The sequence below is a fragment of the Arachis ipaensis genome, chromosome B7 (genome assembly GCF_059453495.1).
Source record: "Arachis ipaensis isolate K30076 ecotype BB chromosome B7, ASM5945349v1, whole genome shotgun sequence".
Lineage (NCBI taxonomy): Eukaryota > Viridiplantae > Streptophyta > Magnoliopsida > Fabales > Fabaceae > Arachis > Arachis ipaensis.
Genome location: NC_142442.1, coordinates 140,309,045 through 140,381,133, shown reverse-complemented (window position 1 = coordinate 140,381,133; position 72,089 = coordinate 140,309,045). Strand labels below are relative to the sequence as shown.

At 32.7% G+C, this 72,089-nt stretch overlaps 4 protein-coding genes across 11 annotated transcripts in view; all 4 read left to right on the top strand.

The window, feature by feature from the left end:
* Positions 1–7,775, top strand: part of LOC107607917 (uncharacterized) — a 25,478-nt gene extending 17,703 nt beyond the window's left edge. For all 4 annotated transcript variants that reach the window (XM_016309812.3, XM_021106521.2, XM_021106520.2 and 1 more), the window contains 5 exons: positions 3,892–4,033; positions 4,461–4,617; positions 5,572–5,688; positions 6,295–6,421; positions 7,411–7,775. In XM_016309812.3, the coding sequence (XP_016165298.1) occupies positions 3,892–4,033; positions 4,461–4,617; positions 5,572–5,688; positions 6,295–6,421; positions 7,411–7,689 (822 nt within the window). In that variant the 3' untranslated portion in view covers positions 7,690–7,775. The remainder of the gene's footprint in view (positions 1–3,891; positions 4,034–4,460; positions 4,618–5,571; positions 5,689–6,294; positions 6,422–7,410) is intronic.
* Positions 7,776–26,926: 19,151 nt separating this feature from the next.
* LOC107607916 (uncharacterized) lies at positions 26,927–41,027 on the top strand. 5 transcript variants are annotated; one of them, XM_088493995.1, is made up of 16 exons: positions 26,927–27,120; positions 27,465–27,599; positions 27,739–27,860; positions 27,976–28,035; positions 29,447–29,569; positions 29,986–30,105; positions 30,223–30,364; positions 33,011–33,193; positions 34,097–34,252; positions 35,283–35,389; positions 36,015–36,105; positions 36,914–37,055; positions 38,792–38,948; positions 39,086–39,202; positions 39,329–39,455; positions 40,753–41,027. In XM_088493995.1, exons 1-16 carry the CDS (start codon positions 27,118–27,120, stop codon positions 40,993–40,995), a joined length of 2,028 nt encoding a protein of 675 aa, XP_088350121.1. In that variant the 5' UTR covers positions 26,927–27,117; the 3' UTR covers positions 40,996–41,027. The 5 variants fall into 5 exon arrangements, with proteins under 5 accessions (XP_088350121.1, XP_088350122.1, XP_088350124.1 ...); XM_088493996.1 differs by having other exon boundaries at positions 26,927–27,157; XM_088493998.1 differs by having other exon boundaries at positions 27,018–27,120; positions 40,758–41,027.
* A 2,177-nt stretch (positions 41,028–43,204) lies between these two features.
* On the top strand, positions 43,205–45,986 carry LOC107606231 (transcription initiation factor IIA subunit 2). The gene is made up of 4 exons (XM_088492490.1): positions 43,205–43,333; positions 43,484–43,625; positions 43,790–43,840; positions 45,575–45,986. Exons 2-4 carry the CDS (start codon positions 43,497–43,499, stop codon positions 45,713–45,715), a joined length of 321 nt encoding a protein of 106 aa, XP_088348616.1. The 5' UTR covers positions 43,205–43,333; positions 43,484–43,496; the 3' UTR covers positions 45,716–45,986.
* Positions 45,987–51,608: 5,622 nt separating this feature from the next.
* On the top strand, positions 51,609–66,821 carry LOC107606230 (E3 ubiquitin-protein ligase UPL2). The gene is made up of 17 exons (XM_016308249.3): positions 51,609–51,799; positions 52,039–52,159; positions 53,731–53,826; positions 53,906–54,109; positions 54,246–60,825; positions 60,965–62,019; positions 62,093–62,395; positions 62,466–62,670; positions 62,934–63,208; positions 63,298–63,560; positions 63,880–64,978; positions 65,062–65,208; positions 65,302–65,382; positions 65,471–65,696; positions 65,847–65,986; positions 66,279–66,385; positions 66,525–66,821. The coding sequence occupies exons 2-17, from the start codon at positions 52,064–52,066 to the stop codon at positions 66,625–66,627; spliced, it is 10,980 nt and encodes a 3,659-aa protein (XP_016163735.1). The 5' UTR covers positions 51,609–51,799; positions 52,039–52,063; the 3' UTR covers positions 66,628–66,821.
* Positions 66,822–72,089: the final 5,268 nt, after the last annotated feature.

Sequence of the window (72,089 nt, the reverse complement as noted above, 5' to 3'; positions counted from 1 at the left end):
TAATTCCCAAGACAAAGAATCTGAAGCACACAAGAGAATTTAGGCCAATCTCCTTATGCAATGTCATTTTCAAGATAGCAACGAAGACTATAGCCAATAGCTAAAGCTAGTCCTAATTAAAATTGTGGGTGATTTTCAAAGTGCTTTTGTTCTCAGGAGACTGATCACTGACAATGGGCTGATTGCTTTTGATATTTTCCATTTCATGAGGAAGAAGAAAACGGGAAGCAAAGGTTATGTGGGATTAAAACTGGACATGATAAAAGCCTATGATAGACTTGAATAGAATTTTTTGATAGATGTTCTCAGGGCCATGGGCTTCCCGGATTAATGGACAGAACTAATTGGAAGATTCATCAACTCAGTTTCTTTTTCAGTTCTCATAAACGGGACACCATCTAAGCAGTTCACCCTATCTAGGGGCATTAGATAGGGGGACCCGCTATTCCCCTATCTGTTTATCCTTGGTGCTGAAGTATTTTCAGGACTGCTTATAAAAGCTCAAGAAAGGAAGGCTATTTGAGGTATCAAGATTGCAAGACAAGCTCCAGAGATCTCTCACCTTTTCTTTGCGAACGATAGCATAATTTTTTTGAGAGCATCAGACCAAGACATAACAGAGATCAAGAACATCCTTCAATCCTACCAAATGGCTTATGGACAAAGAGTTAACTTGGACAAATCCGAACTCTCCTTTAGCCAAAATGTGCCTCCTTTCAGACAAAAGCTTATACAAGAATGGTTAGAGATAAGGTCAGTGGAGAATCACTCAAAATATTTGAGAATTCCAACCTTTGTGGGTAGGTCAAAGAAGTTTTGAAGCTTTCAACCAAGCACTCTTTGCCAAGCAAGGTTGGAGACTCATCAAGAATCTCGACTCTCTAGCTGCAAGGACCTTAAAGGCTAATATTTTAACAGAAAAAATTTTCTGAAGTTTGAAATTGGGTACATGCCTAGCTATACTTGGAGGAGCATTTGGTCTGCTAAGTGGGTTCTTGATTTAGGAGGGCTGTGGAGAATTGGTTTGGGCAGAACAACAAGAATTTGGAGTGACCCGTGGCTTCCTCATAAAAATGGTTTCAAAATCTGGAGTCCTTGCTCTAATTTTGATTAGGAAGTCATAGTGAAAAACCTCATCGATCAAGACTCATTAATATGGAAGGATGAGATAATTAAACAGACTTTCTTACAATTTAAGGTCGAGCAAATTCTAAAACTACCTCTTGACATTAACCAGCAAGAAGATTGCTACTATTGAAAATATTCTAGAATAGGAGAGTTTGAGGTTAAAAAGGCATACCATCTCATTAGGTCCCAACCCGAAAATTTAGCACAAGAAAACAATCCAAACTAGCGTCTGGACTTCTCTTGAAAAAAACTTTGAAAAACCAAAGCAAGCTAAAGGACTTTGAATTTTGTTTGGAGATTAATCTCACGTGCTTTACCCACAAAATCTAACCTGGAAAAAAGAGGAATCAGAGACATAAACCTTTGTTCCAAATGCTGAAAGGGAGAAGAGACAAATATTCACCTATTCAAAGACTGTCCTTGGACACAGATTCTGATTCTTATCACCTTTCAACCTGAGAACAGATCAAGAAACAAAACAATCAATAGGAAGGTGGATTGAAAAGATGCTGGGGAGAATCTATAAAGAATTCAGGGGTCTCTTCTTGGAGTGCCTCCATGGATTATGGTGGGAAAGGAACGAATTAATTTTTGAAGGCAAATTAATGGACATGCAGGAGATCATTGATATGGCATCATCCACGTTTCGGGAGCTTACCGGGCTCAGAGAAGCCTCTGCCGCGACATCCACAGAGCCACCTCCAGGTAGCAATAGTGTGTCGTCTTGCGAGCCACCACTGCCGAATCTCTACAAGCCCAATTTCGATGCATCTTGCACAGAAGAGGGAAAGGTTGGAGCAAGAGCAGTTATTAGAAACCATGAAGGAGTTATTATGCTGGCAGCTACATGGGATATTTCAACTACTTATTCGATAGAGGAGGCAGAAGTAATGGCATGTTTTTTGGGTTTGAATATGGCTTTGGAAGACTGTTTTTTTGACCTTTTGGTGGAAGGGGATAACATAAACGTAATCAGGGCTATAGAGAAAGATACCCCCTTCTTAAACAATCTTGGGCTTATAGTGTCAAATTGCAAAAGACTTTTGTATAGGTTTAAAAGTAGACAAATCTCTCATGTTAGGAGAGATGGTAATAGAGTTGCAAATAACTTAGCAAGATTAGCTCTATCCACACTAAATTGGGTGGAAGAGTCTCCATTAGTTGTAACCAATTTGGCCTTTTTTGGATATTATGGACCATCTCTAATTTTAATATATACTCCCTTTAAAAAAAAAAAAAAAACATAACAACACCAAATTTTATCCCATTGTCATTTTTGCCATTGTCTTCAACAACAAAAGAGATCCATACTCCTCCAGTCCTTGTAGCTAAGAAAAGATATATTGATAATTTCATGAATACATTTTCCTTTATTCTTGAACATCCTTCTACTCCTTTCCATTCAGATGATCGCAAATAAACACATCAACCACTTATTGTGCTCTTCCTTTCTATTTGTTACTTCTGTCCATCTTTAAAAATATTCCTTCAACGTTTCTGGAAAAGACCATTGTTTGCCAAAATTGGATATTTATGCACACCATACTTGCCAAGTAAATTCACGATAAAAAAACAAGTGATGAATATATTCAACATCCTTGTTACATAATACCCATACATTATCTTTCTAATTAACAATTTCGACCCGACTCAACATTTCCTTTGTATTCACCCTGCCTATGAAAACAAACTAAACAAACAACTCTACTCTTGGTGGAACTAACTCTTTTCAAATAGACCTAGTGAAATTGTAACTTGTTACGTCCTCCGAAAGCGTTTTTGCCTGTAACACCTGCACAAATGAGTTAGTAGAAAATACTCCTTGTCTATCAAGCTTTCATATAACTCTATCCTCTGTGCCATTCGCTAGCTTAACTGGCCTTAAAATATCATGTAATTGATTCACAAGTTTCAACTCCCATTGGAAAAGCTCTCTCCTCCATTAGAAGTTTCAAATTCTCTCTAACCCATCCCAAAATTTACATTCTCCTATGAAAAAAAAAATTTGAAAACTGATCTTTCAATGAACCACAACGTAGCCAGACATCCTCTCAGAACTGAGTTCTTCTTCCATCACTAACTTTCATAAACAAACCAGTAACCATCTTATCTTTTACTTGTTGCTTCCTAAATTGTTGTTGACAAATATCCTTCTATGAACCCCCTCTAGTAGGTAATTCCTGAAATGATAACAGCTCATTAAGATTTAGATCATTATAGGAACATACTACCTTTTTTCCACAACGGACACTCCTTTATAAACCGCCAGTACCACTTAAATAGAAGTGTTGTGTTATGAATCATTGCGTCCCTGACTCCAAACCCACCTAACATTTTAGAAGCCTGCACCACTTTTTACTTTACCAATGTTATACAATTCCTCCAATCTTCTTTACTCCATAAAAAAATCCTCTGTATTGAAATTATTTCCTCAGCAATAATCTTTGATATTTTATATAAAATCAAATAATATACCAGTAGACTATTTAATGCTGTTTTAATGATTACCAACTTACTAATTTTATTAAGTACCTTAGCTTTTTATAAACTGAACTTCTCCACTTTATTTGTTATTGATTTTCAAGTCTTGACTAATTTTAAGTTTGTTCCTAACGAGACTCCAAAATATTTATAAGAATCTAATTACAAATTTAATAAAATTATAAGGACTAACATAAATAATTAAACCTTTTAAATATACTACTTTATTTAAATTATCAGTTATGTAGAAACTAACTTTCTTTTAATCTAATTTCTTGACAGGGTTATCAATTTTGGACCATTACTGATGATAAAGGCTATTTCTCAATTACTAACATACTCCCTGGGGAATATAATCTCTACTCCTGGGTCAAAGGATACATTGGTGACTATAAATATGATAAAGTCATTAACATAACTTCAGGTAATAAACAAATTATTACTTTAGGCTTTTGAAAGCTTTTGTAATTAATTTATAAGTTCTTAAATTAAAAAAAAAATACAAAATAAGTTTTCCAAAATTTATTGTGATTGATTTTTAAAGTCCTTAAAAAAAGTAGGTCTTAAAAAATATTTTAATATTAAATATCTCTTATTATTTGGCAATTATCTTTTTTCAAATTCGAAACAACTTATTTTTTTTTTTTTTACCAAAGATAGGAGACTCGAACCCGCAACCTCTTAAATGAGTATAGGGAGACTATGTCATTTGAACTATAACTCATTGGCCGAAACAACTTACTTATTTTAAAGAAAAAACATAAATTTACTACAAAATCCTTCAAGAAATTAATTATTTATTGTTCTCTAAACTATTATTTTAACCTGGGGATGCAAATGTGTGAACACAGGGAGTGAAGTTAATGTGGGTGAAATTGTTTATGAGGCACCAAGAGAAGGTGCTACTTTGTGGGAAATAGGTATACCTGATCGTTCTGCTGCTGAGTTCTATGTTCCTGATCCTAACCCCAAATACATTAACAGAATTTATGTCAACCATACAGATAGGTTTGTTCATATATTCTTCTTTAATTTCTCATAATTGGCATGCAATATAATATTATAATCCCTTTGTATAACCTTTTAAATTTAATACTAGTACTATTTTAGACAAATAATGTAATTAGTATATTTTACTTTTTGCTTTTTATCCATCCTTTTAAAATTCACTAGTTCAGTGTATTGTTATATCAATAGCTAATTTTAGAATATACTAAACTTTTAATAGTGACAATTAAAAAAAAATATTTGTACATCTAAAAAAAGTATTTTTTTTAATTTGTATTTTATCACTACTAGGTTGAATAAACTAGGTTAAATTACATAATTGGTCTCTACACTTTCAATAAAATTATAAATTAGTCCCTACACTTTAAAAGTTTGTAATTGGGTCCCTAAAGAGAATTAAAATTTGCAATTTAGTCCCCATCGTTTAAAAAGTGTTTGATTTAACAGAATATTCTTAGTATATTCTCTATTTTAACAGAATATTCTCAGTATATTCTGAGAATATTCTGTTAAATCAACACTTTTTGACCGGCAGGGACTAAATTACAAATTTTAATTCTTTTTAGGGACTCAATTACAAACTTTTAAAGTGTAAGGACCAATTTGCAATTTCACTAAAAGTATAGGGACCAACTGTGTAATTTAACCAATAAACTATAAACTCACTCTACTTGATTTTTACTAATTTATTATAATATTTAATTTTTGATACACTATCAATATAAAAATAGTTTTATATATACATCTAATAACAATATGTTGTCAAAAATAATTCTTTTGAGTCGATCAGTGAATAATTATTCAAAAAATAGATATAATTGAACTATAATATAAAATACTTTATACTATCAGTGTATTAAAATTAAACTCTTTTATTATATCTACATTTGAATTTAAAAAGTGTGTAAACAAGAGTTGATTAACATGAAATTCTAATAATTGATTGGGTAGCAGGTATAGGCAATATGGTTTGTGGGAGAGATATGCTGATTTGTATCCAAAAGAAGACTTAGTATACAATGTTGGCACAAGTGACTATACAAAAGATTGGTTCTTTGCTCAGGTTAACAGGTTTGTTTTATTTTTCATGTCTTTTATTTTGCCAATCTCAATTTGAGGATAAGATTTTATTTTCAAATATGTTTCATGTGATTATATTTTCATATAAAATTATTGGGTTTAATTACTCTGTTGGTCCCTATAGTTTCGCAAAATTTTCAATTAGATCCCTATACATTTTTTTCTTTTAATTAGGTCCCTACACTAATTTTTTTTCAATTGAGTCCCTACACTTTTTTTTTCTTTTATTTGAGTCCCTGCACTAATTTTTTTTTAGTTGGGTCCCTATATAATGAAGCCAATTACTATTAAAAGGGACCTAATTGAAAAAAAAAAATTGGTGCAGAACCCAATTAAAAAGAAAAAAAGTATAGGGACCTAATTAAAAACTTTGTGAAACTATAGGGACCAACAGAATAATTAAACCTAATTATTGTTAAGATTTAACTAATTTGTGTTTTAAGAATATATTTTAAAAATATAATAATAAATTTTTTAAATTTCTTTGATGTATTTAATGTCAATTTGAGAATAAGTTTTTATTTTGAAATAGGTTTCATGTGATTATAGTCTCATTTATAAATATAATTATAATTATTTCCTTTTGATGTTTGTTAGGAAGAAGGAGAATAAGACATACCAAGCAACCACTTGGCAAATTAATTTCAATTTGGAAAATGTGAATGCCAATGGAACTTACAAATTGCGAGTGGCTCTGGCCTCTGTACATTATGCCGAGTTACAGGTATAAAAGTTTTCAACTTTTCATTCATATTAAAATATGGATATCTAACTTTATATTAACATGTTAGCTAAGTAATAATGAATAAAACAAAAATATGTTTCAGTTTGTTTAATTGATGTATTCTTTACAATTTTAGAAGTCTTGTATATCAAACATAAAATTAATCATATAACCCTACTTACTAATTTAAATTTGTAAATAAAATTATTTAAGGCTAATAACGTTTATAACGAAAAAAAAATTAATTTATAAACAATAATAACATGTGATCAATTATTTGTGTAAAAGTTACACAATTACATAAAAAACAAAAAGATTAATTATTCTGTTAATTCATGTAGTTTTATCAAATTTGTAATTAGATTTTTATATTTTTTTTCTTTCATTTGAGTCTTTGCATTACTTTTAATTTTATAATTAAATCATTCCTAATATAAAATATATTAGAATAAATTGAATATTTTTTTGCAAGTATTCATAATTAAAAATTTAATTAGATTTTTGATCACATATTTTTGAGAGAAATATTATATTAATTTTAATATTTTTAACATGAAAATGACCTAATTACAAAATTAAAATCAGTGTAAGAAATTAATTAAAAAAAATATAAATATCTAATTAAAAATTTGATAAAACTAAAACTATAAAACTTACAAAATAATTAAACCAAAACAAAATTATAGTAACTAAATTCGGTTCGACCCAACGGGCCGGACTGTTGGACCCTGTTAAAATAATAACTATGCATGCTTAATGATGTGTAATGAACATATTGAATTAATACTTTTTTTTTTATCAAAGATAGGAGACTCGAACCCGCAACCTCTTAATTGAGTATGGGAAAACTATGCTATTTAAGCTATAATTCATTGGCATATTGAATTAATACTTATTAATACTTTTATATTGAATTAATACTTATTAAGTACTTTTGGATTATATATTATTATTTATTTTATTTTTTTTGCTTTTATGTAATGAGCTAGATTCGGGTGAAGAATTCATCAGAAGCAAATCCACCATTATTTACAAGTGGAGTTATTGGATCAGAAAACACCATAGCTAGACATGGAATTCATGGGTTCTATTGGCTTTTCAACGTTGATATAAAAGGCACTCTTCTTGCACAGGGAAATAATTCAATCTTTTTTTCACAACCCAATAATACAAGTCCATTTCAAGGAATTTTGTATGATTATATTCGTCTAGAAGCACCACCCCATCACACAAATTTCACACCAAAATTAAATATTCTTCCAAATTAAGAATATTCATAGAAAAAAAAATCTGATATAGATTATTTATTTATTTATCCAATATGAATTAAAAAAAAAAAGACGAATCTTTATGAGTCTATGAGATTTGATTGCTCAACTAAAATTCTGAGTTCTCTTCAAGAAATCATAGAAAGAAAAATCATCGTGTACAGTAATTGCTGCTTTAAGTTATGGAATGCTACTATCTTATTTCTAACTTTACTATTATTATTTTTGACCTGACAATAAAAACTAATTTGATTTAGGTGAAATTATGTAAACGTATTTTTTTTTTTTTACTAGAAAGTAACAAAAGAAATAAATAAGAAAGAAACAAAAATAAAAAACATCAAACTGCTTAAGAAGTAGGACAATTTCGTTAATGTTATTTTCAAGTTCCTTTCAAGGCAACCAAAGCTCTATTTGGTGAGTATGAATCCTCATTGCCGTCTTTACCATTATATCCGCCATTTTGTTTGCATCTCTTAACATCAACCGGAAGTCAATAGGCCATTTTTAAGACACGATGTCCTAAATTTTCAGCACCAAAGGATCAACAAAATTAGAGGTATCCTGAAAATTATTGACAAGAATAAAGGCATCCACACAATCTGTTTTACAAATAACATCTCTTTGTCCTAAGTCCCAGACTAGAAGATATATTCTCCAAATAGCAAATAATTCTCCTTGCAGAATATTACGACTCTCAATCGTTCCCAGACAGCCTCGTTGCCAACTTTCATTCTAATCTCTGCTAACACAGGCAAAACCAACACGATCGCCAGTACTAGGATAATTTGCATCACAATTAATCTTAAAAGTATCCACCAAGGGGGGAAACTATGAGTCACTAATGGTAGAGGGGACAGAAAATTCGTTACAATTCAAAAACATTCTGAAACTCTTTTTTCAAAGGATAAAGCCATACTAGTCACCTTATTCAGGAGTTAGGACTCATGTGGATGAAAGATTTCATTATTCCTGGAACGCCAAATCCACCATAGACCAGAAAAGAATCTAAAAGAGCGCTCTTTGCTATGAAGTAAGAACCAGTTCATCAAATCCAGTGGTTGACCAGAAATCTCCAAAGCTTGCCAAACAAGCTGAACTTTCGGACAATCCCGAATACAATGAACAACTGATTTCTGGCCAGAAAAACATCGTGGACAGCTGTCTGTCGGCGAGATGCCCCTTCTGAAATGAAAAGCAGCAGTGGACAGATATGAATAGATATTCTGAAGATGCCACTGTCTAGATGATCAAAGATCCAAGATTCGAAGATATGAATCAGAAATGTGAACATAATCCATTTCATGACAAAGTTGCCCCTCTCTTCTCCAATTAGAAAACCAAAAGTTTTTATTCAGATTCCCAATGCACCAAATAAAGTCATCCTTCAAGAGATCTTAAGTTTTACATATACTCTTCCAAACATAAGAGTCTGTGTCTTGAGACCGACTAAAACAGTCTTTGAGAGAAGAACGGTATTTTTCCCTCAACAATTGAACCCTAACTTGGTAGGATGATGAAAAAATTGCCATATTAGCTTCCCAAAAAGAGCAACATTAGCACAAAACGGATCTCGAATCCCAAACCTCCAAACTTCTTAGGGGTGACCAACACCTTCCAACTAACCAGATTCATGCCTCTACCATCAGCTTGACTTTTTCAGAGAAAGCTCCGCATCATAGATTCTATCTTATTGGATATCCTTTTAAGGAAGAAAGATACTTGCATGTGGAAAGAAGGAATCCCAGCCACTGCTGAATTGATCAAACATAGTCTTCTCGCCTTGATAAGCAATCTCCATTTTCAACTGGCCAGCCTATCCCGAATCTTATCTAGAACATCATTGAACGCTGCTTGTGTCACCCGATAGTGACTAAAGGTAACCCCTAAATTCTTACCCAAATTTTGGACGAATCTGATGGATGACACCCCATTAAAAATCTCTTTCCTTGTCACTGAGACATTCTTGGAGTATAGCGCTTTAGATTTCTCCATATTAACCTTCATCCTAGAGGCTCTGCAGAAGTTATCCAAAGCTACCATTACATTTTGAACTTGCTATTTTCAGCTTTATAGAAAAGAAGCAAATAATCGGCGAAATCAAAAGAAAAATTCTTGGACTCCCTCTAGAAACCACAATCGGCTTCTATAATCTCCTATCAACTTGATGATTAATAAAGCAACACAATCTCTCCATACACAACACAAATAGATATGGTGACATTAGGTCTCCTTGCCTAAGTCTCCGACTAGGAGTGAAGCTATTTAATCTATCCCATTCCACAGGATAGACAACAAAGAGGCAGTGACACAACGTATAATCAGATTGATTGTAGGGATAGGAAAGCCAAAACTCACAAGGGTATGTTTCAGAAACTTCCAATCAACTCTGTCATAAGCTTTCTCCAGATCAATCTTAAAGGCCAGTGTGCCTTTCTTGGACTTTGTCTTCTTCATGAAGTGAAAAATCTCTTGCAAAATAATGATGTTGTCAAGAGTTCCCTTTCTTGAAATAAAACCTCCTTGAAGGGGCCCAACAATGTCCGCGAGATGAGGACGAAGTCTATTAACCAGGACCTTCGTTATAACTTTGTAAACTACATTACAGAGACTGATAAGTCTAAAATCCTTCATGGAAATCGAAGCTTCTACTTTCAGAATAAGAATCAAGAGAGTTTCCATCATTCTCGAATCAATATCCATATCAGAGAATGCTCTTGACTAACCATAGTCCAAACATCAAAACTAATAATCTCCCAATATTCCTTGAAAAAGAAAGCCTAAAACCCATCAGGACCCGACGCCTTAAAAGAAACATACTAAAAATAGCCGACTTAATTTTCTCTAATGTAACTAGCACTATAAGGTTATAGCAAGCGTCCTCAATCAGGGAAGAAAGCGGCACTTCACCAAGACATCCCAAATTCACATCCTCCAACTCGCGAAATAAGCTTCTAAAAAAAGACTTAGCTTCCCTGCAAAGGACATCCGGATCCGTTTTTCATACCCCATCCTGAAGAAAGAGACCATGATGTTTTCTCCGCACCAGAGTCTGAATATGAAAGAAATTGGTATTTCTATCCCCGAATTTTATCCATTATTCTTTGGATTTCTGAAACCATAGAAGTTCCTCTTGTACAAGAGTATTATTATAATCCTCAATCAACTGTTGTTCTTTTTGTCACATAGAAAAATCTTCCATCACTTCCAGTCGCTTCTGTAGGAAATTAATTTGGCACTCCAACTCGCTTTTCCTAATGAAAATATTACCTAACACTTTAGAATTAAACTCTAGAGAGACTGCTACGATTGGTTCACATTATCTCTGTACCCCAGATGGATAGTCCAAGCTGTAATAAACCGGAAAGGTCTGTTCCTTTTCGGCTGGAGCCAACCTTTAAGGGAACTAGGATGTGACAATGATCAGACTGAAGTCTATTTAGTATTTTCTCATAAGCCTTCGGAAATAGAGATAACCATCCACTATTGATATAAACCCCGTCAAGGATTTTTGCCGCCTCAACATAATTTTTCACCCTTATGTATCAAGAGAAACATCTTTCAATAGTCTTTAAGTCAAACAGGTTGGTATCCCCTAATGAGGCAGCAAATCGATCTATGCATCGACTTGAAAAAAGACAACCCTTATATTTATAAGAGAAGATGACTTCATTAAAATCACCAAGAATGATCCATGGCCGACGAAAAGATGAGGGCTAGGTCACAAGATAATCCCATAAAAGAACTCTGGTAAAATGAGGACTACGATAAATACCGTTACACCTCCAAATCACATTATCTAATTGAACTTCCACCGAAACACACTGATCAAAAAGCATCTACCCACTTGCAGCAAGCATCCGACACTATAGAAAGGAACCATATACCCCCTTTATGCCCTGTTGCTTCTACTGTACCAATAGAATGATAACCAAGTCTTTCCCAAAATAGTTTCAAGTGTTAAAAAGGACAATGAATCTCAACCACAATAAAAAGATAGGTTTAAATTTTCTAACAAGCTCTTTGCAATTCATTCGGGCTAACTTATTAGATGCACCTCTAATGTTTCAAATTATTATATTTAAACTATCCATAATATAAAGATAGAATAATAGAACAATAGTGAATATAAAATTGGTTCACCAACCTCAAGATGAGGCTTGAATCATGGGACAAACTCCCTTGCACTTTATTGTCATTGATCTCTCATGGGAGGCCCCTTCATCCATGCCTTCCCTCGTTGCATCCTTCGATGCCGAGACTTCCATCCCAGTGGTACTGCCGCTGAAGCAACCTTCGCGAAAGCGTCTACCACCGAGCTTCCATTCTTCTTCGTCGACGAGCTTTGTAAGGACGGCGTCTTGGCCATTTCCGAAGGGAGGAGTCGCGGGGCGCTTGGGTTTGTTGAGAAAATGGCATTGCAGATGCATCTCCATTCTTCACACGCAACCTACGCTGCTGGAGTATGGTTCGAGATCCAACCCTGGCTCGTGAAGAAGCAAACCCATCAACATGAGGAACATGTAACGTGAGCCTTGCTTTCTTATCCGAACCTATGCTTGAGTGTTCCCTTCCTACCTTGGGCCTAAAATTTTGCTTTACAGCAACATGATTCCCCTCTATCAACCACGGGCTACCAAGCATGACCTTATCCCAATTTTCAGTGGCATCAAATTTTACCCGAAAATACCCAAATCCCATGTCTAGAAGATCGAAGCCACCTTTGATGCGCTTGACCATCTGAAACTTATGTGAAAGAGTTGTATAACTGTAGTTCTTGTCCAAGACCTTGATCACTAAGACATCTCTATAAGGTTCTATCAAGCAGAGCTTTGTCTCTTTTGTGAAGTTAACACACGGAGGTTGGAAATCACCCCACTTACCTACCACCGTCGTTATACCATCCCCAGAAAGAGATCTTACAAGTGCAAAGGCCTTAGATTTTTCTACACTAATAACTTTATCTCTAAAAGAGACTTTCAAAGCCTTTGAAAAACTTCCTAAAAAAATCCTCCTTGACACCGAGTGCACATCCACCCTCACTCTCTCCCTTATCTCTTTTGATGGCATGACCGTCGTCTTTCCCCTATTTTGCCCTCAAACCCTTATTTTCGCTCTCTCATTTGCTCATTTCTTACCCTTTCTGTACTATCACATGGTAAACGTACTTTATTTGTCCTTTATTAGTAGAATTAATCAACATTAAGGATTAACAATGATAGGGTTTATTTGGCAAATTACTTACATATATATTGTTTAATAACTCTTGAATTTATATAATTTCCTCGGAGAAAATTACTAGAACTTATAAAAGGATTTTGTTATCTTTTACTTATAATTATAAGTTAAATTTAATTTTAATTACTAACAGCATAAAAAAATTTATATAATTATTCAATCAGATTTATGTATTTAGATAATATTTAAAGTATAGAATTTAAAAATTAATTATTTTTATTGATGTAATAAATATATAATTAGTTGTTTATATAAATTTTTTATACTGAGAATGCATATAAAAATTTTTTATAATAAGTTAATGGACTTAATCAATAATAATAAAGATATAATTAATTATTTTGAGCAATAAATCAAATTAAGTTACTCGAAATAAGTATTATGATTTATAATATAATAAAACTCTATATTTAAGTGATTTAATCAATCAAGTCCAATCAAGTCTTTTAGATTTATGCGCTTTTTTTCATGCTTTCTTCTTTTTCTTCTTTCAAATTCACGCACGCACATTCTTTTTCACCCCTGGTGTTACGTCTTCTTCTTCTTCTCCTCCTTCCTTTTTATCCTTCTCCTCCTCCATCATCATCATCATCATCATCATCATCATCATCATTATGATCATCATCGTTATCGTCATTATCGGCTTCTTCTAATACGTATCGTCGTTATCGTTATCATCGTCATTGTTATTGGTATCATTGAATTTTTGCCATATTGATGACATTATCTGATCCAAAATTGATTTGGATGTGTTTTTGTTCAAAATTGACTTGGTCTGTGCTTGTTATGAAACAAATTTCTTTGTGTATCGTTATCATTAAGTAATTTTGGTTCATTCGGAATTCAATTTTCGATTTATTCTGGATGTAATTTCGGTTCATTTCTGAGTGAATTTCTGATCATTCAATTTTATTTGTGTGCTTATTTTCGAACACAATCATTAAGTAATTTCGGTTCATTCTTGATGAGTTTGGACAACTCCAAATTAATTTGATGATGCTCAAACATTATTAAAATATTTAATCACAAAATTATTAATTTAAATTTTAATTCACATTTGTTAATTAATAATTTTGTTGCTTGCAGATCTTGTTTTTGGGCATAAGAAAAAATGAAAGTCCAAAATGGTTGGCCAAAATTTAGCCTTGTGCAAAAATATTTAAGAATATTTGTGGCTGGAATTATTATCATGTGGATTGGGCCAGGAATTATTATGTAAGCCCAAATTAAATCATTTGGTGAAAGACCAACTAGCTTGGTCCGAATTGAAAAAAGAAGGAAAGGGAAAATGCTTAATTGGGTTCGGTTACCCACTCACTTGGGTTATGAAATTCAAATTTTGATTAACTTGAATTTAATACATGCCTTGGTAATATGAGAGAGAAAGCTCATTGATTTTATTGCTATTATTGCTTTACACGCTACTAGGCATGGGGAGTGTAAACTTAATTCATTTTTTTCTTTCTTAATTTCTTTGAAATCTTTTCTGTATTCTCTCTCTTCTCTTTCTTCTCTATTCGGTTGTCACTTTACAGGAAAGATGAAAGCAAAAACAAGCTATCAGAAGAAAGAAGAAGAAACTAGTTGCAAGCAAGAAGCCATTATGATGATGGCATTAGCAAAAGGAAGATTCACAGTAGGGTGTGGCTGAGATCTTTGCCACTTATGATAAGAAGTGGTAAGGAAGTCTCAAGCTCTCCATACCCAAAAATAGAAGAGATCCAACTCGGTCAGAGAAGAAGATCCCAGAGGCATGGCTCGTCTCTACTTTTGTTCATCCATCACAGGAGGTAGCTACTGTAGCTACGTGGGTAAGAAGCAGAAGATAGAGCAGGAGGAGCTGTCAAGCATCAAGGACTCATCAAGGGTCAGGAATCTTTCTTGGGGAGCAAGTCAAGATGAAAGGCCCGGATTGATGAAGCTTGGTGAGAAGGGATGAGAAAGAGGTAATTGCATATTGGATTTTGTATTCGGTTCTCTCTCTTTTCTCTCTGGCCGAACCGGTTTGTGTTGAAGAAGAAGAAGATTAGCTCGGTTCAACCGTTTCAACCTTAGAGGCTTCCCCTTCTATAATAAGGGTGAACAGCCAAGGCTTGAGGCAAGGAAAAAGGAGTGTAAAGTACAGATTTCTCATAGCTACCCAAGCTAACAGAAGTTCTTCTCCTTCAATGTTCTTCATGTTGTATTTTTCTGTTTAGTTTTGTCTGTCTTGAGTCTCATGGAAAAAAGCAAACAGTGAGGTTTGTATGAAAAAGCCATAGAGCGGAAAAAGGCAGAGTATACAAAATTAAAAGAAAAAGCCATAAATGTCCTAGAGGTCCTTTGTACATCTGTGTTGTGTTTCATGATTCTGTGGAAATCCCCTTACAAGTTGGGTTAGCACTTAGCAGTTGAAAGCTTGGCAGGTGACCAAGTCAAGTTCAGGATTGGGGATAGATTCTAGACTTGTCCCAGATAGGAAGGGTAGTTCCTAGGGAGAATTGGTGTCTGTAATCTGTTTGATTATAGTAAAATTCCATCATTGTTATGATGGAGACTGGATGTAGGTTGCACTGCACTTAGCAGCTGAACCAGGATACTTCTGGGTGTGATTCTCTCTTTCTACTCTACTCAAATTTTGAATCTGTTCGAAGGAGACAAAATTGAAAAATATCTCCTCATTGGTCACGAGACAAAAAGAAAATGTCTCTTGACTAGCAACGAGATAAAAAGCAAAAATATCTCCTTAAGCGTTTTAAAAGGGCAGCAAGATTTACTCAGCAAAAAAGGGGCTAAGATTCAACCTCCTACCCTTCTCTTAGCCACTGATAACCATCAATTGGTATCAGAGCTTGGTCTCAAAGGGATCAAGCTTTGCATCTTGGAGAAAAGATCCTGTTGGCAGAAAACAGTGGCTCAAACCTGGTGGCCTACACTCTGACAGAAGGGCAGTCAAGCAACAAACCTCCTCTCTTCAATGGAAAGAACTATATGTATTGGAAGGAAAGAATGAAGATCTTTGTCCAATCAGTAGATTATAGATTCTAGAAAATAATCCTAGATGGTGTGGTCTCTCTCAAGGGTGAAGCAAGCTGGACCGAAGAAGATAGAAAGAAAGTGGAGCTCAACGCCAAAGTTATCAACTTGATTAATTGTGCTATCATCTTCGAGGAATACCGACGGGTATCAAGATGTACAACGGCAAAGAAAATCTGGGACAAATTACAAGTCACTCATGAAGGCACAACCCTAGTAAAGAAGACCAGAATTGACATGCTAAATAGAGAGTATAAGATGTTCACAATGAAGGAAGGAGAATCAATTAATGATCTGTTCGAAATATTCAACATCATCATAAATGGCTTGGATGCTATGGGGATCACGTATCCTGAATCTGTGCTTGTGAGGAAAATTTTGAGAAGTCTCACTAAAGAGTGGAAAACTAAGGCTATAGTGATATCTGAGAGTAGTAGTCTTGATTCCATGACATATGATGATTTGAGAGAAAATTTACTTGCTTTTGAAAATACATATTTGAAAAAAGACACTAAAAGAAAAGGAATAGCTCTCACATCTGTTACTAACCCCCTAGATGAGGAATCCAGTGATTATTCTTCTGAAAATCAATTTGTTTTGTTTGCAAAAAAATTCAGGAAAATGGTGAAACTCAAGAAAAGGAACAAAGGAAGCGGTTCAAGAAAACCAAGGAAAGATTCCAACAAAGTGATATGCTACAACTGCAAGGAGACTGGGCACTTCAAATCTGATTGCCCTAAGCTAAAGAAAGATGAGAAGCCGGAAAAAGGAAAGAGGAAGGGACTCATGGATTCTTGGGAAGACTTGGAGAACGATTCTGATGAAGATGAAGAATCAGAAACCAAGTCTCAAACTTGCCTTATGGCTGATCATGTTGAGCAGGTAGTATTTCATAACCCTGACACTGAAGATCTTCATCTCATGATCGATCACCTGTCTGAAAAAATTATACGCTTCTTGCTTGAAAACCAAAATCTTGAGTCTCAAATTGAAATCCTTAAAGCTGAAAATGGTTTTCTAAAAGATAAGTTGAGAGATGCTGAAACTGATGTTGAACTTGTTGAAGAAAACAAGCAGTTAAAAGCTCAACTTAAAAGCTGTGAATACCACCATTCCGTAACTGCTAATCTGATTTATTTTGAAGAAAATGAGTGGCTATATAAAGAGATAAAAAAGCTTAAAGAAGACTTAGCCAAATTTGCACAAAGTTCAGAAAATTTAAATCAACTATTGGCAAGTTAAAAACCTCTTTATGACAAAGCTGGGTTGGGATTCCATAAAGCATCAAAATCGGTTGAAACACCTTGTTTTGCAAATATAGCATCATCTTCAAATGATGTAAGGTTTCAAAACCCAACAAGCTTTGTGAAAACAGCCTCTCATAGATTTTGTAGATTATGCAACCAGAATGGCCACTTTCCTACTCAATGTTTCTTTGGTGAAAGAATGGTTGGTAACAAAGTTTGTAAAATTGTTTTTGACTACAATGGATTGGGACAAAGAAGATGGTTTAACGTGAAAGGATCCAAAAAGATTTGGATACCTAAGGTCACTTAAGCTCATTTTGTAGGTTTACCTAGCATCCAAGTGAAAGGACAATATGTGGTATATGGATAGTGGATGCTCTAGGCATATGACCGGAAAGGCAACCTTCTTCATTAAGCTTGATGAATATGATGGAGGGTTTGTCACTTTCGGTGATAATGGCAAAGGAAAGATAGTGGCCATTGGAAAAGTTGGTAAAAGTTTTTCTTCTTTTATAAATGATGTTCTCCTTGTTGATGGTTTGAAACACAATTTGCTAAGTGTAAGCCAATTATGTGATCTTGGATATGAAGTCATTTTTAAGAAATTGGTTTGTTTAGTTATTTGTGAAAAATCTGGGGATATTTTGTTTGAAGCTAAAAGGTGTAACAATGTGTATGAATTGACTCTTGAGGATTTAAAAGATCAAAAAGTAACATGCTTTACATCACTTGAATCTGAAAAATGGCTTTGGCATAAGAAATTGGGTCATGCAAGCATGTACCAAATTTCTAAGCTTGTTAAGAAAAACTTGGTGAAAGGAATTCCAAACATTAAATTTGATAAAGGATATTACTTGTGATGCTTGTCAATTAGGAAAACAAGTAAAATCCTCTTTTAAACCAAAAGATGGAATTTCTACCGAGAGGCCGTTGGAAATGTTGCATATTGATCTTTTTGGTCCAATAAGAACACAAAGTTTAGGAGGTAAACATTATGGATTGGTAGTGGTGGATGACTACCCTAGATTCGGTTGGGTACTTTTTTTTGTTCATAAGAATGATGCTTTCCATGATTTTTCAACCCTTTGCAAAAGAATTCAAAATGAAAAAGATTTGAAAATTGCCCACCTAAGAAGTGATCACGGAAAGGAATTTGAAAATTAAGATTTTGAAAATTTCTGTGATGATTTTGGAATTGCTCATAATTTTTCATGCCCTAGAACACCTCAACAAAATGGGGTAGTTGAAAGAAGGAATAGAAGCCTTCAAGAAATGACTAGGGCTATGCTATGTGAAAGTGAGATTCCAAAATTTCTATGGGCTGAAGCTGTGAATACAGCTTGTTATATTTTGAATAGGACTATCATTAGAAAAGGGTTAAAGAAAACTCCTTATGAGCATTGGAAAGAAACCCCTCCTAATCTTAAGTATTTCTACATTTTTGGATGTAAATGTTTTGTGCTTAATAATAAAGAAAATCTTGGAAAATTTGATTCAAAAGCCTATGAGGGAATATTTGTTGGATACTCCACCACTAGCAAAGCGTATAGAATTTACCTCAAAGATCATAGGACCATAGAGAAATCCATACACGTTTCTTTCTGTGATACTAATTCAATTCCCAGTGCTCTTTTAGATGATGATACAGGAAGTGAAGCTGATATGAACCATCAATCAATTCAAGAAAGCCCAACTGCTGTCCCAAATGAAGAATCTGTCCACCCAAATTTGTCTCATCAAGATGGAGGAGATATTTCTGCTTTGTCTCCTGAGCCAGCAAGAGAATCTGGAATAGAACAATCTGCTGAAGCTCATCAAAGCTCTTCCTTACTTCGAAAACCAAGAGAGTGGAAGTCTATGAGAGGTTATCCTCATGATTTCATCATAGGTGACCCTTCCAAAGGAGTAACCACAAGATCCTCATCCAAGAAGCAAGCCGAGTCAAGCAATGTTGCTTTCTTGTCCCAAATGGAGCTTCACAATGTGAAGCAAGCTCTTGAAGACCCCTCTTGGGTCAAAGCCATGGAAGAGGAGCTTGCTCAATTTGAAAAGAATGAGGTTTGGACCTTTGTACCTAATCCAAATGGTAAGAAGGTAACGGGTACTAAGTGGATTTTTAAAAATAAATTGGGTGAGGATGGAAGTGTTGTTCGTAACAAGGTTAGACTAGTGGCCCAAGGTTATGATCAAGAAGAGGGTATAGATTTTGATGAGTCTTTTGCCCTGGTAGCAAGAATGGAAGCAATTAGGTTGCTTCTTGCCTATGCTGTCTACAAGGGGTTTAAAATATTCCAAATGGATATCAAATGTGCTTTCCTTAATGGATTTATAGATAGAGAAATATATGTGGCTCAACCCCCCAGTTTTGAAAGAAAGGAATTTACAAATCATGTTTTTAAGCTTTCAAAGGCTCTCTATGGCCTAAGGCAAGCTCCAAGAGCTTGGTATGAAAGGCTTAGTGCCTTCTTATTAGAAAATTAATTTCAAAAGGGAACCACTGATACAACTTTATTTATAAAAGTATCAAATGATGATATTCTTCTTGTTCAAATTTATGTGAATGATATAGTGTTTGGATCAGCAAATGAATCCTTGTATGAAGAGTTTGGAAAACTCATGACTAGTGAGTTTGAAATGAGTTTAATGGGAGAACTAACATTCTTTCTTGGTCCCCAAATTAAACAAACTCCTAGTGGTATTTTTATTCACCAAGGAAAATATGCTAAAGAATTAATCAAGAAATTTGGCCTAAAAAATTCCAAACCTATGGGAACTCCAATGCATCCAAATACTAAACTTGAAAAAGATGAAAATGGTAAAGATGTGGAAGAAACACAGTATAGAGGAATGATTGGTTCACTCATGTATCTTATATCCTCTAGACCAAATATTGTTCAAAGTGTGGGTGTATGTTCAAGATTTCAATCTCACCCAAAAGAATCCCATCTTTCAGCCGTAAAAAGAATCATTAGATACATTAAGGGAACTTGTGATTATGGCTTATGGTATCCTAGAACTAATGACTTTTGTGCAGTAGGGTTTTGTGATGCAAATTATGCGGGAGATCGGGTGGATAGAAGGAGTACCTCCGGAATGTGTTGCTTCCTTGGAAGTTCACTTAACATGTGGTCAAGCAAGAAACAAGCCACAGTTGCTCTATCCACAGCCGAAGCTGAATATATATCTGCCTCTGCATGTTGTTCACAATTAATTTGGTTGAAAACTCAGTTGGAGGATTACAAATTGAAAATTAATAGCATACCCTTATTTTGTGACAATATGAGTGCAATAAATATTTCCAAAAATTCTGTTCTGCACTCTAGAACCAAGCACATTGAAGTGAGATATCACTTTATTATAGAATATGTATAAAAGGGAACTATTGATATTCAATTTGTAAAATCCGAAGAACAGCTTGCAGACATTTTTACTAAACCCTTGTGTGAAGACAGATTCTGCTCTCTAAGAAACAGTTTGGGAATGTTAGAATTGAATTCTGTTGATAATTTGTGATTTTTCTGATTCTATTTGGTTTTGTCTCGTAGGTAGGGAGGAGACAAATTTGAGGACGTGATGAACAGGCCATGATACAGGGGGAGATTGAACTGATACTAATAATCTTGGGCCCCACCAAATCTTCTTTGACCTTATCCATGACTCTGGCCGTTTTGAATTCCTCATTTTTTTAATACTTTTTGGGAAGTTGTCACATCATATCTTGTAGGAAGGAGTTATTGTCAAATCATAATATTTTCTTCCACCTTTTCCCTTGATTCTAGGAGCTAACCTCTCATTTTTAATTTTAAAAAATCTTTTCTTATTGATAACCGCACCACTTAATGGTCCATTACTCACTTAACCATCTCTCTCCACTCAGCATTAAATGCTCCTATAACCTCCCACCTCTCTCCAATCTCGTCAGCCACTCCTTCGTGTCTTCCCTCTCCTCACGCCACTCTCATAATATGAAAAAGAAGGTGGCTCCTAAAAGAAGTAGCCGAACTCCACTCCCCAAAAATCCTCAATTTTCTTCTACTCCTCAAACACATACTCACATTCACATACACTCTACTTCTTCTTCATCTCCTTCACCCTCTTCTAAGCAAACCGAAACCATGAGGAGAAAGGTTATTGCCCAGAAAACTTCATCTCGAAAGAAGTTTGGAAAGGATAAAGAACCTGTTGTAGAAGAAGAAGAGGAGTCCCAATCTTCTCTACCTCATTCACCACCAAGAAAATCAACCCCTCACCTCTCTGGCCGCAGTTCTCAACGCTCAAAAGGCTTTTCTCTGCGCAACACGCGGGAATTGCCAAACTTGGAATCACTTGATTTTAAAAACAAGTTCAACAAGGGACACTCTCATTTTGATCCGGGCAGATTTAATTCTTGTGCTGCATATGAGTTTCACAATCAAGTTCTGGCTAAACATCACTTATGTGACTCTCACTTAGTAAATTTGGAGGCACTGACTGCAAAAGGCCTCAACTTTACCACACTATTTGATAACCTGAAGTGGACTCCTTTATTCCATATTCAGAAGCCTGTCTATCCATCCCTAGTTCGCGAGTTCTATGCGAACATGGTGTATCTCGACGGAGCAATTCACTCATATGTCAAGAAAGTTTACTTGTCTCTGAACAGAGAAACCATCAGCGCTGCATTAGGATATACTGATGAAGGAGCAACTGCCTACATGACTAGAAAGTGGGATTCACAGGTTGGGGTCACATATCAGATTGCTCTGAATTGAACCTGTGAAAACTTCTCTGCCTTGGATGGGACGATTTTGACCCATAAAGCTCTTGGACTTGTAAGAGTGCTACTTCACAGGATCATCAATCATATCTTGATGCCTCAGAGTGGTTCCTTCCAAAGAGTAACTGTTTGTGATACTTTAGTCCTTTTTGCAATCCTTACTTCCTCTCCTATTTCCTTTACTTATTTGATGGTGCGACACATGTGGGATTGTGTGCGCAGTGACAAAAAGGCAAATCTTCCTTATGGAATTTTTTTACATGCATTTTTGAACATTTTCATGTTGATTTAACTAATGAGCATGTAGAAAACAAGGTTTCCATCATCAAAGGAGGAGGAGTCATTGGATCCATAAAAAGTACCAAAGAAAAACGCTACATGCCCTTTGAACCATCAGAAAGTGATTTTGAAAGTCGTCCCACTGAGCTCACCAAGGTTGCTGATTTCATCAAGGATGTTCTAACTGAATTTTTAAACATGTCTAATCTCATGGTGAGCTCATACAAAGAAGACCACAAGCAAGCATATGAGAATGAGAAGGCTTGGAAAAAGTGCCATGAGCGAATTAATCTGCTACTTGATAGCTTTGAAAAAGACATGGGTGATGCAGATGAAGACAACCAATCCCTTGGCTCTGACATTAATTTTTTTTATGCTTGATTCAGTTTAACTGCTCGTACCTATGAACTCTGTTTCATTTTCATGTTTTGGGTACTGTATAACTGTTAAGTTGGATACTCTGGACCTTTATGTTTTAGTTTAAACAAATATTATGCATTTTGGTATACTGTTCTTATCTGTTTTGCAGGTTCTCCATTGATGACAAAAAAGGAGAAAAAGTTGAAAAAAATTGAAAAAAAAAACAGGGGCTGAAATCAATTTGATTCATGATATTACCCCTGTACATGTGTTCCAATTTTACTTTCATATTTTATGATATATGCTCTGGTTTATGTTTTATCATTTGGCTATGACATTTTAATTTATCATGTTCTGAATTAATTTGGCTGTGACATTTAGATTTATCATGCTCTGATTGTGGCTGTGATATTTTGATTAATTTCTGATATTTTTGTTGATTTAATGTTCTGCCAATTGTTATGAAGAGTTGTTATTATTTGGCAAATTTTTTTTGGCAAGAATATATTTTAACAAAAAGTATTTTATTAATTTGAAGTATCTTGAGTCTTGATTATATGTTGAAAGATACTTTGAAGGTACTCAAGTATGCTTTATTTTTGTTGTCATTTTGAGTAGAAAATCATTTATATGATAACAAATCAAGGTTTTGATTATCACTTCACCTCTACTTATAAATCAAGTTGTTCAACGTGATTTAAAATTTCATATGTTGAATACATTGTGGCTTCAAGCTTGATTTTAAAAGTTACACGTAAAGCTTTCCTTGATAAAATGACATGTATTAAGGGGGAGCTATGTAACAATTGGAAAGGGGGAGGATTCCAAATCTTCAAAGGGAGTACTCTTAATCCTTACTCTTTTCAATTCAATTTTTTTAATAATGTTTGTCATCAAGAGAGAGATTGATGAGTTTGAAAAACTCCAAATTAATTTGATGATGATCAAACATTATTAAAATATTTAATCACAAAATTATTAATTTAAATTTTAATTCACATTTGTTAATTAATAATTTTGTTGCTTGCAGATCTTGTTTTTGGGCATAAGGAAAAATGAAAGCCCAAAATGGTTAGCCAAAAATCAGCCTTGTATTAAAATATTTAAGAATATATGTGGCTAGAATTATTATCATGTGGATTGGGCCAGAAATTATTATGTAAACCCAAATTAAATCATTTGGTGAAAGACCAACTAGCTTGGTCCGAATTGAAAAAAGAAGGAAAAGGGAAATGCTTGATTGGGTTCGGTTACCCACTCACTTGGGTTATGGAATTCAAATTTTGATTAACTTGAATTTAATACATGCCTTGGTAACATGAGAGAGAAAGCTCATTGATTTGATTGCTATTATTGCTTTACATGCTACTAGGCATGGGGAGTGTAAACTTAATTCATTTTTATTTCCTTTCTTAATTCCTTTGAAATCTTTTCTGCATTCTCTCTCTTCTCTTTCTTCTCTGTTCGGTTGTCACTTCACAGAAAAGATGGAAGCAAAAACAAGCTATCAGAAGAAAGAAAAAGAAGCTAGTTGCAAGTAAGAAACCATTATGATGATGGCATTAGCAAAAGGAAGATCCACAATAGGGTGTGACTGAGATCTTTGCTACTTATGGTAAGAAGTGGTAAGAAAGTCTCAAACTCTCCATATCCGAAAATGGAAGAGATCCAACTCGGTCAGAGAAGAAGATCCCAGAGGCATAGCTCGTCTCTACTTTTGTTCATCCATCACAGAAGGTAGCTACTGTAGCTACGTGGGGAAGAAGCAGAAGATAGAGTAGGAGGAGCTGTCAAGCATCAAGGACTCATCAAGGGTCAGAAATCCTTCTTGGGGAGCAAGTCAAGATGGAAGGCCCGGATTGATGAAGCTTGGTGAGAAGGGATGAGGAAGAGGTAATTGCATGTTGGATTTTGCATTCAGTTCTCTCTCTTCTCTCTCTGGCCGAACCGGTTTATGTTGAAGAAGAAGAAGAAGATTAGCTCGGTTCAACCGTTTCAACCTTGGAGGCTTCCCCTTCTATAATAAGGGTGAACAGCCAAGGCTTGAGGCAAGGAGAAAGGAGTGTAAAGCACAGAGTTCTCATAGCTACCCAAGGTAACAGAAGTTCTTCTCCTTCAATGTTCTTCATGTTGTATTTTTCTGTTTAGTTTTGTCTGTCTTGAGTCTCATGAAAAAAGGCAAACAATGAGGTTTGTATGAAAAATCCATAGAGCGAAAAAAGGCAGAGTATACAAAATTAAAAGAAAAAGCCATAGATGTTCTAGAGGTCATTTGTACATTTGTGTTGCGTTTCATGATTCTGTGGGAATTCTCTTGCAAGTTGGGTTAGCACTTAGCAGTTGAAAGCTTGGCAGGTGACCAAGTCAAGTTCAGGATTGGGGATAGATTCTGGACTTATCCCAGATAGGAAGGGTAGTTCCTAGGGAGAATTGGTGTCTGTAATCTGTTTGATTATAGTGAAATTCCGTCATTATTGTGATGGAGACTGGATATAGGCTGCACTGCACTTAGCAGCTGAACTATGATACTTCTGGGTGTAATTCTCTCTTTCTACTCTACTCAAATTCTGAATCTGTTTGAAGGAGACAAAATTGAAAAGTATCTCCTCATTGGTCACAAGACAAAAAGAAAAAGTCTCTTGACTAGTGATGAGACAAAAAGCAAAAATATCTCCTTAAGCGTTTTAAAAGGGCAGCAAGATTTACTCAGCAAAAAATGGGCTAAGATTCAACCCCCCTTCTCTTAACCACTGATAACCATCAATTCTGGATTTAAATAAGGTGCACTTGGTCTGTGCTTGTTCTGAAACGAGTTGGTTTGTGTATCATAATCATTAAGTATTTTCAGTTTATTCGAAATTTAATTTTTGGTTCATTCTGGATGTAATTTTGGTTCATTTTTTAGTGAATTAAGGTGCATTTGGTCTCGTTGTTCTGCACAATTCAAAATTCTTCCTCCTCAGATCACATCCTCTCTTGAGATTAATAAAACCAAGAAAAAGAAAAGAAAAATCAAACAAAAAAGAAGAAACAAGAATAAAAAAAACTTCTCAAAACTTCTCATCATGTTCTTCTTCTTGTTGCATTATTTATCTTCTCCTTCTTGTTTTTTCTTCTCATAATTCTTCTTGTTTTACCCTCTTAACAATAATAAAAATATGAAAAAATCAAACAAAGAATAAGAAATGCATAATGCTGCAAAATCACTTGATGGATTTGGATGTGTTTTTGTTCATGATTTAATTTTGTTTGTGTGATTGTTTTCGAACGCAATCATTAAGTAATTTCGATTCATTCTAGATTTAAATAAGGTGCACTTGGTTTGCGCTTGTTTTAAAATGAGTTTGTTTGTGTATCATCATTATTAAATAATTTCGATTCATTCAAAATTTAATTTTCGATTCATTCTAGATGTAATTTCGGTTCAATCGGAATTTAATTTTGTTTGTATGCTTATTTTCGAACGCAATCATTAAGTAATTTTGGTTCATTCTGGATTTAAATAAGGTCTATACTTGTTTTGAAACGAGTTTGTTTGTGTATCGTCGTCATTAAGTAGTTTTGGTTCATTCGGAATTTACTTTTCGCTTCATTCTGGATGTATTTTCGGTTCATTTCTTCGTGAATTAAGGTGCATTTGGTCTCATTGTTCTGTAAAATTCAAAACTCTTCATTCTCATCTTCTACTGCTGCTTCTTCTTCTTCTTCTTTTTTATTTTTTTCTTCTTCATCTTCTTATTTTATTTTGTTATAATTCTTCTTGTTTCACTCTCTTGAGAGGAATAAAATCAAGAAAAAGAGAAGAAAAATCAAATAAAAAAGAAGAAGAAACACATAATGCTGCTACAAAATCACAAAGGAGAGGAGGAGGAAAGAAAAAAAATGCAGCAACAATAACAACAACAAAAGAATGACGATGAGGAGAAAACACACGAAGAAAGAGGAGGAGGAGGAGGAGGAGGAGGAGGAATGCGAAGAAGAAATAACGTAAAGCCTCGCGCGTATAATCACGCTCTTTTAATGAGAGTGATTTTTGTTAGTGTTGAGTCTACTTAGTTAAACTTGAATGGCAATAATGTTTGAATGGGTAATAGATCTGTATTCTTTAATTCATGACATGCATGATTAATAAATGTTGAGAAGTATACATATAATGAATAAATTTTCCAAGGATTTAATGATAACGTTACATGATTTTGCCGTGCAACCAACGAACATCATAACATGTCTTGATTTCATTCGATGTACTCTTTCTATTTCCATCATTTTCTAATTATTACTAATTATAACATAACCATGTTTTTTTCAATCTATAAATCATGTAGAGAGGTAAGATTGCAGCATCAAATCAAATCCCTCACTACTATTTCACCAAAGGGGCTATGTCATACAATTCCTTTATTTTGTTTCTTATATTTAACCTTTTTCTTTATAGGCTTCAAAAGTTGCATGCAAATTGAGAAGTGATAAGATTCCATCCATTGTGTTCCCTTGATATACCATATTCCATGATGCACTTTCAGAGCTTGTTCTATGGTTAGCCATGAATAATATCCATTAAATTTCCTTTGGGGTATAATCCACATTATTGATTATTGCTTTTATTTAGTAATTTTTTAGTGTGAAATTAATGGTATTCTAAAAAGAGTTTAATTTTGATGCACTAATCGTGTGAAACGTTTTACACAAGCGTGCAATTACATCCGTTTTTTTTATGATCATTCTTACGGTAAATATGAAAAATAGTTATTTTTACTGATATGACGTTACGTAATTAGATACACGTGTAAAACTACTTTACACTAACAGTATATCAAAATTAAATTCTTCTAAAAATACTAATTTGTTTGTCTAATTAGTTTCTTCAACTACTTCTATAGGTTGCTAGTGAAGTCCAAATTGAAGGTGGCCAATATTGCTTCTTTGTTTTTGTCTTGTTGCTAGTGAGATCTTTGCCGTCGGCGGCCGGATCCATGTCGTCGCAGGCAGTGAAGTTGCGTGCCGACGACAATTATGTGAGACATTATTAATTATTTTTTAATTAAGGATTGAATTTTGGATCCTCTCATGTTTTTCTTCTTTCTATTTATAGTTTTGAAGATAAATTGCTTTGATTTTATGGCAAATGTCAAATTAATTGAATTGGTTTGGTAGGTTGTGATGGACAATGGTATACTTGAAGTGTATTTTTCCAAAAAGGGTGGATTTATCACTGCAATACAATATAATGGTGTTGATAATTTGCTTGAAGTTCTTAATGAAGCAGATGATAGAGGGTGAATGACGAGCTACAACTATTAAACTATGGTTTTTTATTAAAAATTTTGGATATAAATTATTAATTTATATTCATAATATAATAATAATAATGAATGATATATATATTTATAGGTATTGGGACATTGTTTGGAATGAAGCAGATAGCACAGGAACAACCGGGATATATGAAAGGTTCGTCATGAATTCATAATTAGCTTTCATCTTTTACATTATTATTATTATTATTATTATTATTATTATTATTATTATTATTATTATTATTATTATTATTATTATTGCTAGTAATATTTCTCTCATGTAAGACAAATTAAATTATATAAGAATAATATATATATATTCTATTTCATTTGCTAATTATTATTTAATTTACTCAATTATTTTTCCCTAGTTTATCAGGATCTTAACATTAATAATTAATTACTTGTTAATTAGAACCAATATATGGGAATTAGACACTGCTGCAAAACTTTTTGTTTTCCTTTCTAAAAACTTAAGTGATTGGGGGTGGAATTACATGAAAATAGTTTTATATATAATATATCTCTTGTGCAAAAATCACTTTATGTAAACAATACGTAGATTCACTTGTGATAAATTCAATTTTCTATAGAAGAATGTGGCAACAAATTATATTTATGTGTTTTCCAAAAGATTAAAGAAGATGGAACTTGAATTGGAAGGAAATAACTTGCAACATAAGAATCACACTATTTGATATGAGAAGGTTTTCGTGAAAGAAATGTAAGAATGTTTTGTCGTATTAACTAATCATAAGTGGTGATGAAAAATGCTACAGTTTGAAGGCTACAGCCTACAATTGGCCATAAAGGTATATGTGTATGAAAAAATTGCATGACAATCCATCTAGGTGAAACTGATAGTTATTAAAATATAATTAAATAAATATTATATTAAACGGTCTAGTTAAATATATTAAATTATTTAATAATTTTTTATAATTATTTTTATAAAAAAATTTCATATAAATAATAATAATCTTAGTAATAATAAATAGATGTAATATACTATCAATGTTATATATATATATTGAAGTAGTTAGTTGTGAGTTAATACTTAATTTGACTTCTAAAATTTAAAGTTGAATTTAATTTGATCATCAAAATTCTAATCAACTGAAATTGGACTCCAAAATTTGTAACCGTAACTCGTATTAACTCTTGAGCCGATTTTCATTCACGACATGTTGATTTGATACGTTAATTTGTTGTAATTTGGATTTTTCGCTCAAGTTCTATATAATCAAGACTTATTAGAGCATTTAGAAGCTTGATTCGTGCTCCCAAAACTCCAAATTTTTTAAATTGAATTTGTTATAGGAGGTCTAGTTAGTCACATGAAATTTAGATGAGAAGTCTAAATTTTAACAAATTAATATGCAAAATCAACATGCCAAAATTTAGTTCAAAGACTAATATAAATTACTATTATAATTTTTAGGGTTCAAATTAAGTTAATTATAATTTTAAAGGTAAATTTAAATTCCATTTCAAATTTCATCTCAAAGGTCAAATTGAATATTAAGTCAATTGTTAATTACGTGGCAAATTAATATCTCATGCAGGGTAATGGGGACAAGTTATGAAGTTATAGTGCAAAATGATGAAAAATTGGAGATTTCATTTACCAAAACATGGGATCGATCATCCATGGAGGAAAAGCAGTCTCCTCTAAATATTGACATTAGGTACCATTAAATTCATTCATCAATGCATACATGGTTGCAATCATATTCTTATAAAGCAAATTTAATTAAAAAGTATATTTTTAGAACCATGTACATCTATTATTATGTGAATTTATACATGGTCGAGATTAAAATTTTTTTACATACATTTAATTACATATTATTATGTTAAAAATTATTTTTTATATTCATTACATAAAAGGCCATAAAAAAATGAATATAATTGACCTAAAACTAAAATTATTATTGCACATATTTTAATTAACATGCGCTCTTTTTTTAAAGATAAAACACATATCAATATACAATGTTGAAGAAACATTTACCCTTAAAATTATCTTTACCTTGTTTAATTTGTTTAGGTAAAATGTTAGTTTATTAATAATAGGAGTATAATTGACCTAAATTTTGTGCAGATATGTGATGCTACGCAATTCCTCTGGCTTGTATTGTTATAGCATCTTTGAACACCGAAAAGAATGGCCTGCTTTCAACGTTCCCCAAATCAGAATGGTCTTTAAGCTTCGAAAAGATAAGTATGGTCTTACTTAGCCCTATTTTATTTTTAGAACATTTGTTGACTCTTTGTTTTATTCCACAAGAAAATAAATAATCTGGAGTTTATAATAATAATTATTATTATTATTACGCAGGTTTAATTATATGGCTATAGCGGATAATAAGCAAAGGCTAATGGCTCTTCCAGATGACCGGTTACCGACAAGAGGAAGAACACTTGTTCCACCTGAAGCTGTATTGCTTGTTGATCCTATTGAACCACAGTTCAAGGGAGAGGTTTTTCTTTTATTCTTTTTTCTTTTTATTTCTTTCTTGGAAAGTCAAAATGATTTCAGTGGTTCACGAGTGAGAGTAAGAGCTTAGGAGAGTGAGACTGAGAGAGAGAGAGAGAGAAATGGATGATTCTAGGATAGTAGTGTGACCATGATTTTATTGCACGATTTCAATTTATTATAATAAGAGAAAGTTTATGGGACGAGCAACTTTTATATTTTGTGACTAGCACCTAATCATCAAAAGAAGAATGAGTAATCTCTTACCATTGGATGTAATCTCACACCATTAAAAACATTATTGATGGTCAATTGATGGTTACAAAATACAAAAGTTGCTGGTCCTCTAGCACTCCTCACATTTTTAATTGACGGTAAAAAATTTGTTAACTTTTGCTAACTTTTACATCTTTAGATATGCCAGTCACAATAATATCATCAATATAAACGGAAAGAAAAATAGTTGCTTTATTTAGCATTCATTAATTGTCGTAACAATTAATGAATGCTAAATAAGACAAGTTATGGCTGTTTTTGGTTGATTTTCTTTGATTACCAAATATTTCTGCTTTTTTATTGTGTGTGTGGAAGAGACATACATCTGATTTTGTTGAGATGAATCCCATGGCATAAAGTGCTGCTTTGAGTGTGTTGAACCTAGACCGTTGCACTTGTTTCAATTTATAGAGTGATCTAGTGAGTTTACACATAAGATCTGAGCCACCAACTTTAAAACCTTGCGGTTGTTTTATATAAACTTTTTCTTGCAAACTCCCATTCAAAAATGCGTTGTTGACATCAAATTGAGTAAGAAGCCAATTGTTTTGTAATGCTAAGGATAAAATCACTCTAATTGTAGCTGGTTCACTACTAGACTGAAGGTTTCTTTAAAGTCGATGCCTAGTCTTTGATTGAAGCTTTGGGCAACAAGTCTTGCTTTAAACTTGTTAATAAAGCCATCTGAATCTTTTTTACACGAAAAACTTATTTACTGCTAATTGCACATCTATTTGGAGGTAAGGGAGTAAGCTGCCATGTGTTGTTTCTCATTAGAGATGCATATTTTTTGTTCGTTGCTTGCTTCCAGTGTGGAATAATACTTTCTTCTTTTGCTGACTTGGGTAATTGATGAGATTTAAGTTTTGTGTTGAGGAATCTTAGTTTGCTCATGAAATTTTTGGCTCGGGTGGTCACTGGATAAGTGTTGTGATTGGATTTAACAGGTTGATTTTGAGAATTAGCAATATGAAATCTTAGTTTGCTCATGAAAGATCACATTGGTTATAAGCACTCTTCTATTTGTTTTGAGACACTTGAAGCCTTTATATTGTGGTGCAGGGCCTAGATATTAAATAAAACGAATATGCCTAATATTTGACTGAATATTCTCTCTGATTCATATGTGTTATATTTGCTGCTATTGGTTTAGCCTTCTTGAACTCATGATATAGAACTCCATTACTCTCATCTTCCATCGATCGAAATTGCATCAGGACATTCACTCCATTGACATAATCTATGAGTTCATGAGTTTCGATCAAAACTTCAACTTGATCTCTCCATAGAAAGTAGTTCTCTTCATCCAATTTGATGGAAATTGAAACTATAAAATTATGCACCACCATTGCTTGATTCACATTCTAATTTGCAACTGAGTTTATTGCATTTTTCTCTAGCATTGCTTGAATTGGCTCTGCCATTGATATTCCTAAAGCTCTTACTAGTGGCTTAGTCGTGAGAGTAAGAGTTTGAGAGAGTTAGAGAGAAAGAAAGTTGGATGATTCTAGAATTGTAGTGTGATTATGATTTCATTGTAAACTTCAGCTTATTACAATGGTTTATAATTTAGGAAAAGTTTTAAGTATATCGAGAACACCAGTGTTCCAATTATTTTAACCGTTAATTTAAATTATAAAATATATATATATATATATATATATTAATTAAAATCAACGGTTAAAATAATTGGAACAACAGTATTTTCAGTACACTTAAAATTTTTTCTATAATTTATATAGATAGGTGTAACCGGTAACTTCCTATACAAGTCATTTTACAATAATAACTTTAACTACCTTTTTAACTGACTATAACAAACTCACTAACTGTTACTAATTACTTTATGACTTTATATCCTTTCAGAAAAAAAATTAGATGTAAAATTCTTTAAGTTCGATTGATTTTTGAGTTTTGTTTTTATTCTATGATGTTAGTGTTATATTAAAATTTTAAAAACTACACCAATTATTGAAGTGATTAGTCAGATACTCTACGATTTATTAGCATTTCGACTAGAATCTAATCATATATAATAAAGTGTATAAAAACCGATTAATTAATTTTTTATTAAACTTTTAAAATTGGTTAAGCATAAAAATCATCACAAATTCAATCGTTTCACCGATTTTTTTATTGTTGATTTTTAGACTACAACTAGACAAAAAGGAAATTAATTCCTAGTTAATTCACTCAAATTTATTGATTATATTTTTTTGTATAAAATAAATTTTGAAAAAGAAAAACACCAAAGATGAAAACAGAAATCAATGAATTTGTGTAAAAAATATTATATATAGCAGATATGATATTTGTAAAAGAATTTTAACAATTGGTTTAAATATGTTATTGACTCGTTGACTATTGATTTAAGGTGGATGACAAGTATCAATACTCAAGCAATAACAAAGATATTAAGGTGCATGGATGGATAAGCTCCAAATCTGAAACTAATCCTGCAATGGGGTTTTGGGTAATTATACCTACCAATGAGTTCCAATCAGGTGGCCCTCTTAAACAGAACCTCACCTCTCATGTTGGACCTATTAGTCTCGCAGTAAGTCTTTTCTTAATAAATTATATTCATTTTATATAAAATACTATCTATGTAGATTGATATATTATTTATCATAATATTTACATTTACATTTTTAAGGAGGAGGATAGGAAGAATTCACGGTGAATTGTTTCGTGATTTATGAAATTTTAATCCCCTGTTAATCAAAAGATAAATGATTGAGAAACTTAATTTATTTTTTTAAAATATTCTCTTAACTTTTAAATATAAAAAGTTTATTTTTTTATTTTTTAATATTTAAAAAAGTAATATATATATATATATTGACAGTTTTAAGTATTAGGAGGATAATTAAGAAGTTGAATTAAAATTTTAAATTATTACTCTAATTCAAATTAAAGTTGTCGCTAATAAATCTCCAGAAATACAGAAGAGAGATTTGATTTCTAAGTCTATTTGTGACTTATTTTAGAACTTTCGTTATAAAATCTGCAAAATCACAATTTTTTTTAGAACAATATAAAATTTAATATAATAAATGAGAAAGTCTCGAGAGCCAACACTTTTATTAAAATTTAGTCCGTATTTAATCATTAAGAAAAGAGTGTGTAGTCTCACACTATTAGATATAATTTTGTAAACCAACTTAGGTTGATTGCGTGGTCAACTCACTCATCCGCTTAAGCAAGTGTCGGGGGATCGAATCCCGGCTTGTGCATGCAACAACCCATTAATCAGCAACAGACACAAATTAGTCCTTAATCTGTCGGGTTGAGAGATACCATGTGCAACCAAAAAAAATATAATTTTGTACCATTAAAAATAACAAAATGTGCTAAGAGTGCTGGCCCTTAGCACTGCTGAAAATAAAATACTTGATTTAGTAGAACAATGAGACCAAGATAAAATAACATGGTTGCTACATATTTTTGTATGTGACAGATGTTTCTGAGTTCGCATTACGCAGGAGAGGATGTTGTTATGAGAGTCCAAAGAAATGAGTCATGGAAAAAGGTTTTTGGGCCAATCTTTGTTTATCTTAACACTTCATCAGAAAACCAACTCCAACCATCACTATGGAATGATGCCAAAGACCAGGTTGCTTTACCATATTTATTAACCTTATGGACATTTCTCATTTCATAAAAAATAAGCTACGTATTTTATATTTATATAACATGTTAAGATTGGCACTCATGTGTATTGGTTTATCCTGGAAAAATTACTAATATTTATAGAATTCATTTTGTTATCTCTCCATTTTAGGTTGAATTGTGATAAATAATCTAAAAAAATATGTTAAGATTTACAACTGAGCAGAGAAAATAATAAGTGAAATACAAAGAAGGATAATTTAAGTAGTTATGCACGTAACAACGAAATCAATCTAGAATAAGCAAAATTTTTGAATAATTTTGCGATAATTTTTTAGAATTTTAGTTGAAAAAAATTTGCAACAAATTTATAGGTTTTTGATAGAATAAGATGGCAGAAGAATAAAATTTGTTCAGGGTTGCAAGTTTTTAGGTGATAAGTCTAACATTATAATTTAAGGTGCGGTTGTTTACATACACAAAACTGAAATAGAAATATAAAGATATAAAATTATGTTTAGTAGATAAAATAAATATAAAAATATTGTATCTAAACATTAAATTATTGTATTTTGTATCCTTTTTAATAAGAAGAATACAGAAATACTAATGAGAGACATAATTTTTTTTATTTTTCTTAATTTCTTATAATCATATTTTTTATTTCTATATTTTTTTTTTCCAAATTCTTTGTATGAAAAAAATATAGATTAAATTAGTCTTTTACAATTTATTTTAATTTATTACCTAATAAAATATAAAAATACTAATTTTTATATCTTGTCATTTGTATCTTATCTTTTTTTATTCTGTTCTCAGAACTAAACACAATTTTAGAGACTTGTTTAGTAAAGATTTTTTTTTTCAATTACTTGTTTAATATTTTTTTCTTAAAAACCTATAAATCCATGTCAAAACCTTTCATGAATCTATTTGTCATATTACATTAAATCAAATCATAAGGTATCATAGATATTATTAACAAATGAATATATAGCACTAACTAAAAGCAGGAAAAAATGACATGTATGTAGATGAGCAAACAAGTTCAAAGCTGGCCCTATGATTTTCCAGCTTCAGGGGATTTTCATAAGTCTCACCAACGAGGCAGTGTTTATGGCACATTAAAAGTCCAAGACAGGTAATAACAATAAATTAGAGTTAATAATTTGAAGGCTAATCTGATTCATTATTATTACATCTTTCATTATCAATTTGAGGTATTTATTAATCTTTTGATGATTAAATTAACAAATATACGACCTTTGAAAAATTATTTTGACTATTAATCCTATTAAATTATTCCATTCGTTCCAAAACTTTAAAGTGTAGAAGTCGAAATTAACAATAGTTTTTAAGGTCAGTTTGGCTAACTTTTTAAATAAATTCTTTTAAAAAAAAGTTTAAAATATAAGAATTTTTATTAATAACAACTTTTAAATAAGTTATTTTGTGTTTAGAAAGTTATTATAAAAATTCTTATTTTAAAGTTGTGCATTAAATAGGAGTGATAAAATAGCTTTTGAAAATAGAAGTCACATTTTTTAACTTCTTCAAAAGCTCTTAAATAACTTTTTGAAAAGTTAAAAGTTTATCTAAAAAATTGTACCAAACACTATTAATGTAACTTTTTATAAGTCAAAAACTAAAAAAAAAAGTAGCTTTTGAAGTTTCCAAACGGACCCTATGCCAAAAGATTTACATTATTGGCATAACAAAAAATTTTTGGTAAAAGAAAATAAATAAATAAGAAAGTGCACTTTCAGGTTCATAAGTGATCACCACATATTGGCAGAAGGTGCATATATTGGTCTGGCACCACCAGGAGAACCTGGATCCTGGCAAACAGAATGCAAGGTTTGGATCTTTAATTTTCTAAAATAAATACTATTTTAGTCATTAAAGTTTAGGTTTAAAATCGAAATAGTTTTTACTTTTTTTTAGTAGTCTTTAATGTTACATTTAATATTAAATTTTTTATTTTTTGAAAAAAAAAGTTTAATTACTTCGTCGGTTGTTATAATTTCATCGAATTTTTAATTAGATCTCTATATTTATTTATTTTTTAATTGGATTCCTATATCATATTAGATTTTGTAACTAAGTTCTTACCGTGACAAAAATATTAGAATTAACAGAATATTCGATTAAACTATACAGAATATTCAATCAAGTATTAGCCATATTCGTTTTATTTAACGGAATATTACGTTAATTCTAACGTTTTTGTCACGCCAGGGACTTAATTACAAAATCTGATATGATATAGGAACTCAATCGAAAAGAAAAAAGCATAAGGACCTAATCCTAATTAATAAATTCGATTTTTATCCCAAATTTTAAATACCAAAACAATACCTTAATTTTCTCTAAGAAAAATTTGGAATATATAAATTTATTTGAATTGTTTATTATGTTTATATTTTTTTTTTGAAAAATACTACTTGTCCTTTAAAATTTAGTCTTTGGTCTATCTTTTTAAAGATTTATTATTATTTAATTAATTTAAATATCCACTTTTATATACTAATTGTTCAAAAAATTAAAGAAGTTACTTATTTTTTATTTTTTTTTTCTAAAAACTGAACAAAGAATAATATTTAAAAAATATCTAATTGCACTAAATTCTCATATATACTTTTCATTTTTTTCTCCTCTGGTGCAGGGATATCAATTTTGGACTCAAACCAATAAAAGAGGCTTTTTCTCTATCAACAATATACACAGTGGGAATTACAATCTTTATGCTTGGATCCCTGGTTTCATTGGAGATTATTGTAACAATGTTGTCCTCACCATCAAGCCAGGTTTTATTTTTTGAGTGTATATTCGGCCCTGATAAAGTGACAATTATTTCGAAAGAACAACGAGATCCCAAAAAATAAAACACTTAATTCGGTCTCTGATATTTTTTTTTTGACTGATTAGTTCTTGTGCACAAAAAAAAAAACAACATTAATTTTTTTTTGGCACAAGGGCCTCATTGTCCTTTCGAAGTAATTGTCAGGGACTGAATTGAAATTTTTTTTGTCAAATATCTCGTATTTCAAAATAATTGTCATGGACTATTTTAGATTTTTCTCTCATTTTTTCATATATTATTTTCTTTGGTAGTGTAGTAGACAGAAATATAAAGACAAACTGACACAATATATGTTTGATTATGGAGAGAAGTACATAGACAAAAAAGATTTGGTTGTCTTCAGATTAAGTCATAATTAAATGATATGTTTTACTGTTTTTTGAACTTTCAATTAAATTAGAACGTAGGAATATTTATTTATTTTTTTAATTATTTAGTCACTTCAATTCGATGATGATTGATGAGGAATATAAAATGTTATTTTCTATTTGTTTATTTATTTATTATTATTTTTTTTATTTTTATCTTCGTTATCTTCTTATTTTCTCATGTGGTTCTATTTTTAATTTCCCCCTTAATCAAACATTATTCTTGGCTAAAGAAGAGTTGCTAATCTATATGAATGCACTTCTTGCAAACTGAACAAATTTTAACTCTTTATTTTTTATATTTTATATTTTATATAATAATTTAAATTTAGAATTTAAAATGCTTTATTTTTTAAGTTTTCTTTTTTATACATATAATAGCCAATTAATTTTAAAAAATACTGCATTTCTTACTTTTTGAGGATCATATTATTAGCATTCACCAACAAACTAACTCTTCTAAAGTTTGGTAAAATTCAATAGGATTCCTCTATATTTGTCCAAAGTGAAATTCACTCAAAGATAATGTTCTATTAGTGTTTGTTTGGGCGTCATTATTTGGATAAAAAAATATTTTTTTTAATGAAATTTTTTTTTATTTTTTAATATATTTGACAAATTTCTAGTAATAAAAGTAAAAGTACTAAAAAAATAAAAAAAAAACATCTTTTTTGAAAAGCTGTAATTTACATCTTTTTTTAAATATTTTTTTTACTAAAAAAATATGTTTTTTATGTAATAAATAACCAAAAAAGTACTTTAATATTGTTATACCCAAATATAATTGATAAATAAAAAGATCTTTTGGAATGAGATATCCAAACATAAAATTACTTTTACTTTTTCATAAAATCTTTTAAAAAAAAGATAATTAAAAAAAAATCTTTTTTTAGAAGTTCACCCAAACAAAACCACAGGCAATGTGATATTTTATACAAAGAAAAAGGGATCAATGTGATATTTTATGAAATATAAAAGTTTATACCTAAATTTAATTGAGATTATAATAACATAATTTGAACTTAGAAATAAAGATAAGTGGAGTCAATTAGATTTTACTTAATTATTATTATCTTATTGCTACTAATTGAGATAAATTGAATAATCAGAATGAAAAGATACGTTTGGTTTGCGTTTTATTTTTTGTTTTTATTTTTAGTATTTTTTATTTTAGAATTTCATGAAGAGAAAAGTAAAAACAGAAAATAAAATTTTATTATTTTTTCTATTTTTATTTTATTTTTTCATAAAATCTAAAAAATAAAAAATACTAAAAATAAAAATACAAACTAAACACACCCTAATAATGCAGGTAGCAAAGTAAATGTTGGTGAGATTGTATATGAACCCCCAAGAAATGGACCAACATTATGGGAAATAGGCATTCCTGATCGCTCTGCAGCTGAATTTTATGTTCCTGATCCTAATCCAAATTACATTAACACACTTTATCTCAATCATCCAGATAGGTTCATCTCTATTTACTATATATATATATATAATTGAAATGATAATTTTAACTTGTCTAAATAGTCTTTTGAGGTGTATGAAACTATAAAATTTTTTACTAGCAACCATTAAAAACTGTTGACAAAAATTGTGGCAGGTTTAGGCAGCATGGATTATGGGAAAGATATGCAGATTTATATCCAAATGAAGATTTGATTTACACAGTTGGACATAGTGACTATAGAAAACATTGGTTCTTTGCCCATGTTACCAGGTTCATTTATTTTTTTTATATATATATATATATTTCATTTTTCTTAAAACAACATAGGATTGTGTTCTATAAAGGTAGCAGCAACATGAGACATGAAAACATTGTTACATAAATTACTTATTACAGGAAGAGAGATGATGGCACTTACCATGGAACAACATGGCAAATTAAGTTCAAGCTTCATAATGTTCAGAAAAATGGAACTTATAAACTGCGACTAGCACTTGCAGCCGTTAATTTCTCCGAATTACAGGTTAAGAACCACATTAATTTAAGATTTAAATATGGTTTAATTACTCTGTTGGTCCTATAGTTTCGCAAAATTTTTAATTAGTTTCCTATACTTTTTTTTCTTTTAATTGGATTCCTGCACCAAATTTTTTTTTCAATTGAATTCCTATACTTTTTTATTTTATTTGAGTCTTTACACTAATTTTTTTTTAGTTGAGTCTTTATACAATTAAGTCAATTACTACTAAGAGGGAGCTAATTGAAAAAAAAATTAGTGCAGAGACCAATTAAAAGGAAAAAAGTATAGAGACCTAATTGAAAATTTCGCGAAATTATAGAGACCAACAGAATAATTAAACTTTTAAATATACTACATCACTTTTTTTTCTTTTTCTTTTTTTAGATTAAATAATATTACATACAAGTTGAGTGATTTTTTGACCGATTGCGGATTTGTCTTTAAATAAATAAAATTTGCCCTTATATTCGCTTTTGAAATTATTTACATTTTTTATACTTTATTATTTTTCTCGTTATAACTGGAAATGATATAAATATAATTAGATATAAGTAAGAGAGTATAAAAATATAAATAATCTGATAATTACTTATAATGGTAAATTTTTTATTTGTTTTAAAAAATCCCAAACTATGCAATGTTATCTAAATGCAGGAGTTATTAGTTGTGCAAATTAATTTTCTTAACTAATTTCCCATCTTTCTCAACATCCCATCTTTCTCAACATGAATTATTCGTTGAATGGTTTCACTTTCTTTTTAACCTAAAAATTTAGTTAAAGTTAATTTTATATAAAATTGATAGTTGAAAATTATTAGATGATAATTTAATTAAATCTATCAAATTATTTAAGTAGCATTTGTTTTGAGATATTAAAATGGAGATTAAAAGATTGAGACTCAGTATCATATTTGTTGACCCAAAGATTAGTACTAAAATTTCAATCTCTGTCTTTAAATTTTCGGTATTTCAGTCATTCCAAAAAGTGGAAATACAGGAGACTGAAATTTTTAGAAATAAAAACTGAAATTTTAATAAGATTTTATACCTAAAATACCTCTATTTCAATTAATTAATTCTAATTTCACCCTTTGTGCAAGTTAAATTAGAGTTTCATTCTTATTCCAGTCTCTGTCTTCCACTTTACACCAAACATAATACTGAGTTTATTTCAACTTTTGTCTCTCAATCTTTGTTTCTCAGTTTGTCTCTCTTTTAAACGCTACTTTAATGATTCTGAACTATTAACTTTACATGACTGTACATGAGTTTCTATTTTTTTTTTTTTATTACTTTGAAGGTTAGAGTGAATAATCCAAAAGAAGATCCACCGATGTTTACAAGTGGGTTGATTGGGAAGGACAACGCCATAGCTAGACATGGAATTCATGGACTCTATAGACTATACAACATTGATTTATCATCTCATTTACTAGTCAAAGATGATAACATCATATATCTTACACAAACTATAGCTAATGGTCCCTTTCAAGGCATAATGTATGATTATATTCGTTTGGAGGGTCCTCCTTCTCATAAATAAAGAATGTTAATTTCATATTTTTGTTTGTTAAATATCAATGATTTCATCTCAAAGTTTATTTATATATTTGTTTTTCTCGTACCCTATATAATTTATAGATGAATATGCATGAGAGAATATATTTTGTAAGAACTTTATTAGAGATAAGTAGACAGCACCTTGCATTGTACCCTGTATGATTTTTATATTCTCAATTTATTAATTATGTTTTTATTCGTTTTAAATATGTGTCACCGTAAATTTGTACTTTGTTTCTATATATTTTGGTCCTTTTCTTTAATTTTCTATTGTTATGTTCTGGTTTTACTATATAAATGTAATATTATGGTATTTTAGAAGAGTTTTAAAATTGAGAAAAGTGCAAAGTTAAAGAGGGATCAAAATTAGATGAACAAGAAATAAAGAAAAGGAAATTTTTTGTTTCAGTATTGTGATTTTGATTAATAAAACTATTGGGTAACCAAGTATTTTTAGAAGGAGACCACTTTAATAAACACATTTAAAATCTTTTTTTTTAAAGACGTTTATATGTGTCATTTTATTATTGCACATCTGTATTAAACCGGTTAATAATTTATTTTTTAATAAACTATAACAAAATCGATTTATTATAGTAACAATAATAAATCCAATGGTCTGCATTACAATTATTAAACCCGATTTGATCCGATCAAATTATACAATCTAAATCGAATATTTTTAAATTTTTTAATAAAAAGACAAATATATCCCTAACTTTTTATTTTGCGAACATTTAAATCCCTAAAAATTTTAAAAATAATTAAATTCCTAAAAAAAATGAATTTATTGTTATTGTAATAAAAAAATCGGTTTTATTTAAATTTGTTAAGAAATTTAAAAATAACCGATTCATTAATACGTCCAATAATAATGTGACACGTAAACGTCCTTACAAAAAGACATTTTACGTATCTTTATGGGAGCATCCCCTTTTTAGAAAGTAAATCTAATCAAGTCTTTTTTAAATGTGTGTGCTATTTTTCTCTATAATGTTATATAAAATTTAATATGTGTTTTATGATGATAAATTTATATGTATTATTAATATGATAAAAATGTGAATAAATAAAAATTAATTACTAATTATTTATTTATTTATCAGATTTTGAAAAAACAAGCGCTAAATTAAGGAAGAATTAAAACAAAAAATCCTATCCCAAATGCATTGAATTGAAAACTAATGTTTTAAAAAAGGTCGTTGTTCATTCACAGCAGTTGAAATACAAAAATATGTTACTTGTTAAATAATTTAGCCAAAATATTGTCAATCAGTAATAGTTTAAATGACATAGTCTCTCCATACTCAATTAAGAGGTTGTGGGTTCGAGTCTCCTATCTTTGGTAAAAAAAAAAAAATAGTCAAAATATTAAATTATTTAATAATTTTTAATTATTGTCTTCACATAAAAAATATCTTCATGTGAATAATTATTTTTTTAATGAGAATTTTTATCAACATTAGGATAATAACTTTATAGAATTAACTAACAAGTCAAACAATAATATTAAATATAAAAAATATATTAAAATATAAAAAATTTATAACAAATTATTTTAATAATATCTTAAGATACTTATTTAAAAAGATTTAACTTTGAAACAAAGAGCATATATAAAAAAAATTTAACCTTTATATTTTTTATAAAATTTTTTTAATCAGTAAACTTTTAAAGTTTTATTACCCATCTTAATTAAATTCATTAGAAAAAAAAATAATGCTACATATTTAAATATTTTTATTAATCAAGTTTAACTAAGTTGATTTAATATCAACAAAAATCAATTATAAATAACGTTATTCTAATTTTTAATATTTAATTTAATTGGACTTAGTTCATAAAAAATCAATAAAAAATATTATTTGTATATTAAAATTAATTATTAAAATCAGTTACCAATATATTTATATATAAATACATGTGTGATTTAATTTATTTTTAACATATATTTATATTTTAACATATATTTTATACTAATAACTAATTTTAGCGACTGATTTTGATGTACACTTGAGATAGTCGAAGACTAATAAAGCAACATCTAGAGAATAGTTTGTCTTTGCAGTAGTCACATACTCTGATACTCACATGCAAGTCACGTGGAACTGAAGAAAATGAATGAGGGTAAAACTGTCATTGCACATTGACCTCCATGCTCCCCCTTATATATACCTCCAGCTCCGAATGCTAGGGTATATAAAGCCCCAAATCAAATCGAGGGAAAACGAAGGAAGAAGAATTGAAGCAGAGCTCAACGAACGATAACGACAACAAACTTCACTCAACTCTTCCAAATCCATTTCTCGATTTCTCATCACGTATTCCAAATCCTAGATCTTACTTCTTTCCTTTCATCACTGCAATCTTTTCTTTCTTTCTTTTTTTCTTTTAATTATTGACCTTTTTTTTAATTATATTCTCTGTTTTCTTCGTTAACATGCACATTTTTTTAACATGAATTTTTGCAGTTATCGTCCAATAATGGCGACGTTCGAGTTGTACCGTAGATCAACGATCGGAATGTGCCTCACGGAGACTTTGGACGAGATGGTTCAAAACGGAACCCTTAGCCCAGAGCTTGCTATTCAGGTTCTCGTTCAGTTTGATAAGGTAAAAATTATTCTTATATATATATATATATATATATATATATGCTCTTTGATATGGTTCTTATTTTCTTTCTTTCTGTTCGTGTTTTTTTGCCTCAATTTTGAAGCTTCACGATATTGTGTGTTCAACATGTTGTTTATTTTAATGGTGTGTGGATTTTGTAGTCCATGGCTGAAGCATTGGAAACACAAGTTAAGAGCAAGGTCTCCATTAAGGTACCAAAATATGCTCCTTTGTTTTGATGTGACATGAGGTTTTGTCTTTTAGGATAAATTAGATTTGATTTGGACTTGCTTGCTTCTATTGTTATTGTTGTTGTAGACTTGTCATGAACTGTTACAGTTAACACGATAAGGTAACCTTAGAGTACTGCTAGTTAAGGTTGGTAACCTGATGAGTTTTATAACTTGTAATGATTGTTGATTGCTGGTTTTTAATAGTAAATAGCAAATGTTTGAAGAGTAATACCATTTGGCTTAGATAAGCAACTTCAAATGTTTTTCTGAGAATAATGCACCGTATGAAAACATGGAGTGGTAGAATCATGAGTGAAATGCAAATAAAAGGAAAAACATTTGACAGAAATATATATATTTTTTAATTTTTTATCAGCCATTTTTGTACCATTCGTCATGTTGCCGTGTGTATCCTTAAGTACTTCTGTTGTTTGAAATCTTCCAAGTATAACTAGCAACGAATAAATTTTTGAAATTTACTATACTATATGTTAAGTGTTTTCATAATTACAAGTGCTAATTTTATCATCTTTCATCAAGAGGTTCAAAATGATCTAAGATAGTGCTAATTGATAGTTCAATATGAAGATTTTTATTATTCCCTTTGACAAAACTCGTTATCCTAGCCCTAATACTCAAGGAATGCATGTGGCATATGAAGATAGCTTAGAATAAAGAGAGGGGGAAATATTTAGATTTAAATTGAAGCTATATAACAGAGATCTTGAGTCATTGATAATTTGCATATATATTGTGACTATTGAATCCTTGATAATCTGGATAAGATAGAAAGGTTATTGACATTTTTCTGTTGCATTTTAATTGTGTATTAATTAATGTAGTCTAAGCTTGCAGCAACATTTTATCATTGTATATTGATCTGCAGTCTGAAAGAAGAGCTTTCTTTGTCGCCCTTAGTTGCACTCCATTGTTTTTCTTAGTGGCTTTTTGTCGACAAAACTGTCTATAATGATCAATATTGACATAAATTTTTCTACTCATAATAGAAGATGATGTCAACATCAGTTGTCTGGCCTTTTTAGAGATTTGTTATTTTGTGTATATAAGTAGTAACATTTTTTGCTTCAAGAATGCTCTCCAATCACTCTTTTACTTTAATGGAATATAAGGTGATGTAATGAAAGCATGTGATTGAAAGTTGATCAATTTACACATTGTTTTAACTTTTAACTGTATTAGAGCCTGCTGCTGAATGCATGTTGAAAAGGCAAGGCTTTATGTTTCTTTAATTTTGGTGTCAATTTTATTGTGGGTTGATATTTCATGTTAATAATGCAGTTCATCAACACAGCAACTCTAGATTTTTCAACAATTCCTTTCATTTGTTGATTTTATTTGGGAGGATTACCCCTTTTTTTTTTGGCTCTCCTTTAGTGTTCAACATATAGTTTGCTCTAACATGCAAAAGGATTGGCATGCTTTGTTACATGGTAAATATTGTCATTGTAAATTCCTTCTCTCTTAACAAAATTCTCCCTTTTCTATCCAATTTAAAAAAAAAAAAAGGGGTTCGGAGTAGCTATTCTCAAAGCAATCTCAAGTTAGTCAATCATCATATTCCTTATTTTAGATTTGTACTTATTTTCTTTGTGAGAAATGGTACATTAACTCTTCCTTGCTTTCCTTTTTTCTTTGTAATAAAAATCTGACTTGTTCTGTTTTCCTTTTCTTTTTGTTTGTCCAATTTCACAGGGACATCTCCACACATACAGATTTTGTGACAACGTTTGGACCTTCATGTTACAAGATGCATTGATTAAGACTGATGACTGTCAAGAGAATGTTGGAAGAGTTAAAATTGTGGCATGTGATTCAAAGTTACTCACACAATAAACTTGCTGAATTTCCATGGACTGTGGATGAAGGAGTTGTTGTCATTTGCTTGTATCATGGGAATGGTGGTGGCAAAGACAATAGTCAAAGATGATCTTAATTCTCGAATGAACAGCAACCACGTAACAATATGGATTTTAAAGCCATTAATCTTCACACCTTTATTTAGTTAATGTTACATTCAGAATGCTACATGTTTAATTGGATGAGAATACTCTCCTTCACTGTACTGTTTTATAAACGAACTTATGGTTGAAGGATGGTTGTTTCAGATTGTGATTTTTGACCATCTTATAACGTAAAAACGTTTTTTTGACGTGTTAGAGTTGCTTAACCTACACTGGTTAACCGAAGTCCAGATGACTAAAACCTGACAAATTATAATATTCTCTAAAAGTTGTGTTATTTTTGTAAAGATAAGTTCTCTCATTGAAACGTTTATTTCATCCTTTCAAACTGGTCATATAGATCTAACATATCATCATAACAAATAGGAATAATAATTACTAATTAGTGTTATTTAATCAAAGAATTGAATTTAATTTTTAGTGTGCATAAGGTATAACTTTAAATATAATGATATTATTCGTATTTTTTATAAAGTAATTTTAATAGTTTTTAATTATAATTGTCTACCATAGAATTATTTCTAAAATTTAAGAACTTTATATTCCTAAAAATTTGCAATATTCATATAACCATTTACGGAGTCTTATAATGAATGTCATCTATGTTAACTATATACTAAAAATTGTTGTGATACCATTCCTCTTAAAATTTAAGTTGATAGGAGGAACAATATTAATAGTTATATTTAATGATTATTTTTAATATATGTTATGATACTATTTTTTTTAAAAGCTTAAACTGATAGAAAAAAATAACATAAATTATTATATCTCTAATATTATTTTTTAAACAAGAATTTCTTTTGAATTTATTAATTTTTTTGCATAATTTTTTTTCTTCTTTTTATTTGTCTTATATTATTTTTTAAACAAGAGCTTCTAAATTTTTAGGATCATAGAAGCTTTGATATCATATGTCATAATATACCATTCAAAGGGGAGACAAATAATTATATCTCTAACAAAAATTACCAACATGTAAAATATGTTAGAAAAGTTAAAAGGGCACTCTACTGTACAGATTGAGGTTGTATAGAGAGAGAATTAAATTCCTTTTATAATTATTTTTTATTATTTTATTAATGTTCAAAATATAGATCTTAGTATTTTCAATTTCTCTTTCATCACATAAAAAGAAAGATCTGTAAAATTACATCTTTATCATATAATTCACCAAAGTTAAATATCAATGTGGTCCCTAAATTTGCAATTAAATCTCAATTCAATGAACTTCCTCTTCCTACACCCAACCGGCGCCTCATCTGCGCCACGGCTCTCCTCCTTCCTCAACCCATCAATCTCACTCTCAACATTCCATTTCTTTTTCTCTTCCAATAACCCACAGTTCTTAGCATCCAAATACAATCAACTAACCACTCAACAAATCAAGGTAATGAAATTCAAGAGTTCACCTAAACTCCACAAACTTAGATAAATCTTGAATTAATTGTAAAAGAAGGAAATAAATAAAATTGGACACATAATCTGTGTCTTAGCTCACGGGTTTCATAATATTGCACTAGAGAAAAAGCAACAACTAATGTACTTGAATATTTGAATTCTTTTAATTTGTGGAGAAAAATTAAAAATTGAGGTGGCCAAGAAGAGTGACCGAATAAACCTAAGCACTGCAACTGTACCTACAAATAAAGCAATTATACCCATGTTTTCAATAATCATCTATAAATAATTATGAAATTAAGCAGAACTCATCAATTTTAATATTGAGAAATTAAGCAAAATTTATAAACTCATTTATCAATTTCAAATATACTTAACTAATTAACCAAGTAATTGTTGGGAAGACATAGAAATAATGATGAAGAAGAAACAACGACATATAAGAGAAGAGGAGGAGACAAAGATTGAGAGATGGAACAGCGATGAAAAACAACAGACACGAAGCAAGAGAAGAAAACGATGACATCGATGGAAATGAAGCCTAAGAAGAAGATGACCAGAGTGACGCAGACGGACCATGGCAATAAGGAAGAACGACGATGAAAAGGAAATCAGACAAGGAGATAGGGGAAAGGGGATTGAGGAGCTTCGAACGATGTTGATGGTTGGTTGGAGACGCAGGAAGATGGCTTCTAATGGTGAAACTGAAACACAACTTCTGGAGTTTAAATTGGGATTAGGGTTATAAACCAATAATAAAGATTAAATTGAGTTAAAATCTTATAATTGTTACATAATATAACTGTTGGTTGTCTACGGTGACTTTCTTTACACACGTTATTACTTTCTTTGGGAATATTCGCCGAAAAATCTATATCTCACGCTCTTGTTAAGTTTGGGGACAATTTGTTACCATTTTAAGTTGATGGACGAATTTAAAATTTGATTATAAATTTAGGAACTATTTTAAGATTTAACTCATGTTAGAATATATTATATAAATTAAACAATATATGTATTCATATATAAATACACACTATAAAAAAATGCTGAAAACGGTTGGATTAATTGTCAAATTTAGCATCAGACATTAGCAGCAGATTTATTGGCGAAATAAATTTGTCAGATAAAAAGATTACTGTCGGATTTATCCATCGATAATACATTATTAGTGTAATGCTGTGTTTTGGTCATTTTCAAAGCGTTACAGTCGGATTTTTCCGTCAATAATTGATGACCGAATTTTTACTAGTAAAAAATTCACAATAAATTCTCGTTGTTAGTATAGTTTCTAAACCAACAAAGAATCCTTTCATACAAAAATTTGATTGTCACTTAAGCAAACCCAATAAAAATAAACCGAAGTATTTAAATCTCGGGTCGTCTCTCAATGAATTGCAGGGAAGTGTTCTTGTTATTGGTTATGAATTTTTTGAGAAATTTTTGAATGAGGAATGGAAAAATAAATGATTATAAATTAAAGCAATGAAAATTAACAAGAGATTTTATGTAATTAAAATAAAAAGCCTTGGTTAGGAGAAGATTAGTCGGAAGTTCTATCCTTGTTGGATTTCCCAAGATTAATAGTAATAAGTTGTTGTTTCTACTTAGTTAACCCTTATCGAATAAAGGAAAGTCAAGTAGTTGAGCCAACTTCTATTCACAAGTCCTAATCCTCTCCCTTGAAAAGGATTAGCGTTAGTGACTAGAGAGCCAGCCAACAACTTCCAATTACAATTTAACTCTTGAGTCTTCCAACTCAAAGGTCTCCTATTAAATATTAATCAACTCTAAAGCCAAGTTTGAAGCCTATTCCATTGACATGGATGCCAATCTCGCATACATGTAAAGGGAGCAGAAGGAAGACATGATAATTGGAATTGAGTCGAGATAATAAAGCAAATAAAGAAATTAATTAGAAAAATACTCTTTGCATTAATAAATTAACAAGAGAAGAAGATAAACTAAAGTAATAGAATAAACAAAAGTATAAAAATACTAAATTAAAGGAACATTGAACCTGGAATTGGGAAGAAATAAACCTAGAAACCTAACAATTTTTGAATGATAGGAAGCGTCCCTTGATTCTGCTCCACTCCCAGCCTCTAATCTGTGTTTTTCAGAGCAACTATGGCAAATTATATGTCATTTCGAAGCCTCGGATGTTAGCTTTCCAACGCAACTAGAACCGCCTCATTTGGACTTCTGTAGCTCAAGTTATGGTCAATTGAGTACGAAGAGGTCAGGCTTGACAGCTTTGCAATTCCTTCAATTTCTTGTATTCCTTCCACTTTTGCATGCTTCCTTTCCATCCTCTAAGCCATTCTTGCCCTGGAAAACCTGAAAACACTTAACACACATATCATGACATCGAATGGTAGTAAGAGAGAATTAAAAATTAGTAATTTAAGGTCAAAGAAGCATGTTTTCAATCATAGCACAAAATTATGAAGGAAAATGTAAAACATGCGAATTCTATGAATAAGTGTGAGAATAATGGATAAAAATCAACTCAATTAAGCACAAGATGTACCACCAAATAGTGGTGCATTAATAACCTTGTCCTAAATTCGAACTGCGAACCTTCTCCCCCCTCATTTTTAACAACTCTCTCTCTAACCTTCTCCTTTCTATCTCTCTCTCTCTTTCCCCTCTTTCTCCCCCCAAAACAACTCCGACAGCCCCTTCGTCAGTGTCGACCACCACCAACTGCGTGAACTCGGCTAGGTGCTCCTGGCGACATGTTGGTCGTTCTGTCGTCGCCGTTGTCATCGCTCCTGCCACTGTTGTCGCCATCGTTGCTCTTTTAATCGCCGACCTGCATCTCTCCTCCCTCCTCCTGGTAGGTTACCTTCATCCCTCTTCATATTCTATTCCCGTTTTTACTTCATTTTAAATAAAAAAAAATCTTAACCCCTTTTTGAACCTTAACCCTATCTTGCTCCTTCTTTAGCGACCGTGGTTCAGACGTTCTTGCCGCCTTGCATTCTCGCTGCTAGTCGTACTTAGTTCCTATCACATTGCCATCCTCTGCTTCCTCTTCTCGTAATTCCTCCATCACTGTGTGGGTGAGTTTACTAACTTCACTTTTCACTTAATTTTTTTCAGTTTTTATTCCATAAATTTTTTATTCTAAATTTTTTCAGTTTTTCAATTTTAAAATTTGATGTAGGTTTAGATAATTTGTTTAATTTGATATAATCAGATATTATTGAATTTCATCTAACTCTCGTTAATTGGATTATCTTAATATCAAAAATGGATGTAGACAATAAAAAGAAAGTTGTGAAATACAATACGAAAGTCAAAGCTTGCAAAGATTTTTTCTTAAAAAACTTAAGGTGAAATGGGTAGAAGTAGTATCTTTTATCTTGTAAGTTATGATTGCTAATTGGTTTATTGGAAATATTTAGGTAGTAGAGAGAAAGACAACTGGTGTTTTTATAATGTTGTAATTTGGTATATGATAGTGTTCATAATTACTTGTTTGTATGTTTATGGTTTGTTGAATATCAATAATTGGATTTATAGTAGAATTGAAACATTTTTCGAGAAGATTGGGTATGGGAGTTGAGTGAAACTGAAACTTTAATAAACTTTAGTCATAAACTTTAATGTTTGAACATATTTGTGAGTTATAGCAAATTATTATAATAACTTGTAAAACTTTTAATTTTGTTAATTTAGAAATCATTGAATTTAAGGATTTAAAATTATATATTGAGTTTTTAAATAAATTTTAAAAAAATAAAATTTAAGTTACCGTTAGATTTACCGGGAGATAAATCTGACAGTAACAAGCTCTAGAATTACAAGTTTATATATGCTGCTAAATTTGTCGATAATTAGTGACGGACGAAAAAATCCGCCAATAAATAATTACTGGTGATGTTTATATCGTCAGATTTATTCTGCCGCTAAATCCGACAGTAATCAGAATCCGTCGATAAATCTGATGGTATCTGACGACTTTTTTTGTAGTGACATGATAATTGATTTGATAATTGATTTATGGTGTACACATAATAATTTTAAAAAAATATATAAAATTTTTTAAATTAATATAAAATTTTATGGTAGATTTTGTAAAAGAATATTTTAATAAAAATTCATTTTTGATATAATTAATCCCATATTTTTATTAAAAAGATTTTTCTCCAAATGAAAAAATCACCAAAAAATGAGCTAGTCCATATTGTTAAGCTGGCTAAGCAGCCAGGCGTTGATAAAAGTAAAACATTTATATTTCTTGCTTGTGTTGCTTCATAAGAGGGCCAAGCCAAGAACTCTCTATGCTATTTATTTATTTATTATTTTTTGAAAAAACACAATAGATTAAAAGCTTAATTATTAATTATTACTGTATCATAGTCTAATTCACAGGCATAGCGATTCCCAACCCCAATTCCCCAACCTTTCTCTTTGGTTTCCCTCTTTTGGGTTTTCTCCTACATTTCTCTCACTCTCTCGCTTGCGTTCTCTTCTGTCCTCTCTTCTCACTCACTCACTCACTCCTGATGTGTATGCATTCACTCCTTTCTCTCTCATCTCTCAGGTACCACACTTTTCCAATCACCAATTCCTATTTATTTATCTATCTTTTTGCTGTTAATTTGATCTATTTTTTTCTGATTCTGCTGCAACCTCTTTCAATCGACGTGCTTTTGGTATCTCTATAGTTCTTTTAGTAAAACGCATGGATTCCTTGCCGTTTATGTGTGTGTGTTTGTCATTGACATGAAGGTTATTTATTTATTTGTTTGTTTTATATGAATTTGTTAATGGCGAAAACAGTTCAGAGTAGAGAAGTGGAGGTGAGATGACAACCCTACGATCGAGCTGGCCGGCGAGGCTGCGGCAACTACTTTCGACGGAAAGCGCCATTGGCCCTTCCATCAAGCTTGACTCTGAACCCGTTAGTGTTTCATTTTATCTCGTAAAACTTGTAGATTTTGTTTCATTTTTAGAATTAGGGTTTAGCATGATCATGCTTTTAACTACTGTAAACTGTAAACACATCAAGTAGCCACCTTTTTTAAAATGCACTTTCAGAGGCTATGCATTCGGTCCTTAGGTGAGTTGTATTTGTGTAGCTATTGCATTGGGTTTTACTGATACAAATGGCACTTGCTACATGCTTAATATAAATTTTTATTTTTATTTTATTTTAATTGTTATTTGTTTAGTTTATTGCAATGGTTTGTTTAATGATTCTTTGAGCTGGTGGTTGTGATAGCGAAAAATAGAATAAGTATTTGGTAGGCAGTTAGACAAAAATTTGGAATCTTTGGATAGCATTATTAGCATGAGCATAGTTAGTGAAATGAAACAGCACGGGAAACTAAGTGAGCACTTAGACAAAAAAAAAATGAAAAGAAAACACTAAGTGGGCACTTGGCACAAAAGTGGGAATGTGCTTTTGGTTTTAAAAAGGAATCTTCTATGAAAAGTTAGTTCTAATGGTATTTTAGGAAACAGGTAAAAGATGCGGGGAACACGGGAAGTGTGTTTCTTTTTTTGTGGTGCATATTTTTCAGGAGGTAAGGGTTTAGCTTCTACGGAAGTTATATTTTCTAAAGGAGATTTTTTCTTAATTGAAGTTTACCGGATTTTCTTGAAGTAGAAATTTAATGTCTGTTGTGTTACTTAATGGTTGTAGTTTGTATTACTCTATTAAGATTTATCTTGTAAATGTGGAGTTCTCCCATTCAGCGAAAGAATTTGTGGGGCCCAAACTGTCATACCTAGAATGGCTATTTGTTAAATATTTTTTATGGGTCTTAGCTGTCCTTCTTATGCTTTTCAGCATTAGCCAGAGGCAGCAGAGCAAACATACTAGTTTTCGGACGCGCGGGGCAGGGCGGTTTTTTTGGGGGGGGGGGGGATTTAACAGCTACATATATATACATCCTTGTAGTCGACTGCATGTAATATCTATTATATATTGGATATATTCAAAACGCCTCCGCAGGGAAGTGGGGGATGTCACAAACATGCCCCCCTTGACTTTACCACTGTTGATGTGCAATGAAAGTTGCAGTCAGATCATACTTATGTACGTAGTGTGGTAATTTTCATAGAATTAATTGTAATTTTATTGGTTTAAGCTTGTTTATAGGAATTTCAATTTCATAGACTTTTTATAGCCATTTGATAGATTTTGATGACTTTGCTTATTCACTAGTGTGATTTTACACATACAGAATTACAATCAAGTCTGCTGCTGACCTACACCCAAAGGGTGAGAAATTGTAGCAGATTATGACTTCCATACACAACTTTTTTGTGTCCTCTTTTTTGGGAAGGGGGTGGGGGGGATGGTTGTTCATCAAATTTGCATGCTCAATAGACCCACACCTTTGGATAAATATAATGTGTGGTGCTGACATTTTTTATGTTTTAAGCAATGATACTTAGCTTATCTTCTTCCATTCCCTTTATATTGCCATCGGCGTAACTTAATCTGAATTTCGTAATTGGTTTCAGCCTCCCAAGATCAAAGCATTCATTGAGAGGGTCATTCAATGTCCATTACAAGATATTGCTATACCACTCTCTGGCTTCTGGTGGGAATACAATAAGGTAATAATAACATGATGATTTTATTGCGTGGGAGATGTTCTTTTCCCCATAGCATACTAATATATTTCTTGAACTTCAGGGTAATTTTCATCACTGGAGGCCATTGTTACTTCATTTTGATACATACTTCAAGACATATTTATCATGTCGAAATGACCTAACATTGTCGGGTAATCTAGAAGATGACACACCATTACCCAAACATGCAATTTTGCAAATATTACGAGTGATGCAAATAATTTTGGAGAACTGTCCAAACAAAAGTTCATTTGATGGCTTAGAGGTAAGCTTTTTTGGGAATTAAATTCAGTTTTAATTCATTTTCTTCCCTCTCATTCCACTCTTGTACTACTTTAGTAATGATTCATTTGTTATCATCTAAAACTTATATTTTCTGATATCTCACCATTTCTTTCCAGCACTTCAAGTTGCTACTAGCATCAACGGATCCTGAAATTCTTATTGCTTCATTAGAAACTCTTTCTGCACTTGTAAAAATAAATCTCTCAAAGCTTCATGGAAGTGCAAAAATGGTTGGTTGTGGTTCAGTGAATAGTTATCTCCTGTCCCTGGCGCAAGGGTGGGGAAGCAAAGAGGAGGGGTTGGGATTATTCTCCTGTATTATGGCAAATGAGAAAGCCCAAGATGAAGCACTGTGTTTGTTCCCTTCTGATGTGCAGAATGGTTGTGACCAATCCAACTACCGCATAGGTTCTACCCTTTACTTTGAATTGCATGGACCAAATGCCCAAAGCAAAGAACACAGTGTAGATGCCATTTCCCCAAGTTTGAGAGTTATAAATATCCCAGATCTGCATTTGCGCAAGGAAGATGACTTGTTGTTGTTGAAGCAGTGTATTGAGCAGCATAACGTTCCTCCTGAACTACGATTTTCATTGCTCACTAGAATAAGATATGCTCGCGCCTTTCAGTCTCCAAGAATAAGCAGGCTGTATAGCAGGATTTGTCTTCTTGCTTTTATTGTGCTTGTCCAGTCCAGTGATGCTCATGATGAGCTTGTGTCCTTTTTTGCTAATGAACCAGAGTATACAAATGAATTGATTAGAGTTGTGCGATCTGAGGAGACCATTTCTGGATCTATTAGAACACTCGTAATGCTTGCACTAGGAGCTCAGTTAGCAGCATATACGTCTTCTCATGATCGTGCACGGATACTCAGTGGATCTAGTATGAATTTTGCTGGAGGGAATCGTTTGATACTCCTGAATGTGCTTCAGAGGGCCATTTTATCATTGAAGAGTTCTAGTGATCCATCCTCCCTTGCCTTTGTTGAGGCACTTCTTCAGTTCTACCTGCTCCATGTTGTGTCAACTTCTTCTTCTGGCAGCAATATTAGAGGCTCTGGCATGGTACCCACATTCCTGCCACTGCTTGAGGATTCTGATCCTTCACATATACATCTTGTCTGTTTTGCAGTGAAAACCCTTCAGAAGCTTATGGATTACAGTAGCTCAGCTGTATCTTTGTTTAAGGAGTTGGGGGGTATTGAGCTTTTGGCTCAAAGATTACAGATAGAGGTTCACAGGGTCATTGGTTTGATTGGAGAAAATAACGTGATGCCCACTGGTGAAAGCTCAAAAAATAGTACCGACCAGTTGTATTTGCAGAAGAGGCTCATAAAAGTCTCCCTTAAGGCACTTGGTTCTGCAACATATTCCCCTGCAAACAATACTAGATCTCCACATTCACATGACAGTTCATTACCTGCTACGTTAGCCTTGATTTTTGCAAATGTGAATAAGTTTGGCGGTGACATTTATTATTCAGCTGTTACTGTAATGAGTGAAATAATCCACAAGGATCCAACATGTTTTTCAGCTCTGCATGAAATGGGTCTTCCTGATGCTTTTTTATCTTCAGTTGCATCTGGAGTACTTCCTTCATCGAAAGCTTTGACATGCATTCCAAATGGTCTTGGAGCCATTTGTCTCAATGCCAAAGGCTTAGAGGTGGTTAGAGAAACTTCATCTCTGCGTTTCCTTGTTGAAGTCTTCACAAGCAAGAAATATGTATTAGCCATGAATGATGCTATTGTTCCTCTGGCAAATTCTGTGGAGGAACTTCTGCGTCATGTATCTTCAATGAGAAGTACTGGTGTTGATGTTATCATTGAAATTATCCATAAGATCACATCCTTCGGAAATGGTAATGAAACAGGATCCTTGGGAAAGGATAATGAGGGCAGTGCAATGGAAACAGATTCTTTAGACAAAGAAAATGAAAGCAGTTGCGGCCTTGTTGACACTGTAGATTCTGCTGCTGAAGTGGTAACTGATGAGCAGTTTGTTCAGCTGTGCATCTTTCACTTGATGGTATTGGTTCATCGGACTATGGAAAATTCTGAAACATGTCGACTATTTGTGGAAAAATCAGGAATTGAAGCCTTATTGACGTTATTATTACGACCAACTATTGCACAATCGTCAGATGGCATGTCTATTGCATTGCATAGCACCATGGTATTTAAGGGGTTTGCTCAACATCACTCTGCACCTCTGGCACGGGCATTCTGTTCATCTCTTAGGGAACACTTGAAGAAAGCACTGGCTGGGTTTGGTGCAGCTTCAGGGGAATCAGGATCTTTGTTGCTGGATCCGAGGATGACAGATGATAGCAGTATCTTTTCATCACTTTTCCTAGTTGAGTTCCTTCTCTTTCTCGCAGCGTCAAAAGACAACCGCTGGATGACTGCCTTGCTTACAGAATTTGGAAATGACAGTAAGGATGTGCTTGAAGACATTGGACGTGTCCATCGTGAAGTTGTGTGGCAAATTGCTTTGCTTGAAAATACAAAGCTTGATATTGAGAGCGATGTTGCTTGTCCTTCTGATGACTCACAACAGGCAGAAGTAGATCCAAATGAAACGGAAGATCAAAGGTTCAGTTCTTTCAGGCAGTTTCTTGATCCATTGCTGAGAAGGAGGACTTCGGGGTGGAGTATTGAATCACAGTTCTTTGACCTTATAAACCTGTATCGCGATTTGGGTCGTGCAACTGGTTCTCAGAACCGACTTGGTTCTGTTGGTCCTTCAACCATGCAGTTAGGTTCCATTGATCAATTGCATAGTTCTGGGTCTGTGGATACTTCTGGGGCCAGTAATAGGAAGGAATATGACAAGCAAAGGACTTATTATGCCTCTTGTTGTGACATGGTCAGCTCACTTTCATTTCACATTACCCATTTGTTCCAAGAGTTGGGAAAAGGAATGCTGTTACCTTCTCGCCGACGTGATGATATTGTCAATGTGAATCCTGCTTCAAAATCAGTTGCTTCTACTTTTGCCTGTGTTGCTCTAGATCACATGAATTTTGGTGCACGTGTAACATATTCAGGGACTGAAGCATCTATATCAACAAAATGTCGTTATTTTGGTAAAGTGATTGATTTTTTGGACAGTATACTGATGGAGAGGCCAGATACTTGCAATCCAATTATGCTGAATTGCTTGTATGGGCATGGAGTAATTCAATCTGTGTTGACCACATTTGAAGCTACTAGTCAGTTGCTCCTCACGGTAAATTGTACCGCTGCATCGCCTATGGAAACTGATGATGTGCATGCAAACCATGATTTCAAGGAAGAAACAGATAAGTCATGGATTTATGGTTCTTTAGCTAGTTATGGTAAATTTATGGACCATCTAGTGACTTCCTCTTTTATATTATCTTCATCCACAAAGCACTTGCTTGCTCAGCCCCTTACAAGTGACAATACTCCTTTCCCGCGGGATGCAGACACATTTGTGAAGGTCCTCCAATCCATGGTGTTAAAGGCTGTGCTTCCAGTTTGGACTCATCCCCACTTTGTTGATTGTACTAATGAATTTATTTCTACAGTTATCTCCATTGTTAGACATGTTTATTCTGGGGTTGAGGTGAAAAATATAAATGGAAGCAGCAGTGCTCGAATTACTGGGCCTCCTCCTAATGAAACAGCTATTTCAACCATTGTAGAGATGGGTTTTTCCAGGTCTAGAGCAGAGGAAGCTTTGAGGCACGTTGGGTCAAATAGTGTGGAGTTGGCAATGGAGTGGTTGTTTACCCATCCAGAAGAGACACAAGAGGATGACGAACTTGCTCGTGCACTTGCCATGTCCCTTGGGAAGGCTGAATCAGACATGAAGGATGCTGTTGTAAATGATGATCTTCAACAGCTTGAGGAAGACATGGTCCAACTTCCTCATGTTGATGAGTTATTATCAACTTGCACAAAACTTCTACAGAAAGAACACCTTGCATTTCCTGTTCGTGACTTACTGGTGATGATATGCTCTCGGGATGATGGTCACTACAGATCTAATGTTATCATATTTATTGTTGACCGGATCAAGGACTGTGGGTTGGTTTCTAGTAATGGAAATAATACTTCGCTTGCTTCTCTGTTTCATGTTCTCGCTCTGATTCTTAATGAGGATTCTGTAGCACGGGAAGCTGCTGCGAAGAATGGTTTAATCAAGATTGCCTCAGATCTTCTCTGCCAGTGGGATTATAGTCTTGATAGTGGGGATAAACATCTAGTTCCAAAGTGGGTCACAGCTGCTTTTCTTGCATTAGACCGGCTGTTGCAAGTGGATCCAAAATTGAATTCTGAAATTGCAGAGCTCTTGAAGAAGGAAGTGGTGAGTATCCAGCAGACATCAATTACCATTGATGAAGATAAACAACACAAATTGCAATCTGCATTGGGACTTTCATCAAAGTATGCAGATATACATGAGCAGAAGAGACTTGTTGAGATTGCCTGTAGCTGTATGAAGTACCATCTTCCCTCAGATACAATGCATGCTGTTCTGTTACTATGCTCCAATCTTACAAGGAATCATTCTGTTGCTCTTACCTTTTTCAATGCTGGTGGTTTACGGCTGCTTCTTTCTTTGCCAACCAGTAGCCTATTCCCTGGATTTGACAATGTTGCTGCTAATATTGTTCGTCATATTATTGAAGATCCCCAGACCCTGCAGCAAGCAATGGAATCTGAGATAAAGCATAGTTTTGCACTTGCATCTAACCGGCATCCCAACGGAAGAGTTAATCCTCGCAATTTCCTGATAAATTTAGCTTCTGTTATTTCTCGTGATCCCATCATATTTCTGCAAGCTGCTCAATCAGTTTGCCAAGTTGAGATGGTAGGTGAAAGGCCCTACATTGTCTTGCTGAAAGATCGGGATAAAGACAAAGCTAAGGAGAAAGAAAAGGAAAAGGACAAATCATTGGAGAAAGCTCAGAATAATGATGGGAATGTTGGTTCCGGAATTACAAATCCATCAGCTTCTACAAATGCTCATGGAAGAAGTATCGATTCAAACTCAAGAAGTATCAAAAGTCATAGAAAACCTATTCAAAGTTTCATTAATGTGATAGAACTTCTTCTTGAATCCATATGTACTTTTGTTGTCCCTGCTTTGAAGGATGACCTCACTGGTGGCACCTCAACATCAAGTGACATGGACACTGATGTATGTACCTCAAAGGGGAAAGGAAAAGCAGTTGCCACTATGTCTGCAGGGAATGAAACGAACAGCCTGGAAGCTTCTGCATCACTTGCAAAGATAGTATTTATTTTGAAGCTTCTGACAGAGATTTTGATGATGTATTCACCTTCTATCCATGTTCTTCTTCGCCGAGATGCTGAACTGAGCAGCACTAGGGGTATTCATCAAAAGAGTCATGTTGGTTTCTGCATGGGAGGAATATTCTACCATATTCTCCATAATTTTCTTCTATGCTCTCGGAATTCCAAGAAGGATAAAAAAGTTGATGGTGATTGGAGGCAGAAGTTAGCAACTAGGGCTAACCAGTTTATGGTGGCTGCTTGTGTTCGATCTTCAGAGGCAAGGAAGCGGATTTTTACAGAGATTAATCATATTATCAATGAATTTGTTGATTCATGTAGCAGTGTTAAGCCACCTGGCAATGAAATTCAGGTGTATGTAGATCTACTTAATGATGTTTTAGCTTCTCGTACACCTGCTGGCTCAAGCATCTCATCAGAGGCTTCTGCCACATTTATGGAGGCTGGTCTGGTTAAATCATTTACTCGTACTCTCCAAGTGTTGAACTTGGACCATGCTGAGTCATCTAAAGTTGCCACTGGTATTGTCAAAGCTCTTGAGTTGGTAACCAAGGAGCATGTCCAGTCAGTTGATTCTAATGCAGGAAAAGGTGATAGTTCAACAAAGCCTGCTGATCTTACTCAAACCGTAAGAACAGATAATAGTGCTGATGCATCTCAGTCCATGGAAACTGCATCTCAGGACAATCATGATACACTTCAAGTCGAGTCTTACAATGCTAATCAGTCTTATGGTGGATCTGACTCTGTTACCGATGATATGGAACATGATCAAGATCTTGATGGGGGCTTTGCTCCTACTAATGAGGATGAGTACATGCGTGAAACTGTTGAGGATGCCAGAGGTCATGAGAATGGAGTTGGAAATGCCGGTTTACAGTTTGAAATTCAACCCCGTGGCCAAGAAAATCTGGAACAAGAGGAGGAGGAAGAGGAGGAGGAGGAAGAGGAGGAGGAAGATGATATGTCTGGAGAAGAGGGTGAAGATGTAGATGATGATGACGAGGATGATGAGGAACATAATAATTTGGAAGAAGACCATCACATGCCTCATCCTGACACAGATCAAGATGATCACGAGATGGATGATGATGATTTTGATGAGGTGATGGAAGAAGAAGAAGACGAGGATGACGAAGATGATGAGGATGGAGTAATATTGCGACTTGAGGAGCGCATTAATGGAATTAATGTTTTCGACCATATTGAGGTATTTGGAAGAGAGAATAGTTTTCCAAATGAAGCTCTTCAGGTGATGCCAGTAGAGGTTTTTGGATCTAGACGTCCAGGGAGGACAACCTCTATCTACAGCCTTTTGGGCAGAACTGGTGATGCTGCTACTCCTTCACGCCACCCACTTTTGGTTGGTCCTTCTTCATCATTCCACCTGCCTACTGGGCAATCAGGTTAGTTCCTTAACGAGTTTCTAAACTTTCTGATGCTATATTCTAATAATGGTTTTTCTTTTGTTTTTCCATCTCTTCAATAATGATAATTTTCTTTGCATATCCCTCTCCTCCCTCCAAAATAATAATAAAATTGTAGATAATAGATTGGAAAGCTCAACAGCTTTAGATAGTATCTTTCGATCACTGAGGACTGGACGACCCGGTCATCGTTCAAACTTGTGGAGCGATAATAACCTGCAAGGTGTGATCAATGCTGGTGTTGTACCACAGGGCCTTGAGGAATTGCTTGTCTCTCAATTGAGGCAACCCGCCTCTGAAAAGTCATCTGATAAAAGCATTGCAGAAACTGGTACTCACAGCAGGGCTGATGTCAGTCACATGCAAGATTCACGAGGTTCAAGGCTAGAATCCCCAGTTGAAAATAATGCAAATCAGGAAAGTGGAATGGTGACTCCTCAATCAGTTGATAACAATAACAACAATGTTGATATCAGATCTGCAGGAAATGGGTCTCTGCAAGCTAATGTATCAAGCACTCATTCACAGGCAGTTGAGATGCAGTTTGAGAATAATGATACATCTGTGCGGGATGTTGAAGCTGTGAGCCAAGAGAGTAGTGGTAGTGGGGCAACTTTTGGTGAAAGTCTTCGGAGCCTTGATGTTGAAATTGGAAGTGCTGATGGTCATGATGATGGTGGAGAAAGGCAAGTTTCTGCAGATAGGCTAGCAGGTGAATTGCATGCTGTGCGCACAAGAAGAGTAAACATGCCATTTGGTCATTCTTCTACAGTTAGTGGGAGAGATTCATCACTCCATAGTGTTACTGAGGTTTCTGAAAATTCAAGCCGAGATGCAGATCAAAATGGTCCTGCAGCAGAGCAGCCAGTGAATAGTGATGCTGGTTCCGGAGCAATTGATCCTGCATTTTTGGAAGCTCTTCCTGAGGAGCTCCGGGCTGAAGTTCTCTCAGCTCAGCAGGGTCAAGTGGCTCAACCATCAAATGTTGAATCTCAAAGCACTGGGGATATTGATCCAGAGTTCCTTGCAGCTCTTCCCCCAGACATTCGAGCTGAAGTTCTGGCTCAACAGCAAGCACAGAGGTTACATCAATCTCAAGAGTTGGAAGGTCAACCTGTCGAAATGGATACAGTCTCAATAATTGCGACATTTCCTTCTGAATTACGGGAAGAGGCAAGTATTTATTTGTTGATTCCAGTTTTGTTATAAGGATGTTGGCTCTGACTTTCCTTTTGGTTTTCTGCAGGTTCTTTTAACATCATCTGATGCTATCCTTGCAAACCTTACACCTGCTCTTGTTGCTGAAGCAAATATGCTGCGGGAGAGGTTTGCACATCGATACAGCAGGCCCCTCTTTGGTATGTATCCAAGAAATCGACGAGGTGAGACCTCAAGACGGGGTGAGGGTGTTGGTTCTGGCATGGATGGAGCAGGGGGAAGCAATACTTTGCGCAGGACTGGTGGAGCTAAGGTCGTTGAAGCTGATGGAGCACCTTTAGTAGACACTGAAGCTTTGCATGCTTTGATTCGGTTATTTCGCATAGTTCAGGTATCATTTAGTGATTGTAGCAAGTCCTTCATAATGAGCACAACCTTGTATAACTTTTTTTTTTGGGCAGCCACTATATAAGGGTCAATTGCAGAAGCTTCTTTTGCATCTTTGTGCTCATAGTGAAACCAGAACTTCTCTGGTAAAAATTCTGATGGACTTGCTAATGCTGGATGTGAGGAAGCCCACCAGTAATGTTAGTGCAGTTGAACCGCCGTACAGACTATATGGTTGTCAGAGCAATGTAATGTACTCGCGCCCTCAATCTTTTGATGGTAAGAAAACATGATATCGCTGTCTATTATTATGTTGTCTTTATTAATAATTTCATGCTTTTGATTCTATGAATGTTTTGTCCTTGTTCAGTTGGTTTTTGTCATATCTGGTAGGAAATTCGTCTTATTGTGCTAGTTTCTTTTCACTTTGAGTCACCATTTGTGTTTTATCAATTATTCGGAAGATGCTTTATTCCCTTAGATAAATTGTTATTCAGGCATATAGTGGCAGAGTGTTACCTTGTGTATCTGTTTGATTATAGGAGTTCCACCATTGCTCTCTCGGCGAATACTTGAAACTCTCACTTATCTTGCTTGCAATCATCCATATGTGGCAAAAATTTTGCTTCAGTATAGGCTGCATCATCCTGCCTTAAGAGGATCAAATAATGCTGCTCATGTTTCACATGGCAAAGCCGTTATAGTTGATGATGAAATAGATGTAGATGACGCTAATGATGGATACATATCCATTGCAATGCTTTTGAGTCTCTTGAAACAACCCCTTTACTTGAGAAGCATAGCCCATCTTGAGCAGGTGATGGTTTGGTCTTACTGGTATCTTCTGCCCATTTAATTGTGTGCTCGCAAAGAATTCTGATTTATTTGCTGTGTATCTGTTTTCAGCTGCTAACTTTGCTGGATGTTATCATCAATAGTGCTGGAAGCAAGTCTAGTTCATCTGACAAATCCCAGATTTCTACTAAACCGGTCCTGGATTCACAAATCTCTGCAACGGATGCAAATACTGTTCTTGATGCATCTTCTGATGTCAATGGTTCCTCCAAATCCACATCTTCTGGTACTAAGGAAGGCCAGTCTCATCAAGTCTTGAGTACCCTGCCACGAGCTGAGCTTCGGCTTCTGTGCTCACTGCTCGCACTAGATGGGTATTGTTATGGTCTTGTGCTTTCTAGATTCTGTCTACATTTTTTTGGTCAATGTTCCTTATTTTCACTTGGATCTTGGTATGGGTACTTTTTGTTATTACACAATAATCTGTCGACCAAATGGGGTGTGTGTGTGACTCTCTGTGTGTGTGTGTGTGTTGTCAATGTTCCTTGTTCTTCGCTTGGATCTTGGTATTGGTACTTTTTGTTATTACACAATAATCTATAGACCAAATGGTCCAGCTATCATTGCGGTAAAAATATGTTCTGTAATTTATAAATGATTGAGTCAATCTTCTGTTTCTTGAAATTCTTCCAGTTTGTCGGATAATGCATATCGTCTTGTTGGGGATGTAATGAAGAAATTGGTGGCCATTGCTCCGACTCAATGTCAGCTTTTTGTCACGGAGCTGGCAGAAGCAGTTCAGAACTTAACTTCATCTGCAAGGGATGAGTTACGAGTCTTCAGTGAAACAATGAAGGCTCTTCTTAGTACAACATCAACTGATGGAGCCACAATTTTGAGAGTCTTACAAGCCTTGAGTTCTCTTGTCACCTCATTGTCCGAGAAAGAGAATGATGGAATAACTCCTGCTCTTTCTGAAGTTTGGGAGATCAACAAGGCATTAGAGCCCTTATGGCAAGAGCTGAGCTGTTGCATAAGCAAGATAGAATCTTATTCCGAGTCTGCATCCCAGGTTTTCACTCCTTCTAGGACCTCTGTGAATAAATTGCCTGGTGCCATGCCTTCACTTCCAGCTGGTTCTCAAAATATCTTACCATACATAGAATCATTCTTTGTGGTTTGTGAGAAGCTGCATCCTGCACAGTCAGGTGCTATCAATGACTCAGGTGTTCCTGTTATTTCTGATGTTGAAGATGCAAGTTCTTCTGCTAGTCAGCAGAAAACATCTGGACCTGCTGTGAAAATAGATGAAAAACATGCTTCTTTTGTCAAATTTTCAGAGAAGCACAGAAAGCTACTAAATGCTTTTATTAGGCAGAATCCTGGCTTACTCGAGAAATCATTCTCCCTCATGTTGAAGGTTCCAAGATTTATTGATTTTGATAACAAGCGTTCTCACTTCCGATCAAAAATTAAGCATCAGCATGAGCCTCACCATAGCCCTTTAAGAATCTCAGTAAGAAGGGCATATGTTCTAGAAGATTCTTATAACCAGCTTCGCATGAGATCAACTCATGATTTGAAGGGAAGGTTGACTGTTCACTTTCAAGGGGAGGAAGGTATTGATGCGGGCGGGCTTACAAGGGAATGGTATCAGTTGTTGTCCAGAGTTATTTTTGACAAAGGAGCCCTGCTTTTCACTACAGTGGGAAATGAATTAACGTTTCAGCCAAACCCGAACTCTGTTTACCAAACAGAACATCTATCTTATTTCAAATTTGTGGGCAGAGTGGTAAGTTCTTTTGCAAATGTTCTTGAATGTTACCTGCTTCTCATAGATATGCTTCTTTCTTATGCCTATTCTGTGTTATCCAGGTTGGAAAAGCATTATTTGATGGTCAGTTATTGGATGTGCATTTTACTCGGTCATTTTACAAACACATCCTAGGTGTCAAAGTTACATATCATGACATTGAAGCCATTGATCCAGACTATTTCAAAAACTTGAAATGGATGCTAGAGGCAAGTGCTTATTTTTTGGTTATTCTGTTCACCCCATCACTCAATTCTTACTGCATGTTGTTAAGTTGTCTCTATCTTTTTCTATGGTTGCAGAATGATATCAGTGACGTTCTAGATCTTACCTTTAGCATCGACGCAGATGAAGAAAAGTTGATATTATATGAAAGAACTGAAGTACTGAGCTTTCTGAAAATTCTTTGAGACACTAGTAATGTATCGAATCGTGGATTATTAATTGTCTAATTTTGATGAACTTGTCTAGGTGACTGATTATGAGTTGATACCCGGTGGACGGAATATAAAAGTTACAGAGGAAAATAAGCATCAATATGTTGATTTGGTTGCTGAGCATCGGTTGACCACTGCTATTCGGCCTCAGATAAATGCTTTCTTGGAAGGGTTTAATGAATTGATTCCCAGGGAGTTGATATCAATATTCCGTGATAAAGAGCTAGAATTATTGATCAGTGGACTTCCTGATATTGATTGTGAGTCTTACCACCTTTCTTGCTGTCATTATCTTCTTTTTTATTTATTTATTTATTATTTTGCAACCAAGATCACAACACTGTCTACCTTGACAAGTCTTTAAATTCTGGAATGGGAAGATTTACAATCAGTTTGACATTTTATTTCAGTGGATGACTTGAGAGCAAATACAGAATATTCTGGATATAGTGCTGGATCACCAGTTATCCAATGGTTTTGGGAAGTTGTTCAAGGTTTCAGCAAAGAAGACAAGGCTAGACTTTTGCAGTTTGTAACTGGCACATCCAAGGTATATTTATTTCAGGTTTCAGCCCTTTAAACATTTTCCATTCATCAGGAATAGCACATTATAGTTAGGGTGTGTTTCTTTGATACTCATAACAAACGGGATCGAGATATGACCTGTTGACAGTTTTGTTTCTGACAATATGCAAGAGTCCCTGTTTTCTCATAGAAGATAATATTATCATTCCTGTGAAAATTGAATCATAGATCTTGTAATTTTATTTTGTAAAGTGGGAACTGTTAGATGATGAATAATATAATAAGGCGGGTTCTGAATTTTGCTACCAACATTTCAGGTGCCCTTGGAGGGTTTTAGCGCCCTTCAAGGAATTTCTGGCTCCCAGAAGTTTCAGATACACAAGGCATATGGCAGTCCAGATCACTTGCCTTCTGCACATACTTGGTACTTCGTTTAAGAAAATATATATTCTTTTAAAAAAAATTATCTGTTTTTGTTTTGTTGGTTAATGGGTATATTTTCATGATTTGATGGATCACATAATGGGACTTGAACGAATTGACACTGGTTCTTCTTTATGCAGTTTCAATCAACTAGATTTGCCAGAGTATCCATCTAAACAACATTTAGTGGAGAGGTTACTGCTTGCTATTCATGAAGCAAATGAAGGATTTGGGTTTGGTTAAAACCTTTTTTCGGTAAGAAAAAGGGTTTTGGTGTTTGGAGGGGATAGGCACAAAATACTTCTTTTACATTTTAGGTTAGAAGCTATTTTTAAAGTGGTACAGGTTACAATATTTCAAGTTTTATATCAATGTTAATATGCTGTACAGTCCTATATTTTGCAATGGGAAATGCCTATGGCAATTTTTCAATTAAAGTTTTGACCCCTTATGACATCTTATTGCATTTCTCAATTAAAGTTTTGACCCCTTATGACATCTTATTTTACCAAAATCATTTGATCTGGTAATGAACGCCACGCACCAATCGAAGAGAGTCTTAAAACTTTTAATGTGTTGAACGTATTGGACTTTTTCTCGGAAGGAGGGAAATGACATAAGAGGGGATTCCCACTACACACAATCCTTTGCTTCAAAATTGAAGTAGGAGATTCATCTTAATAATAGTAATAATAAAAAGAATAAAACGAAGTACTTAAATGTTGTCTCTCAAATTTGAGTCTAATTTCCATGCACGTAAGGCAATCAACTATTCCTATTTCCTTCATTTGAATGACATGTTAAGGAGCATGTGAAATGCATATTTAATTATTTACAAATAATATAACAAGAAAAGACTCAATATCTGCGGGCAATTATTTAGTAATGTCAAAATTAAATTCATGTTTGACTGTATTACTTTTGGGATAATTAAGTTACGGGACAAAAATTACAAATTATTACTTTTGTCAAACTAAGAATAATTTAATAATTTGAGGTTTTTATTTTTTAAAAGTAGAAATATAATCTGAATTTTATTTTATTTTTTTTAAAATGAAATGATCTAAAGAAATATTAACGATGTGCTTGGTTTGAGCATTTTTAGTTTTCATTTCCACTCAAAATGAAAAATAGAGATGAAAACATGTTAATTTTAAAAATTGTTTCTATGGAAATGTTTATAAAATAAGGTGAAAACAAGGAAGCTGGTTTCGCAATTTTCATTTGAAAACTTAGAAAATGCGGGGCCACAAATATTTAGATTCTCATCACAAAAAAAAAACGTATTTTCTCTAAACTTATCTCTCTTTATTTTTTTCTTGAGGAGTGTTAAGGGCCAGCAACTTTTGGTATTTGTACTCATCAAATAGTCATCAATGATGATTTTAATGGTGTGAAAATTCATCAAATGACTCACTTTTTCTTGCTGATTACATACTGGCTAGAATTTGGAAAAGTTGCTGGCCCCTAGACTTTTCCTTTTTTCTTTGAACCGCTTCCATTCTCTCTATCCTCTCAGCTCTTTTTTAATTGGTCGTTGCTCTCATTCGTGCTGCCTCCTGTCGCTATTCTTTTGGTCAATTTTTTTTAAAACATTCTTTTTTTTTATGTATTTCTATTTTTGAAATGACATTTTGGGGATTTTGGTGTCTCCCAATTTTAGCATTGTGCTATTTTTTTTTTTAAGAGGCTAGGTTTTGTTTTACTTCTACTCCTATTGCTAACAATCACATGTAACATTATTGATATCTCTTTTCTTTATTGCGTCTCATATTTAATAGTAGTTGATTTATTAGCATAAGAGGAAAAAAATCTGAAACTAAAGTTAGCAAAGAATAGTCCAATGAAAATAAAAAAGTTTAATGGGCAACTGCAATGTTCAATATTTAAGACAGCAGTTTAAAAAAAAATAAATAATGAACTGACTACAATTGTTGAAAAATATTACAGTGTAGCTAGACTAAAAAAAAAGTATAATCAACTAAGCATTGCATATAGTAAGTTTTCAACTTTGCTAGATCGAATAGGGTTATATGAAAAATTCCATCTATTAAAGTAAATGTCTCGAAAGAAGTATGACAAAACTTATACGTCCTATGTTCAATTATATTAAGTTAAATATTGTCATTTTATTTATATTAATTTATTTTATTTCATAAAATTTATTTGTTCTTTGTATTGAACTATTTATACTTGTCAAAAGAGAAGGAACTACATGAATGAATTTATGCATCACTATGACATGTTAATTGTATTTATACTTCAACTATTTGAAATTTAAGAGGAATGAAATAAATTTATGCATGACTATGATATTTTAAGAAAAATAAATTTATGTATGACTATGACATTCTGCCTGACTATTTATTCATAATTAATATTATTTTAAAGATTTTTAATATATTAAAAACAATCAAACCAAATATGTTTTCAGTGTTTTTATTTTTTAAAAATTGAAAATAATGATCAAAACAAACATATTTTTTAAAATCTAAAAATTTAAAAACAAAAATAATTTTCAAAAAATAAAAATTAAAAAAAAAAAACATGAAATATTTTCTCATACCAAACATTACCTAAATTTTATAATGTGATTTTGTTGTTCGAAACTTCGAATTGTCTATTGTTTTTCGGGGCGCTTTTGTTTTTTGTAATGGATTTCTATTACATGTTATGCGTTCTTATGGGTTATTGGGGTGTATTGTATTGATATGGAGTTAAATTTTTTTTAAACAATAATATACAAATTGGAGGGTAGGTATTGTGAGGGAGAGAAAACTTAGCCTCTTGATTTGTGCTCAAACTTGATTGATTAAGAAATCAAACTCTATGTATTTTGTGTGCAATTTTTTTTTGTCAAGTGTGTAGCAAATTGGAGGGTAAATTTTGTAGTTAAAAAATTAAAAAAAAATTTAAAAACCCAAATTGGTGGGTCAAAATTGAAAAATTTTAAAAAACCAAGCTTTCAGTTTGTGTCATATTAAATCGGACCTTCCGATTTATTAACGGCCGTCGTCCACACCCTTGAATAACACTCAAAACTTTAATAATAGTAGATAACACATCAATTTTTCAATATCAAAATTAAAAAGTGATTTTTCGGAGCGTATTTATTGTATTTTTTATTTTTTATTTGATTAATTTGAGTATTAAATATATTTACTTTTATTTTTAATGTTTTTAATTTTTAAAGTTTTATAAAAATAAATATAAAACAAAAAGTAATATTTTATTATTTTTTCCATTTTTTCTTAATAAAATCCTAAAAAAATCTGAAAATGAAACAAAAGTGGAAGTACCTGTGGTGATAAACACAAAGGATATGGATGCCCATTAATATAATAGGTGACTCAGTATTCATGTTACCAAGAAAGAATTTACATTTAATGAAAGTTGAAAATATGAACCCTATACATGTATAAATAGGGAGTATGGTACGAGACAATTCATACAGCAATATTAACAACAAATATTCTCTCTCTCTTTCTTATACAATAAAATACTTCTTTACTTTCTCTCTTCGTATACTACTAATATAATATTAATATATTATCTTTATAGTAGTATAATAGTATTTGGTAAATACTGATAGTAGTATTTTTCTATTTATACTTTATTTTATTACTTCTTCCTTATTTATTTTACAATACGTTATTAGCACGAGACTCTGATCAAATTTTTAGAAAGACTCAGGTAACAAATTTTCATTATGTCGAAGCTCTCTCATCTTGAATTCAATGCTCTTGATATATCTGGAAATAATTATTTATCATGGATACTAGATGTTGAAATCCATCTTGATTCAATGGATCTTGGAGATACCATTAAGGCTGAAAAAAATTTATCCCAAAAGGATAAAGTCAAGGCCATGATTTTTTTTCATCGTCATCTTGAAGAAGGATTAAAAAATGAATATCTCACATTAAAAGATCCTACAGATCTTTAGAAAGATATTGAAGAAATGTATAATCATCAAAAGACGGTGATACTTCCTCAAGCCCGATATGAATGGACGCACTTGCGTCTACAAGATTTTAAATCCATAAATGAATATAATTCTGCAATGTTTCGAATCACTTCACGAATGAAATTATGTGGGGAAAAGATATCTGATAATGATATGTTGGAAAAAACTTTCTTGACCTTTCATGCCTCGAATGTGCTCCTGCAGCAGAGTATCGAGAAAAAAGGGTTTAAAAAATATTCTAAGTTAATTTCTTGACTTCTTGTTGCTGAACGCAACAATGAATTGCTCTTGAAAAATCATGAAGCACGCTTAGCTGGCGCCGCCCCATTTCCTGAAGTAAATGCGGCAAATTATCCTAGAAGAGGTAAATGGCAATGTTTTAATGACAAGAAAAATTATGGAAGGAAAAGGAATTATATTCAAAAGAGAGGATCTCACCAGAAGTGGGATAAATAAAGAAATATTGGGCAAAATAAATCAACAGAGGATAAGTATTTCCATTGTGGTGGAAAGGGCCATTGGTCGCGTACCTGTCGTACACCAAGGCACCTAGTCGATCTTTATCAATCATCTTTGAAAAAAGACGACAAAAGAAAGGAGACGAATTTCGTTTCAAATGATGTTGCTGAAGACTCCACCACTCATTATGATGTATCTGATTTCTTTGAGGACCCTGAAGGAAATATTGGTCATTTGATCAATGATGGAATAGTTTAATATGTGGAGTAAATAGCCAAAATCGTCCATGAAAGATACCTCGATCTCCATTTTGGTCCTCGAAAGAAAAAGTTAATCGAAATCGTCCCCGAAAGATACACGATTGGTAACGTTAGTCCTTCCGTCAGTTGAATGATGACGTGTCACGTTAAGTGCCACGTGGCATATGATGATGTAAGGGGCTAATGCCACGTGTCACAAGATGATTAGTTGACGTGTCAGTTCAGTGACATGTGGCATGTCACGTGGCAGTTGACATGTAAAAAAGTTATTTATAATCAAAATAGTCCTTAAAAGTTCAGACGTAAGTCATTTTCATCCCTGAAATTTTAAAAATTAATCAAATTAGTCTTTATATAATTTTTTTATTTTTTCTTGATAATATTAAATTTAAAATATTTTTTGATACTATTAATTTTAATAGAAATGTAATTGACAATAAAAAAATTAGTAATTGTATCTTTTCTTCTTAAAAATTTTTTCAATAAAATTATCTCTCTCCTTTAATTCTTGTCAAAATCTCTTTTATTCTTTTCTATTCTAAAATTTTTTTCTTACATTATTACATTTTGCTGGAATATATATATATATATATACTCAAAATTAAAATGTAGGTATTTATTAACCTAAACAAAGTTATATGTTCAAAATTAAAATTTATGTATGTTAACATAAATGAAAGTAATACCGTAATGAAAAAAAAGATGTATAAATTTTTATTAACTTTGTTTAGGTTAACATACATAAATTTTGATTTTGAACATATAACTTTGTTTAGGTTAACAAATACATATATATATTCTAGCAAAATGTAATAATGTAAGACAAATATTTTAGAATAGAAAAGAATAAGAGAGATTTTGACAAGAATTAAAGGAGAGAGATAATTTTATTGAAAACATTTTTAAGAAGAAAAGATACAATTACTAATTTTTTGATTGTCAATTACATTTCTATTAAAATTAGTAGTATAAAAAATATTTTAAATTTAATATTATCAAGAAAAAATAAAAAAATTATA

Coding starts and splice junctions, on each gene's coding strand:
- LOC107607916 (XM_088493995.1), top strand. Junction 27,861..27,975: donor AATGAAGCAGATGATAGAGG/GTGAATGACGAG, acceptor ATATATTTATAG/GTATTGGGACATTGTTTGGA. Junction 34,253..35,282: donor GGAATGATGCCAAAGACCAG/GTTGCTTTACCA, acceptor ACATGTATGTAG/ATGAGCAAACAAGTTCAAAG.
- LOC107606231 (XM_088492490.1), top strand. CDS start 43,497: ATGGCGACGTTCGAGTTGTACCGTAGATCAACGATCGGAATGTGCCTC. Junction 43,626..43,789: donor TTCTCGTTCAGTTTGATAAG/GTAAAAATTATT, acceptor TGGATTTTGTAG/TCCATGGCTGAAGCATTGGA. Junction 43,841..45,574: donor AGAGCAAGGTCTCCATTAAG/GTACCAAAATAT, acceptor CCAATTTCACAG/GGACATCTCCACACATACAG.
- LOC107606230 (XM_016308249.3), top strand. CDS start 52,064: ATGACAACCCTACGATCGAGCTGGCCGGCGAGGCTGCGGCAACTACTT. Junction 62,020..62,092: donor CTTCTGAATTACGGGAAGAG/GCAAGTATTTAT, acceptor GGTTTTCTGCAG/GTTCTTTTAACATCATCTGA. Junction 64,979..65,061: donor TCAAATTTGTGGGCAGAGTG/GTAAGTTCTTTT, acceptor TGTGTTATCCAG/GTTGGAAAAGCATTATTTGA.